We start from the raw sequence: 67,102 nt of genomic DNA on the forward strand, positions 1-67,102 counted from the left end.
ACAATCAAAAAGACATTCAACTTTATTCTACACACCGTCTTTTTTTGTTTATTATTAGGGAGTATCGGTGCATACGGTACACAATGGCCGAAAAGAAAGTCTGGAGTAAGTATATTTCCGTGCATATTCTTTACTAGACCGTTCAGACTTGTTTTAATGGCTGTTACTTGCTGGTAGCGCATTTGACTTGTAATCATAAGGTTTGAAGTTCTATTCCCCACTCTGGCTCACTCAAAATATAGTGTTGTCATCCCATTCAGTGCCATTTGCTGATCGCTAACCGGTTTGTTAGGCAGGCAAGCAAGTTAGCGCAATGCTATACGTATCTCTAGCAGTAATGTAACATAGTTACAGTCGGATTGGAGGAAGAACCAGTCATTAGGAAGGATAACGCCCAAGGCATTAAAATTTCCTGGTACTTACTTACTTTCTCACTTACTTACATCCCAAAAGACTTTTAAGGAAATCAGAAAAAAGTTGCAAGAAAATAGTAGCACAACGACAGTTTCATCGCAATATTCTTAAAGTTGGCGAGAAGTATTAACTTGCCAAATTGTTATCTTAGTTTGTTTGGTAAGCATCTCTACAATCAAGTTGTATTATTAAGATACTGGAAAAGAGTGTCCAAAATATTCGTAAAAGAATCATGCTGACGTCAGCAACGATTAGTTGATTTTAAGAGTTTGGATCTAACCTAATAACCTATGATTCCAACTCTATGTCCGGTGCTTTAAACTGCCACCTGTAGGCATGGACCTCTAAATTCATAGTCTTAAGTGTTTGTTGGTTTGTTTAAATTTGTTTTACTGCAGCTGCTTAGCGGATTATTTTCAGCTATCTTTATAGACTCAATCATAATTTTTTCCAAAATAAAAATTCGTTCTGCAAGATACATCACATAAGTTAGGAGAAAAGGAATTAGACCCAATCACCCCATTCAATTCTTTTCATTACGGTCTAAGAACATGCTGCGAGAAAAATGAATTTAAATGTAGTTAACTGTTAACAGTAGCAGGATTGAAATTATAGAATTGTGTGTGATGTATGCTTATGAATATTATGTCTTATTTTGGTATGAAACTTTTAGATTTCCCTCCACAATTTGCAAATATTCTTGGATATGATTCGACAAAAAAAAGGTATTATGGCAAAACAAAGACTGGAGCGTTCATCATGGTGCAAGAAGATAAAAAACATTCTATATATCATATCAGGCAAGCTACTTGGGAAAGTATAAAAAATGCCAGTACCACAACAAAAGTAAATGTTTATTCCAGAAGTGATTTAGCAACTGCCAAAGTGAGCTCGGCTTTTTCAGCTCCTTCCAGTTTTTCAGGTAAACTATTGTCGGTATTAATTCATATTATTAGACTATAGTTTATTTTAGATTTTTTTATTTATTGTGATTTAAAGTTACTTTAGTGTATTAGTATTTATTTTCCTACTTAGTTACGTATCTTGGACTTTATGATGATTCATCATACACACATGTTATTCTCTGGGTAAAGCCTTATTTTCTTTTTTGTATAGTTATGTAGATTATTTACCCTACAATCTTGGTTAACGATATTTGAATAAGAGTTGATTTTTAAATAATAGCCGACAAATGCTCATCATGTTGCAACTGGATACAAAATCGTTGATTTTTCCAACGCCCACGTGGACTGTGCCTAAAATGTGCTAATCGCACTTTTTCACATTCTAACACACGCTTGTTATAGAATAATCCACGCCAGGACCAACGAATACCTAAATTGGAGTCACCTTTCTGGTGACACGCAATAACTAACACATTCTCAGATTTTACTTTTATTCAAAAAATTTTAAAATGGTTGCAGGATAAATATTGGCAAGTTCAAAATGCATGAATTTAATATAGAAATAAAATATAATATTACATATTGTGTAAGTCTTTACAATTTGCAGACCTGTTCAACGTATTTTCACCGAATTGTAAGTTTGTGTTATAGTGCTGAGAACAATAGACATGCGCACTCCTTTCTATATGTAGAAAATATAAACAAGAGGTTTAAGCAATCAAGTAAACCCATGTATAAAACGAAATAGTTGTTTTACATTAGCAAAACGTTTTTTAAAGGATTGAAAAATATAATTAAAAAATATTTTTGATTCCGTTTTTCATCTTGCGTCTCTAAAACAACTTTATGAACTACAATAAGAGTCAGCTTACCCCACATGGTCATGTTTTTCTGCCAACAAGAATGCATGTACATGTACGCAAAAGCACACACATTGGAAGGTCATCTATACTCGATTTACCCCATATGGTCATGTTTTATGGTTATAAGCACGCGCAAACATTTGCAAATATTTGTGTAAACATTGGAAGGTTGTCTATACTCGTTTTATGATTATTAACATTTAGTTTGCTGCTGAAGATTGTGCTTCTACAGGTAAGATTTCCGTTAAGTTTTTACCTAATCGTATTATCGCCATTGACCCTTTGTTTATTTTGTCACCAAATATCAACGCATTTTTGGTTCTTAGGAGAGAGAACCAATCAAAAAAACTACATTTCACAAAAACAACATATACATATGCTAAAATTTCGTCCCCAAAGAGCTATAATTACATTAACGGTTATCGCCATTATCGAACAAAAGCCAACTTGGTTTCTACATATTTCACTAACCAGATTATACTAAGAAAGATATTTAATAAATTACCAAAGCAAAGTATATCGGAATTTGCACTGGTTTAAATGTAAAAATTGTTTTGTTCTTCCGACCTTTAGCAAGTGTAGTAAATTAAAGGGATTCAAATACCTGCTTGGTACATTGTTTGTGCAACCCAACCGTAACATTTTCTTTACATTATGTTTAAACAAGATGATGTTAGAAACTACGTATGTGCTTCAACGACGTAGCAAAAATAATTGTAAAGAACTTAATAAAATAGAAAAAAACGTAATACATAGCAAAAATAATTTTAGGGTTTGACACGTTTCTTGGGGTACAGTCATTTAACCTGTTTTTAAAAATGAAAAAAAATTTAAAATTCTCATACATGTAATACTTGTATTTTTTTTCAGGTGATTAACTCATTTATGGCAGTAAAACAAAACTACCTACATAGTATATTTATTCTAAAATAAATAAAATTAATCCCAGACAATCGCAGCAGAAATCTATGGCTATCGGTTTAGCATTCCCTTCCTTCGTTCACTCATCCCCAAAGAATAACGTCACACAAGTTATTCAGTAGCCGAACAGAAAGTCCTTCTCTGCCCTGCGATGGCGGCGACCGTTGTACCACTTTGATTTTAAATATCTCGAGAACTGGGCTTATAGATATAAAAAGATACACAGTGTTTTTTTTTTACACCATAATGATCAATTTAAGCCAAACTAAGTTATCAATCAAGGAATATGTGGTCCCACAAATTAATTTTATTGAAGTAAACCGAATGTTCATTATAAAATATTTAAAATAGCAGCTTCGACCACTTTAATAGCTGCATGAGTCAACAAAACAGTTTCGAAATGGCAAAACTTAAAGTTTAGTAATATCCACACTGCATGAAGAGAAAGACATGAGATTAATGATTACGGAGTTTTAAGATTCTTTCGCATAACAAATATTTTCCGAGCCAGCCTTAAAATTTAAAGCTTTGGGTGAAAGTTTAAAAAATATAATGTACGGATAAACAATTAAACCGTCACAGGGTTATCTTAAGTTTGTTTTATTTTAGGAGTATAAAATATTGTTTTTTGGCTTGTTCTACGACCAATATTTGTTTCTGGATACACTTTCCCGTCAATTTCATTATAGACTAACATCAAAATGTTGGTTTTTGTAAGCCATATTTGGAAGAACTTTTACGAAGTGACACTTTCATATACCGGGCTATTTTTAGGTCCCAATTGTGCCTCTTATAGAAGGTTTTCACTGTATTTCTGTTACCAACTTCTTTTGAGCTTGACCACACATTTGAGAATAACGCTCCTTTGTCTTCTTTATTATCGTTTCAGTTGGCACGAATGCTGACAATGCATTAAATAACTGCGAAGAAACAAAGAAGTATTGTAAAGCAACACGATCACGTGTTTATTACATGAGTACTCTTGCAAACCCTCCGACACATGGACAGGTTTATTGTGATATGGAGACTGATGAGAGTAAGGCCAGTTTTGAATATCTTCAAAAAATTTATAAGATAATGTCGAATTGCCAATCTAGTAATGGTTTTAATCTTATTAGTGCTGAAACTTATATCTTTTAAAAATTGTTTTAAAAATTTTTTGGATTTCGTGGATTCAATGGAATACTTTCAGATCCTGATAAAGGTTTATACCTAGAGCATAGTTTCAAAGATATCTGTTATTATAAAAAATATTTTTTTAGATGGGTGGATGTTGGTATCGAACTATACGGTTTTAAATAGGGTATTTCCGACGTTAACATTCACAACTGATATATTTGCCGTAGTTTCATCAGGCTTTGCCATGCACATTGAGCCTGAAAGTCTGCAAACTGTATGGTCAGAAATGGGATTCAGCAAGGTTCGATTTTACTGTAACATCGACAAACCAGCCAGGACAGTACATCTTCGAACGCTGAACACCAACACGGATTCTTTAAAGCTTATTGACTGGTTAAAGGTTTCAGTACTCGCGACATATCAAGCACCTGCATGTACTACCTATGAAACATACCCTGATAATACCGCATTTGTTACAGGAATGTGTGATCAATGGGATGGAGGAAAAGGATATTGGGGATCACCATCTAAACAGCCTACAAGTTTGTATCACAACACATTCCATACACCCCAGCATTCTTGGTGGGTGGGAAGCATTAGTTGTCATTGTGATACAGGAGCTGGATCTGAACTTTTATTTCAAGATGGCACATGGCAAATTTACGTGGCCTAAAATGTTACGTAGTGACAGTCTTGATCCATAATTTTTTTAGTGCCGAAAAGCACGGTTCACTTTTGTTTCTATTATGTAATTATTACAACATTGTTCCGTTTTGTGTATTATCTGTTTGGAATATAACCTTTTCAGCTTCAGATAAACGCTGTGGTATGACATTCTAAAAGGATATAATCATTATTTAATTAATGAATCGATGGTTAGTCTTAACGAGTTATTTTTTATGTCGAAGTATTATACTGTATTTATGGGACAATTTTTATTTGTTGTTATATATTTGTGAACGTAGAGGTACTATAAAACCTTTTTTTTTACTTAAGATTTTTTTTTAATTTATGAAAAGATGGATTATTAGCGAAATTTAATAAAGATGAGGTTTTTATGCATATATTTAAACTTGGTTGTATTCACGGATAATTGTTTTTAAAAAAGGCTTTTATGATTTTGGGTGAAAATGACCTGTATCGAAAGCTAAAAATACGCAAATAAATCCAGCAAAAATGTATACATGCTATTTATTGATTCACTGACGGTCGCTGACAAAAACAATTAATTCCTAATTCGCTTTGCGTAAACAAAATTAACCTTATTTATTTCTCTGCAGACAGACTTAAAAAAATAATAGAATTGTTTTAAAAAGAGGAGTTGTATTCAAAAGTAAGTGTCATTTTGTGAAGTCGGATTATGTTTCATATGTAAAACCTGATGATTTTAAAACAAACGTTTATGTCATATTTTAAAAGTATTCCAAACCAAAGTCGTAATAGCCGTCTGGTCATACTATATGGTACATTGCTCGAATTATTCCTACTCCCGCATTTTAGCTGAAATCCAAATAACCAAATAACTTCGGTAAAACCAATTTTTTCAGCTTCAGATAAACGCTGTGGTATGACATTCTAAAAGGATATAATCATTATTTTTTGCGCCACAGATTTTTTCCCAAGAATTACTTTTACGCAGTTAAAAAAGGATAAATATGTTTCGAATCTGTTCAATACCCTAGTGCAGTAAGTATTGTATAATTATTGTATAAAAAGTTCGAAAGTGCAGTGCGTTTAAAATTCACTACAAAGAATGTTGGTAGCTATCCTTTTTAAAGGAATATGGATAATAAGCTTTTCCACATCTTCCTTCTGGAGTTCGAAGAACTGGCATAGAAGACCTGAAAAATGTTGTGAATTAATGAATTGATGGTTAATTATAACGAGTAATTTTTATGTCGAAGTATTATACTGTATTTATGGAACAATTTTTATTTGTTGTTATATATTTGTGAACGTAGAGGTACTAAAAACCTTTTTTTTTTGTTTAAGATTTTTTTTGATTTATGAAAAGATGGATTATCAGCGAAATTTAATAAAGATGAGGTTTTTATGTATGTATTTCAACTTGGTTGTATTTACGGTTATTACATGACTGATACAAAAAACCAGTTAGTATGAAAATATCCGATGAATTGATTGGTTTACGGCTTATTAAAACAGGGCTTTGTATGGAGCCATACCAACCGGTTTGGGAAGCCATTATTAAAATGGTAACATAAAAACGTAAACAAATAAAATTATTCCATAGCACACAAAACATACAAAAGTAGTTCACCTAAAACCGTCTTTTCGTGTCAATTCATATAAACAATGATTCGAATTTGTTTTGTAAACTTACAAAAGTTTAAAATCAAACGATCTCAAATCCCAAAAGTATCAAAATCGAACATGCCTTTTTTTTTCTCCCTTGGTGACTTGGGCATAGCAACTTAAAAATAGCTTTGTTGTTTATTGTTCACAAAGAAATGTTTTTTTTTTCAGATAAGATACAGTCAGGTAATAGAACGGATACTGACCGGTTTTGATGTTGCACTGTAAAATACAAAGCGCTCAGTCAGGGCACAGACCTCGGTCAGTATCCGTTTAATAAATGTCTTTGAAAATGATTTTCGCTTTGCGTAAACAAAATTAACCTTCTTTATTTCCCTGTAGACAGACCTAAAAGAATAAAAACAACTTGTTTTATGAAGAAGAGTTGTCTTTGTTCGGTTTCACGGGAATCTATGACCTTACGTGCAATTTAAAACACACACTTTACTGCGGATGTTGTAACATTTACGATGATAATGATGTTCAAAGTAAACAAATAAATATTTTCAATTTAAAATGAAAATTATAGATTGAGTAGTACAAATGTAATAAATCGTATAAACATACCAGCTGGCCACAGCAAAATAAAAGCGTAAAAAACTTGAACGCGTTTGTTGAAAAACTTTTAAAGTTAAAATTTAAATGAATCTTCTAGTACAAAAGTACGTAAATGTCTTGATTTTGATTTAGAGTTGAATGAATTTTCAAGAGCTCTGACTCGGGCTTCTCACTTGTGTATCAAAAACGTTGAATCTGAATTCGTAAAAAAGGATCGTAAAATATTATATATCGTTATATAATTAAATTTTTATTTCCTCACAGGATAAAAAGTGGTGTGATTTTTTGATTTTTTTTTTTTTTTTGAATAATGTACCGAACGGTCTGTAAATTTGATATACAACAAATCAAGAGATACTTTACAGTCTTAGCTTGTATTCAAAAGTAGGAATCATTTTGTGTAGTCGTATTACGTTTCATATGTAAAACCTGATGATTTTAAAACAAAAGTTTATATCATATTAATAACTTTAAGATTTTCAGACTGAAAGTAATGGCTATGACGTATTCATGTTTGATGATATTGATTTCCAGCGTCCGTGTCTTCTAAATAACCTGTCTGCGCTTCCACCATTTGCAGCTGCTATCGCACCACCAGATTATAAGCTATGAATGCGAAGCATTGACTTGTGCAAACCGATACTACCAACATCTTTTAAGAGTATTTTTCTCATTCTTGTGTTTGATATACTCTTTATTTAACTTATATTATAACTGACTAATATAACTGACTATCCCAAATAACACGATTTTGAACAGATAACGTCATATCAAGTATATTATAATATAAACTACTCTAGAATTCCCAACCCGAAAGAAATTGCTCACAGGCACAACCAAAGGACGATTCAGTTCGACAAAAATTTAAAGTGCTTTTGGTCATAGTCCGAAACGACTATTATTTGGTCAAGGAACGTAGAATACTAGAAAGTCGTTAAGATGAGATTATTTACAATCTGTAATCTTATTAGTCTCATATAATAATACTGAGTGATTGTGACGGTCATAGTGGATATCGTTATCCTTTGATGTCGCCGAAATTTTCTTCGAAGTCGCCGAAAAATGTATGTCTCAAATGTTAAATTTATGACGTTACGGCGCGACGTCAAAAACACTACTTTAACGTCAATCTCTTATAATAATAAGCCAGTTCCGTGTGTCTGTAACAGGCAAAGTGGATGTCTTCATTTTCCTTTGATGTTGCCGAAAAATGCATGTCTAATATGTTAAATTTTCTGACGTTACGACGCGACGAAAATAACACTACTTTAACGTCAATATCCTATATTAAATTAATGAAGCCATTACAGTGCACCTAAAACTTTGAGGCCAAATAACTTGGAAACGAGGTGGTGACGTCAATGATTTTTCACCGCGTGGGTAACTAGGGACCAACTAGGACCAATTTGGGTAATTTTCCCAAACCTGGTTCCCCGAATCCGTTTCGGAATGGACGGGTTGATGACGTCATCGAAAAACCTTCAAATCCTAATATCTCTGCAACCGTTTGTCAAAAATACGCGATCCTATACATTTTCTTGCTCAGCGTTTCAAGATCTATACGATGAAGGCAACAGGCATACACATTTCTGAAAAAAAACATTTTGTGTTCTGACATGTCTCTGCTGACGTCATCAAAATTTAAATGACGGTTGTTTTTCTCTGTTATCCTGCCTAAGTGGATTTTTCCACGGGCCTTATCGACTAGTCTCTATAATAATACGCCAGTTCCGTGTGTCTGTAACAGGCAAAGTGGATGTGTTCATTTTCCTTTGATGTTGCCGAAAAATGCATGTCTAATATGTTAAATTTTCTGACGTTACGGCGCGACGTCAATAACACTACTTTAACGTCAATATCTTATATTAAATTAATGAAGCCGTTACAGTGCACTTAAAACTTTGTGGCCAAATAACTTGGAAACGAGGTGGTGACGTCAATGATTTTTCACCGCGTGGGTAACTAGGGACCACCTGGGACCAATTTGGGTAAGTTTCCCAAACCTTGGTCCCTGAATCCGTTTCGGAATGAACGGGTTGATGACGTCATCACAAAACCTTCAAACCCCAATATCTCTGCAACCGTTTGTCAAAAGTTCATGTATCTATACATTTTCTTGATCAGCATTTCAAGATCTATACGATGAATGCAACGGGTGTACGAATTTGTAAAGAAAGTTTTGTTGGAACTTTTGGTAGGGACTTCGCTGACGTCAGCAAAGTTTTTAAGCCCTTATATCTTCTTAAGCGTTTGTCAAAAACATACGGTACTATGCATTATTTTGACCAGCGTTTCAACTCTACACATTACAGACAACGAGTGACTAAATTTCACCAATTTTCCTTCTGTGTATGCACTGCTGATGTCAGCAAAAAATCTAAAGCAACCTATTTTTCCATTGTTCTTCTGCCTTAGTGGATTTTTCCACGGGCTTTATCGACTAGTATCCCATATTAAATTAATGAAGCCATTACAGTGCACTTAAAACTTTGGGGCCAAATAACTTGGAAACGAGGTGGTGACGTCAATGATTCTTCACTGCGGGGGTAACTAGGGACCACCTAGGACCAACTTGGGTAATTTTCCCAAACCTGCGTCCCGAATCTGTTTCGGAATGGACGGGTTGATGACGCCATCAAAAAACCTTCAAACTCTAATCTCTGCAACCATTTGTCAAAGATGCATGATCCTATACATTTTCTTGATCACCGTTTCCAGATCTATACAATGAAGGCAACTGGTATACAAATTTTTTAAAAAAATTTTTAAGGTTTTGAAGGGTCTTTGCTGACGTCAGCAAAATTTTTAATCCCTGATACCTCCTTAACCATTCGTCGAGAACAGATGATCCTGTACATTATTTCAACCAGCATTTCAACCTCTATACATTACAGACAAGAATAAACAAACTTCGCGAATTTTTTATCTGCGCTGCGCTGTTGACGTCATCAAAACAAATAAAACAACTTTCTTTTTATTGACCTTTCGCCTAATTGGATTTTTCCACGGGCTTTATCGACTAGTTGAAGACTAAACGAAGCTATTGGCTTTTTAGTTAATAACATAAAAATGAAAAAATAAAATTCAACGGCCATGGTCCGCGCGAATATTTTAGCCTAAGTATCACAGCCCGCTACGTCCAGCCTAGCTGCACTGTCTCTATCTCTCTACCTCCTTCAAGGCGATTTTAAAGATTCCTCTTCGCGTAGCGGTTAGCGGAAATCAACAACCAATTTTAGCAAAAAAAGAGTGCTCGATGTTTCCAGAGCAAATATATTATCGGATAAAACTAAGAAAGCATATTTTAGCAGCAACTAAAAGTTTCATGTCTTCCTGACAATTCTCAAACTACAAATGACAACAAATTTTCAAAATAAAATTATTCTACAACTTATAATTCCCTTAAGGGAAATTATTCTATATTGTAAAACAAAATTACTAATTACTTCTCATTATTGATGACGAATTTATCCCTGTGCCGACATTTACTGATTACTTCATTCCTTTTGTTCAATAATTTCTTTGAGTCAGAGTGTAGGATGCAAACTTTTTCAGATATACACAGGTCACAACGTTTATTTTCAGATTTGTATTAACTTGCGCACATTGCAACAGACCAATTATTCGAAAGCGCGCGGTTTTCGTCATTGAGCTTCCATATAAACTTCTAAAATAAATATAAAATAATGCTTCTTCTTTGCGATTGCTAGTATGCACAGCTTTTTCTTGTTAGTTTTAGTTTAAAATAGACTATACGATCTCGCCTGCGAGGATAGTATTGGCTTCCAACTACTATGTCCTAAATTGCAACGTTATCAACGAACTTTTTTTACACACTTTTTTTTCAGTAAAACTGCCTCCCGGTGGATTCGAACGCACGTCCTCTAGGTTCACGTTACGACGCCTTAGCTAATTGAGCCATTACGTCTTGGGTAAATATATCTAACCTTACGGCTTTTATATAAGTCATCTCTGAAACCGGTTCGACGACTGGCGAATTAAAGCAAAATGATTTATTGATGCTAAATACAAAAGTTTTTTAGAATTTTTTCTTTGCGAAATGATTCCTCTCAACCAAATAAAGTTGTTTCGTGACTGTTCAAGTTCTAAGAATAATCCCAATGAATTTACCCATTATGGGGATTTCATAAGAATTTTTTAGCGGAATTTTTCGAGAAATGACCAAAGGCTCTCAGAGGTATGGGACCTAAAAAATTCACATGCATGTGTCTAATAGATAAATATAAAAAGTCAGTCAGTAAGTCTCAATGCCAAGCATCATACCCCTCACACCAGGAACAGCTGTAAATCTTTAAATTTTTAGGTTTAATGAAATGATCCAGTTAATAAATGTGTTGTTGCAATGATGTGTAATTGGCATTGATATACAAGACAGTTCATGCAGCTCCTGCATCATCAGTTTTAGAATTTTAAAAATATCATCTCGCGTAAGGGGGGGGGGGGGGCATGCAGAGTTAGAGAGTTGCATTCTTCTTATCATCCCAAGTCAATCCGTCACTACTTTTGCACACTTCTTTTGTAGCAAATTCGTGAAACACTCACAGTATTTCTGTTATATATTTTTCAAGGACAATTAAATAACACACAAAAATAATACAGTACAGGGCAGGCAGACAGATAGACAGATAGCTAGCTAGCTAGCTAGCTATTATCCAGCTCAACAAAAGGCTAATAGTGACATTGCTAAAAAAATTTGAAAAGAGAATAAATATCACTTTCACTTGTGTTAACAGCAACCTGCACCGCGTTCCTGAGTTTATGCACTGTAATTGTCACGTGGTCAATATAAATGCAAATTTAAACATCTACAGAACAAGGATACGCACGGTACTGATATTGTAGAGATTCGTGATCGTGATAAAAAGCATCACGTCATTATTTTGCTTAGATTCGTCCATATTTATTTTTAACTTTCTCGCTCAGAACTCTGCAAATCTAGGACTTTAGTTACCAGTTATTTTAAAACCTGTAATAAAAGTTTCAAAATTTCTTTTTCTGGCAACTGCTATACAAAGCTTACACACAGGTATGCTTCTTCTCCTTCCGTTTTATTGACACACCAAAAATAGTATGGTCTTGATACAGATCACCTAATATTAATATTGTAAACGTTTTGAAGAAGCAAGAGAAACTGTTTGTTAAAATAAAACATATTTCCTGGTTAGTCTTATCTATTGCGCTCAGTTGAGCTAATTGGCGTTAGATTCATTTTTAAGTTGGTAGGCATTCGCATCCTCGTCCCCAGGGCTTGTTGCCTATGTCAAAGCCGCTAGCCGTACTTGACGCCGGTCTCGATGTCAAAAAAGCCATAGCTCTTGGGGACGAGGTTGGCATTCGCTCTAACTTCCATCGTGGTTCGATAAATCAAATCAATAATTTGTATTGCGCTGGAATAAAGCATACACAAATGGAACAACTGATTAAATGCGGAGTACACCTTTAGGCACGTAAGAACTCCGTGGATGAGGCAACCCAACGAGTGTTGTGTCGTGGTGTCCACCTCGACTGTTTGCGCGGGACAGAAACCGCGTTGACGTCCAGCTACCCGGAGATGCGATGTTTTGGCACGGCAGATTCGAACAGAGACGGGGATGTTCCACCCAAAGTATGTCGGCTGCCCAAGGTCGGGCATTTTTACATCATAACCTAAGTAGGGCAAACCTATGCAAAAACACATTATTTATCAGAGTTGAAACTGCTTCATTCCATGCGTCTTAAAATAACTTTATTAAACTACTTTACTATTTTATGCCTTAATTTAACGAAAATTCACTCTTATGAACACGTATGTAACCAAAATTTAAACGTTTAATCTACAACTATTTCAGCAAAAGCATGCCCAGAATAGAGTGGCATTGTAATATTGACGATTTGTGACTAACTTTGGGCAGGAATAGCAACCACCCAAAGTAGGGCATTTTAATATTGACGATTTTTGACCGACTTTGTGACTGGGCCTAATTAGGTTTAATAGCACAAAGAAGCTGACCAAAAGGCATTTTTTTGCAATACAGTGGATTTCTTATACTCATGGTAAAAAGTTTCATTTTATTTTGTCGTAAACAATTTCTTTATTTCTTGCCAATAAAACAATTAAAAATGCTCTCCTTTTTGCGGAGAGAAGCGGAGCCTATTTCCTCATTATATAAGCCAAATATAAAGGAAATGTAAGTACGGTGGAGAGTATATAGGATTTCGTCCCTATACATCCAAATTATCATGGTTACTATGGAAATATTAAAATTTCGTCCAAAGGATCACAGTAATCCAGCAATTTAATATGGTCATTCTCTAGTACATTTTTTAGTAAGCGAGACAACTTGTTTATAGCACGGCGAAGGAGTGTTTGTTGCTTTTTAAATATGGTACCAAGCGTAAATGGTGTCGTTTCCAGTTTAGGTTAAATCTGCCTACACTTTTTAGCCACGTGATACATAAATCACTTTTACTAACATCACATGACATTTTCTCGGACACATAGCGCCTCAAACTCAATCTAAGCCATGTCGCAACTGACGGAAGGGCTTGTTATGTTCAAGAACGCGAAGAAAGAAAGGGTATGTAATGAACCCTTTCTTATTCTCACTCACACCTAAGGCTAGCTAGCATAAAACTACTGACTGAGCTGGAATAATAATAGAACTTAAATAGCTAGCTAGAGCTACTTGAATTGAAGAGCTAGCTAGCTAATAGCATAAAAAAGATCAAGCAATGTCATAATGGCTAGTATAAAACTAGCTAGCTACAAAGAAATAGATTTTCTGGCTATAGCTAGCTATAGCTCTACATATACTACACAGTGAGTGAGATAATGCACTCAATCATAGTGCCGTGTTTAATTTTTAATCTTTAACAGAAACTTTTTCAATTAAATATTGCGGGGGTTTTTTGCTTAGAGAAGGTAAAAACAGGTTATAAACTGTATTTTTAATTTTAAATGTTACAAAATTTTCCACAAAGTATATAAAATTGTTTTAGCTGCGTAGGATAAGAACAGGTTGTTAACTGTCTGTTTGTTTGAACTGAAGTTAGGATAGTTTTTTAGAAATGGGTATTGTGCCGAAACGTATGTGCGAAACAGTATAGCTACCTGTACAAATCACTCAGCCCTGTGTTAACAACAAGCTGTTACCTGTGTTTCTATTTAACAGAAGTTTAAGCTAATCTGGTTTAGTCACAAGTAACTATAACACCTGGCGCGAAATATACGTTTTGTAAACTGTGCCACATTGAATGTTGATTATGTCTGGTTTGAAATGGTATTAAACCTATATGGATGTGCAACATACCTGTTTTATTATTTAATTTTTCAACATCTGCATTTGTTATTACCCAGGCGTTTTAAATTCTAACTTTAACATCAACGTCTACGTTTTCTGTTAAGAGGCTTTTTAAATTCTGACAAGCTGTTCTCGTGCAATCATCATGTATTGAAACATGTATTTCTTATTTAATTTCTCAATAGTCTAATTAATTGCTATTATTTTAAAGTTTCTGCTCAGTTGGAAATAAGAATTTTTTATTGTCATGCAGGGTAACCGAAGTTGCAGTAAAGTTTTTTGGAAAAATGTATTACGGCTATCCGATTTTACGATTAATGTTTGATCTTGCACAAGAACTTTTCCCATAAACTATTGCAGGATTCTTTTTGCTTTAGGAGTGTAATAACAGGTTTTAAACTATGTTTTTATTTGTAAATGTTACAAAAACTTTTCCGCAAAATAAAATTGCTGAATGACTGTTTTAGCTGTGTAGGATAACAACAGGGTGTTTACTGTCTGTTTATTTGAACCAAAGTTAGGATATTTTTCGGAAAGGGATATTATGTCAAAATGTATATGTGCGCCACAGTATATCTGTACTAATCACTCAGCCTAGTGTTAACGACAAGCTATTACCTGTGTTTCTATTTAACAGAAGTTGTGCTAAAGTTTTTTTGAAAGGGTTTTTTTACCTATACTAATGGCGCACCACAGATTAAAGTACATATATTTTAAGTTTTACTGGAAACATTTTGTGAAAAATAAAAAAGGTTTGCTGACTGTTTTAGCTATGACATGGCACAATATGTAAATTGTGTTTTTATTCAAGCTAAAGGATAAATATAATTACACCCGAAACACCTTAAATGTTGTGTGTTTCACTCGATTTACGATATACTGCACATCTGTACTAAGGTGCTCCACCTGAATGTGTGGTACAGTTTTCAATTTGTATTAACTGTTCCACCAAGCGTTTTACGCCAGGTAACACAGTTACTTGTGGCTTAACCAGCACAAGGTTAATTAACTAGGCTGTGTGCTGTAAATTCCTAAGTGTATATAATGTTCACCTGTAAAGTTTTGTATATATATATATTTATGCCCTGCTGGTCTAATGGCTATGACACTCATGCAAATGAGAAATCCAGGTTCGAATCCTGGACAGGGCTAGGAAAAACATAATTATCTTGCACCTACAACAACCAGGCTTTCATATAATAGGTAATCTTTAAGTAAGACTTCTTTGATTATTTCTATATCTTGACTTTTTAATGTTGTTGTCATTGGAACCAAGTTAAAAAATGATATGTCGTTATGACCGATTGTTTAACCCTATTCGGTCCGGGGTTTTTCGAACATACTATGACCGGGGGGGGGGGGGGGGGGCAGATTCCGCCCCCCCCTTAATAACTTTTCATAGGGTTGTTCAAATTGAATCAAACTTGGCACACTTATAGTACGTCATAAAAGGAACACAATGGCGCCAAAAAAAATTTGCTTGCGTCAGCACATTTTCTGTGACGTCATCAGTAGCTTGAAAATTGTTAAAAATGCCACTATCTGCTTAAAATATAATTACTTTTGTTCTAGAGCGAATTTTTACATTCTGTTTGAAGTTTCTGGAAGCTAAATAAAAGTTATTTAACATATCTTCCGGTTTTTACATGGATAGGATAAAAAATTGCCAAAAATTGCCCAAAAATCCGTTTTTTTTCGATTTTCGGGTAAAATCCGACAAAATCGGGAAATCGGATTAGTCACGTGTTCAAATTATTCAAAATGATTCTTCTTGATAAAAAAAAAGTTGTGTTGCAAGTTTCAAGTTCTAAGGATAATCCTAACAGGAGTTATTATATTTTTCCCATTATAAGGATTTCATAGAGATTTTTAGGGGTAGTTTCGAGTAATGGCCAATATCAAAGCCTCTGAAAGGTATAGGACCTAAAAAATTAGCATGCAGGTGTCTAATAGATAAATGTTGAAACTCAGTAAGTATCATAGCCATATAACAAAGCAATCAGGAGTTATTAAAAAAAAACCGTCAGGGGGGGGCGGAATCCGCCCCCCCCCCCCCCCCCCCCGGACCGAATAGGGTTAAATACTTGTAATGGCTATGATTCACTGTATATTGACCTGAGATAAATTTGATAATATTGAGTATACGCAATCTTTGAGTTGTAAGGTGGAGATTTTCTATTAAAGTCATGCACCCCTGCCTTGCCGTTCCATTGCCTTGCCAGCACTGACCGTGCCTTTCTTTGCCTACCCTTCCTATGCCTTTTCTGGTGCCTGCCTACTATGTCCTTGCCTGTGGCTCCCATGCCTTGCCTACCCCTGCCTTCCTGATTCCTCTTCCTATTTCCTTGCCTGCCTCTGCCCTTTCCTTGCCCTGCTTAATGCCTTTGCCTTGGCAACCTCTCCGCAACACTTTCTATATTGATTTCAACCAGTAATTTTTCATACATGCACCACATTGGGCAAAAGCTTTCAAAGTCGGCGCCTAAAGCCAGACAAATATTTTCGCCCGACTTTGTATAAGGCCCAACCTTGTGTGGGACAGGGACAATATGGCGGATGAGCTACTGGATCTGGACATCATACACGGGTAGTATGCACAGGGGTAAAATCAGCTGACCGTTTTAATACATGTTGTTACGTGTGCCTGTTGTACAAAGTATACATGGAGGCTTTGACTGTGGACAACGTAAATATACTTTCATTTTTTGAAAAAATATGTCGGAAGTTCATGTGACTTAGCTAGCTACACACATTTCATCCTTTTGGGTCAGGTGTCCAATGTCACAATGTTAATTCATATATCCAGCCAGCTAGCTATAGCTAGCTAATGGGATCTAATGGGTTAATTGTAAACATGGGGTACCCCGAATTTGGGTGGTGTTTGGAGTGATAGTTTCATTATACAAGCCAGATAATTATGTCCCGTAGATTAGTGGTTATAGCTTTCGTACTCTGTGCGGGAGACCGGGGTTCGATTCCTCTGGACGGCGATTCAACATGGGCGAGTGAATGGTACCATAGCCCCGGGTTAACCCAAGCCATGTGAGGGAAATTGGGGAGATGGCACGCTGTGTGGGCCGTTGGATGTTGCCGGGAGTTGTCTAGTAGAGTGTGGGGCCCTACTAATTTGGTCTGTGTAGCTCAAAATGAGCATTAAATACTCTGAGACTCTTGAACTAAGCCATGGTCTCTCTTGGAAATAATACACAGGGTTTATCCCTCAATATATATATATATATATATATATATATATATATATATATATATATATATATATATATATATATATATATATATATATATATATATATATATATATATATATATATATATATATATATATATATATATATATATATATATATATATATATATATATATATATATATATATATATATATATATATATATATATATATATATATATATATATATATATATATATATAAACACGAAGTAATTTTAACACAAATTACAACAGAGTGCTCAATGTGTAACAGAGCAGTTATATTATTTTTATGTTTTGTTTTCAAGAAAAAACTACATTAATTTTGCTACTTAAAGTTTCATGCTTCTTAGCAATCTTCAGGCAAATGATACAAATTATACAAGTTGGTACTAACTAAAGTATAAACCTTTTAATTACGTGATACAACGTAATAAAACAAATAAATACAAATAAATACATTGTTCGTTACAGTTCATTTCAACCATTTCAAAGTATGCCTTCCATCGAATTCGTAAGGCTTTCTACTTTGTCCATTAAACATTTTAAGTATGTATTTTTCGGTGGTATCGGGATATTCTTTAGCGAGTAACCAAGATTTCTCCTTTCCATGACCATAAAACAATAATGTAAAATCTTGTAAACAGTGGTGTGTAGAGTGTTCAGAGTGCTCAACAAAAACAGGAGCTTTTATAAACACGAAGTAATTTTAACACAAATTACAACAGAGTGCTCAATGTGTAACAGAGCAGTTATATTATTTTTATGTTTTGTTTTCAAGAAAAAACTACATTAATTTTGCTACTTAAAGTTTCATGCTTCTTAGCAATCTTCAGGCAAATGATACAAATTATACAATCTTAGCAATCTTCAGGCAAATGATACAAATTATACAAGTTGGTACTAACTAAAGTATAAACCTTTTAATTACGTGATACAACGTAATAAAACAAATAAATACAAATAAATACATTGTTCGTTACAGTTCATTTCAACCATTTCAAAGTATGCCTTCCATCGAATTCGTAAGGCTTTCTACTTTGTCCATTAAACATTTTAAGTATGTATTTTTATTACGTTGTATCACGTAATTAAAAGGTTTATACTTTAGTTAGTACCAACTTGTATAATTTGTATCATTTGCCTGAAGATTGCTAAGAAGCATGAAACTTTAAGTAGCAAAATTAATGTAGTTTTTTCTTGAAAACAAAACATAAAAATAATATATATATATATATATATATATATATATATATATATATATATATATATATATATATATATATATATATATATATATATATATATATATATATATATATATATATATATATATATATATATATATATATATATATATATATATATATATATATATATATATATATATATATATATATATATATATATATATATATATATATATATATATATATATATATATATATATATATATATATATATATATATATATATATATATATATATATATATATATATATATATATATATATATATATATATATATATATATATATATATATATATATATATATATATATATATATATATATATATATATATATATATATATATATATATGTTATTGATACATTAGTAAATTCTAGGTCAAATTACTCAACGTTATCCTGTGGTAAATTGAAAAATAATAAAATTACACATTAAAATGCAGCTAATTATAATTAATTTTATTTCCTCATTTCTAATATTTTTAAAGTTCTTTCCCGCCATCATGAACCAGGTATAGCTAATGTAAAGTTTTGACATCATAAGTTTAAGAAACAATAACAGGTATATAATTTATATATGTTATATATGTTTCATCTCAGTCCTGGTCATATTAATTGTAGCAGCTGAGTGATACTTCAATCGCCTAGATTGTCGTAGGTGCGTGATGAATTTCACGCGTCTTGCCTTAATGAGGAGAGTGATTAGTCAGTTTTCCTAATTTGAGGTGTGTGATAACACATTTGAAAAATGTGGTCGTCTGGTAGGCCTACTGAGTAATTAAATGTATTTGCATCTTTATTAAAGGATCGTCTCAAAATTTTCGTACATAATTCGTATAATTCGTATCCAAACTTCGTATCAATGATCACCTTAAAATTAGCGTCAACATTCAGCACTGCCGACGTAAAATACGAAGATAGTGTAGTTGCGTCTTGTTAAATTTGAGTGCCATGATCAAAAACGGTCGGTGTTAATATGAAGAACGTAAAGGTATAGATATAGAGAACATTAAAGTCAGCCCCTTTCCTTCATGCTGACACTCTTATGCTCGGCTGGTGCATTACACTGAGACTCGAACGAAAGACGGAAGACCAGTTGGAACCATGCCACAAGTCAGTCTGACCTTCATCATCACAGAGAATACTGCAAGAAGAGTGCGCACCCATAAATAAATTAAAATAATATAACCAGAACATGAGAGAGGTTAGGTGTTCTGTAACTTTATACAGCTTTTGGATGAATGTTCTCGTGATGTAATACCAAAGAAAAAACATGTTGAATAAAATTTTTAAAAGGGGGAAGCGAAATCAAATATGTTTAGTAATAATAATCGAAAAAAATGTATATCGTATTAAAAGAAGTCCAGAAATTCTGTCTCCAACACGACACAGCATGCAATAAGTCAGCCCTGCCCTAGGTTTTGTGGGAAGAAATGTTCTGCGAAGATTCAAACAATTGAGTCTCCTGTACAGTTTTGTTTCATGTTAAGCTGTGCCAGTGACAAGCATTTTCGAAGCATGCTACTGGCGACTTCTGAGATATATATACCACCTAATGGTGCCCTAAAGTAGTGAATAAAGAATTCATTTTTAAATGCGCATGTTTTTCATTCAAATTCCGAACTGTAAGTCATTTTTTTTCTTTGATTATTAGTATAGTAAATAATTACTTTATACAAAAGACATTTCAGGTGGGCATTATTGAAGTGACTAAGGTGTTTTTGGTGTGTGATTTAAAACACTACTCCATTTTTGCAGAAGTGTGCAAAAGACCAGGACTGCATCTGTCTGTCTATCTGTCTGTCACCTGTGCAAAGAGAATGTTTTTTAGGTCTCATTTGTACTCATTTGTGCTTTGGAGGGGGGAGGGGGGGTCAAATAAGCAGGGGGTGAGTACCCTGTGAAAAATTTCTTAAAGTGCAGGGGGTCATAATATAATGACCTAAGGGGATATTACAAAATTTTTCGGTAAAATGGAGTGAGGGGGGATAAACTGACTAACTTTAAAAAAACTAATTTGTTATTTTTAACCTGTGGGGGTCATTATAAAATGATTTTAGGGGTGCAAAATTCGAAAAAGTGCAATTTGCCCCCCCCCCCTTCCTACAATTAAGCACGAAAGTGTATGGTGACAAATGAGCTATATTATAGTTTGGTGACATTGTTTTGTTAATTTGGTGTCAATGACGTATTTCTTTTTAGTGAAGCCGTTGCAGTAATATGTTTCAGGCCAAATAACTTGAAAACAGGTTGGGTTAACTGATGTCATCTTTTGCGTGGATCTATTTTGGAATGAACTTGTAAACATGATATTTCTTTAAAAATTCATTAAAAGTCATGAGCCTATACATTATTTTAATCAATGATTCAAGTTCCACACAATAGCTGCAATGTCTGAAGAGATTTCAAAAACCTTTCTCCTGTATATGTTAACGGATCATCAATGGCACCAAGCAACACTTCAAACCCTGATCTCAGTACATTGATCCAATCAGCATGTAGGGCTGTACACAATAGTTGCAATAGGCTAACAATTTTCTCCCAAACCATAATAACATTTGTTTTTTTTCTAGAATTTTATTAATTATTAATACTTCTTATTTAATGATTTATTAACTAGGGTACTAGGTTGCAATTTTAAAGTTAAGGTTCATTTTGTTAATTTCAGATGCAAAACAATCGCAAAAGAAAAGGCTAATTCACTCATAAAAGTGCGAAATTTAATTTTGTCTATTTAATAGAATTAGTTTCATGAATAATTCATTAGTTACCAGGTGTTAATTTAGAATTGAAATAATTTACAGTATAGGTGAAAATTTTGCACACATGGCTTAAATAAGCTTTTTCTTTCTTATTACAAGAAAAATTGATTCAAAACATTTACTTTTACCTCAGGTTTAAGTGTACAGTACATATATATATATATAATATTTTTATTTTAGTGTAGTAAAAATTGTAGACTTGTACACTGGAAATAAATATATAAAATGACAATATCAAAAGAATACAGAATTTGTATGCCATTAACAGTGGATGAGGTATTTTCTTGTTTTTTGTTTGGTTGTTTTGTTTTGTTTAAAATGTGTTTATTTATTTATTTTTTTTGGTGTTGTGTTCTGAGAAAGATTTGTCATGCAGTTATTAGAATAAATATGATGTTTTATTAAAAAGTAACAAGAGCTTTAGAAATGAAATTAAAATTTTTATTAAATGTGTTTTTAATTGCAAAACACGATTTCATTTAATCGAAAAGTGAAACACCTTATTACTTACTTCTAATAAAAGGCATAATATAGGATATTATTAACTGATAGCTATTTTCTATCCGTTTATATGGGAAATCCACTGTGATGATTGACTAAAAAGCCTTCACTTTGGGCTTTATACAGTACAGTAAAACTTTTAATCTCATAGCACCTGGAATGGTTCCTAAAAACGTAAACAAACAACTTCGCTGGAGAATTGGTAACATGGCTAGCTACATACAGACTCAAAAATTTAACTTGCAGTAAATTTAAAACCTTGCATCAGTCTGCCATAAAAACAGCAAGGAATGTAGATAATTTTAAATTCACTGCCTTTTTAATATCGACATTCACCCAAACAAAATAGCTATAAGTTGATATACAATATAAACTGTTTTATCTATCTCTTCCTAGAAATATTACTCTCAGCAAGCGTATTGACCTCGAAAGCTTGGCCTATACTTTTAATCTTGGGTAATATTTCTTGGTATAGATAGACGAAACAATTTATATTGTATTATGAAAGTACTTCTATGTTGCTAATCATATCTATATTCTATGTGGAGGAGGATAATTGGGTAAGAAAGTGTAGAGACTTGATAGTTCCTTGGGCAAAACCCAGAGGCAGATCGAGAAAGACTTGGCAGGAGGTTATAAGGACAGACTTGATACAGAGGAAGTTGAGTTTAGATATAAGACAGTCTAGATCAGATTGGAAGAGGGTCATTATTATATCCCGTCCAACCCATGCTAGCATTGAAAACGGACGTTAAGCCGAGAATGATGATGATAATTCTATATATTATATAATCTATGTCTTCTTTAGTATCGCATTGGTCAATTGTACATGATAAATAAACACAGTCATGAGCAGAGTGAGAAGGGTGAAGGTGTAGAAGTTGTACGCAATGAGCCATGTCATGATCCAGTTCATGGTGATGGAAGGTATACAGAGAAAAGAGTGTACTTAAATAGGTATGCTTTGTGTGCAAAATATGCTGAAATAACATTCTTTGGTAAAATATTGAACCTAAACATCCAGAGTCAAGTCTGTTACAACGTTATTGTTTTCCGAGGTCGCACCATAAGTCCTCTGAGTAGACAGTGCATATTACCCACAACAACCTCATGTGGATTTTTTAAAAAAAACACAATGAGTTAACCAGATGACAGGTTAAAAAATCAAAAATAAAAAAACAACTTACTTATAACTATTCTCTTATAATTACACTTCAATTTATGTGCAGTATAACCTGTTGCATCAGCAGGTAATCTCTTAAAGTAACACTTATAACATACATCAGAAATGCTAACTATCTGGCCAACAAGATTTTTAAAAACTTCAAAGCTGACTATTAAGTTTATTTGTCAGGGCTTCCACCGAGTCAGGGAAAGTCAGGGAATTTTATTTGTAGTCAGGGAAAGTCAGGAAAAAAGACCCATTTTGGGGGAAAAAGTCAGGGAATTTTTTGTCTTTTATACCTTGATTGAGACTGATAAAAATTCAAATATTGCAAATGCAGAGTTGCATGCCTTATTAATGTTATGCCATGTTTCTGATCTTTAAAAAGCAAACCAAACTTTGGTTTGCCCTACTTTTGTTGCGACAAATACGGTTTAAACGGTTTTAGTTAATTTGTTTTTCTGTTTGGCTGTAGAATTTCTTAAAAAAGTCAGGGAATTTGGCCTCAAAAAGTCAGGGAAAGTCAGGAAATTTGATACCATATTTTCGGTGGAAACCCTGTTTATGGTTTCACAAATAAATATATTTCATATGCAATTTTATATAAGGTTTTGAATATGATGCATCAGTAAATAAACAAATAAATAAAAAGTTCTGTATCGATAATATTCTCACTGTTTTATTTCTTTTTTTATTTGCAGCTTACTTTATATTTGTATTTCTATCGCTCATCTCAGATCACGTGACTTTGCATATTGTTTAATTGAGAAATCCTAGCTGCAGCATTAGCAAGCTGAGAACGTCATTGCTATATAGCATCGAATATTAACTTTAAGAAGAAAACCTTGTTACGTGTTAAATATTAAGTAGATATACAGCAGCGGAGTTGAATATAATATCACCAAGGGTTAATAAATCCAATAACCTATGTTTACCTATTGTATATATGTTTTATTATATACCCAAAAGAGATTGTTATAATTAACTTATTAATTTTTCAATTCTTGCATCATCTATATCCCCGAAGCGATTCATTTTTGTTTCGATTTCTTTGTTTTGATGTTTTTGTAAAAAGAATTTTCTCGACAAAAAGTTCCCGCCATTTCACGTGTTTGGAAATCGACCAATCAGAAAACGGACCACTAAGAAACAACCAATCACAGTTAATTACGATAAAAATTAATGAGGCGGAAAGGATAAAATCAAAACATGCGTTTACGAATGTTTTGTCAAAACTATTGTTACGTCACAAGCATTGAATAATACGGGTGGAATACGATTATTTATTCAATGGCTGTTTTTGCTTACGGGTATATAATAAAAATAAATAAACAGTGTGATCTTTTGCGTTTTTTTAGCAAACTTCCAACGTGGATACAAGGTTATATACCAAAAATATTTTATGTCACAGAAAAAGCATCCAACTACTATCCTTACACTATCACAGAATACGAGGTAAGGTGTTCCATTATTATTTCCATATTTATCTTGCTTACCCACTCCTTTTAGATAAGTTTTAATGCATAGAATCTTATTTTTTTTAGTGTTTTATTGAATTTTCAGAGGAATGTTTATTAAAGGGGATTTTATTAGTTAAAAAAAGTCTATTCGTATTTAACTTCCAATGTTTATTGTTCGATTGAAGGAGGAGGGAGGGGTGTGATCTGCAGGTGTTGACTTTTTTACTATAAGTAACAGCCCTTGATAGTAACTTTAAAGATCCTCTTTCCTCCATTTGATTAACGATCATTTGCGTATTGCACCACATCTTCATTTTTCTCAGATCTCCTTCATTTCGCAAAAATGCCACAAATCAAGTAAGTAGATAAGTAAGTAACAGTAAGCTTTACGTCCTCAAGGTTTTCTTTCTAAAGTTTGGCTTTTCTTCTCATCCGAGGTAGCTAAGTTCCACTATTAACTAGGGATACGTATAGCATTGCCATTGCTTTAACTTGCTTGTCTGTCTGCCACACAAGCTAATTGGCGGTCAGATTCTGGTTCCAAATGTGCTGAAAACACTAAAATATGTGCGCTGCAGGGGGGACTTGAACCTGCAACCTTATGATTACAAGATCACAGCGCTACCACTACACCATCAACCATTAAACACTAAATCAACAACTGTTTATTTATAATTCCCCCCAAGTTATTTTATTAAAGCAAGGACAAGTACAACTTGATTGTGTTAGATTATATTTTCTAAGCTAACTTTATTTTTTTTCTGTTTTCTTTATAATTATGCATATTTTAATTTTTATTTCAGTGTTCATTCCTACCAAGATTTTCTATACTTGTCAAAACGTGTTACAAAAATGACAACGGCTGCACACAAAATGTATGTATTTTTTTCATATAAAATCTTTATGATATATCATCTCCTTGTATACTTTTATTTTTAACATAATATTCATAACTAGCTGTTTCCCGTGGAAGAATCCACTGTATTCCATTTATTTTATGTAGCAGATATATGTCCATCAAAAAACAAACAATACAGCAGTGCGCATCTTACATCTGCATTATTATATAAATGACCAAAAAAATTAAAGGTTTTCAACAACTGCAGTATTTATGTGACATTTAAAATCTAAATCTACTAAAATTACTTGCTCTGACCATCTGACAAATGCGAAAATTATTCAGAAAGAAGTTTCCAAAAGCATTTCAACATACATCTCACCCATAAAATTTAAATCACTCAAAACGCCACATATATACAAAAAAGCTGATCAATGTCAAACACAAATCTCTCTCATTGTATATGTTAAAATCAGTTAGTTTATTGCAAACCCTGCCAAAGGTTGACACAAAATGCGAAAAATAAACAATAAATTTTGCCTAAGTAGAAATTTTTATCTAAGGTGTTACAAAGGGATTGCAAGGTTAAATTATATTGCAATAAAACGTTTTTTGATATAATGCATATGGTCCTTCCTCACCAAACTTTAGACAAAATGCCAACAAAAAACGGTGTTTAAATCTAAAATTAATAAAGTCCTTTTAGCAATTTGCATGCTGTTTTACCATCAATAAAGCAAACAAAATTTCAAATCTCACATAGTATTCTGTCACAAATTTTCATAAAATATATATATAAGTCATAATGAGTCATGTTAAACAACAGCAATCAATCTGTATATAAGTTCATTTTATGTCAATTTTTGCACCAATTTTGCAACACAAAATACAAATTCTAAATAATACTAAAATCTCTTATTTTGGTCCTTCGCATACCGACGGTCTCCCACAAAAGTTTAATCAAAATGTAAAAAATGAGAGGTAACGACAAAATCAAAGTTTGCAAAATTCAATTATTTCGGTACATATATCTACTGCATATGCCCTCTAAAACAATATTTTAAGCTAAAATGCCTAAGAAAGACAGTTTGCAACAAAAATCAGTTATTTCGATAATATTGTATACACTCTTTCCTCACAAAAGCTTCACAAACTGTAAAAAAAAGAATGGTTGTAGGGAGTGCTTCTGATTCAACAAAAAAAGTTTTTTTGACATATTGCATCTAGCCCTTACCCATTAAATCTTACACAAAATTTCCAAAACTATATACGATTTAGAACACATCAAATTTAAATCGAGAAGGATCAGTCATTTCGATATATTGCACCGAGTCCTCCCCAGTAAGAATTTATACAAAATATAGAAAAACAAAGCTTGCAAGGTGTAATATTGAATTCTTCTTCTGTGTATATATATATATAGTCCTTTCTCGCAAAATTAACATAAAATGTCAAAAAGGTTCAAATATAACATCTAACACAACAAAAATCAGTTCTATCAGTATATGTCATGCCATTGTTTTCCACCAAATGTTCCCCTTAAAGTTTCACAGACACAGCCTGTAAATTAAAAACAACTAAGATCAGGTATTTTGGTCTATTTCATACCATTCTGTTCCAAAAAACTTTTAAAACGTAAAAATTGAGTGGTAAAACAGAAATGTCAAAAAGAAGAAAAAAATAGCTTACAAAGAGTATAAAATTGAAATCAACAAAGTAGCTCTTTTGGTGTATTAAATATAAGCCATACGCACAAAAGTTTACACTAAATGTAAGAAAATGGTTGTGTTTAGTAATTCTAAATTAAGAAAAGTCAGTTCTTTTAGTATGCTGATTAAGGTTTTTGCCCACAATTTGAAACAAATTAAATTTACATTTTAAAAATAAGTAATTTCTGAACTTTATTTTCAGAATATTTGGAGGAAAAGAACTTCGCAAACCAAAAAAACCCAGGAAAATGTTTAAAATTTTCAGGGTTAATAACGTTTGATGTGTTTTGTGGGAATATATATACTAGGAATCTTTAGTTTAAAGCTAGCATTAGCTAGCTACAGCAGCTAATAGCTAGTCACTTAAATATAAACTGGAGACTTAGCTAGGTATAAAGAACATGGCTACATATATATATATATATATATTCCTAGCTAGCTAGCTAGTTGTTGGTGGTGGTTGGCTTTTTATGATGCTAGCTATAAAACATGTCTGGCAACAATAATATAATCAAAACTGAAAATAAAACATGAAAAAACCTTACAGAACCTTGCTATGATTAATTTATAAAACCATGCTCTTCTTCAAATGTTTTTTTAAAGATTTATTTTGAATGAAAGAGTAGAGAATACTCAAAAAGAACAGCCATCTTTTTCGTAAACACAATTTCCGTTTTATGCTAGGAACTTCATTTAACAGTCCGTATGCTTTGTGAATATCTAATACCGTTTCATATGTAGCGATACCTATATATATATGCTAACATAGAGTTTTTTGGCATAAGGGTATATATATTTATATCGTTATTAGCAGCGGGTTATATATTTACACCTTATGTGCGATTTCTATGAAGTACATCCCTAATCTTTTAGTTAAATTTTAGCGTACAGCCACGTCATAAGAAAGTGACCCGTGATTTCCGTGTCGTGGACTCACAGTTTTACTCACGCAAGGGAATTAATATATAAGACTAGCTGTTTCCCATGGAAGAATCCACTGTATTCCATTTAATTTATGTAGAAGATATATGTCCATCAAAAAACAAACAATACAGCAGTGCGCATCTTACATCTGCATTATTATATAAATGACCAAAAAAATTAAAGGTTTTCAACAACTGCAGTATTTATGTGACATTTAAAATCTAAATCTACTAAAATTACTTGCTCTGACCATCTGACAAATGCGAAAATTATTCGGAAAGAAGTTTCCAAAAGCATTTCAGCATACATCTCACCCATAAAATTTAAATCACTCAAAACGCCACATATATACAAAAAAGCTGATCAATGTCAAACAGAAATCTCTCTCATTGTATATGTTAAAATCAGTTAGTTTATTGCAAACCCTGCCAAAGGTTGACACACAATGTGAAAAATAAACAATAAATTGTGCCTCTGACAGAATTTTTTATCTAAGGTGTAAAAAAAGGGATTTGCAAGGACAAATTATAATGCAATAAAACATTTGATATATTGCATACAGTCCTTCCTCACCAAACTTTAGACAAAATGCCAACAAAATAACGGTGTTTAAATCTAAAATTAATAAAGTCCTTTTAGCAATTTGCATGCTGTTTTACCATCAATAAAGTAAACAAAATTTCAAATCTCACATAGTATTCTGTCACAAATTTTCATAAAATATATATATAAGTAATAATGAGTCATGTTAAACAACAGCAATCAATCTGTATAAGTTCATTTTATGTCAATTTTTGCACCAATTTTGCAACACAAAATACAAAATTCTAAATAATACTAAAATCTCTTATTTTGGTCCTTCGCATACCGAAAAGTTTAATCAAAATGTAAAAAATGAGAGGTAACCACAAAATCAAAGTTTGCAAAATTTAACTATTTCAGTACATATATCTACTGCATATGCCCTCTAAAACAATATTTTAATCCAAAATGCCAAAGAAAAACAGTTTGCAACAAAAATCAGTTATTTCGATAATATTGCATACACTCTTTCCTCACAAAAGCTTCACAAACTGTAAAAAAAAATGGTTGTAGGGAGTGCTTCTGATTCAACAAAAAAAGTTTTTTTGACATATTGCATCTAGCCCTTACCCATTAAATCTTACACAAAATTTCCAAAACTATATACAATTTAGAACACATCAAATTTAAATCGAGAAGGATCAGTCATTTCGATATATTGCACGGAGTCCTCCCCAGTAAGAATTTATACAAAATATAGAAAAACAAAGCTTGCAAGGTGTAAAATTGAATTCTTCTTCTGTGTATATATATATGGTCCTTCCTCGCAAAATTAACATAAAATGTCAAAAAAGTTCAGATATAACATCTAACACAACAAAAATCAGTTCTATCAGTATATGTCATGCCATTGTCTTCCACCAAATGTTCCCCTTAAAGTTTCACAGACACAGCCTGTAAATTAAAAACAACTAAGATCGGGTATTTTGGTCTATTTCATACCATTCTGTTCCAAATAACTTATAAAATGTAAAAATTGAGTGGTAAAACAGAAATGTCAAAAAGAAGAAAAAAATAGCTTACAAAGAGTATAAAATTGAAATCAACAAAGTAGCTCTTTCGGTGTATTAAATATAAGCCATACGCACAAAAGTTTACACTAAATGTAAGAAAATGGTTGTGTTTAGTAATTCTAAATTAAGAAAAGTCAGTTCTTTTAGCATGCTGATTAAGGTTTTTGCCCACAATTTGAAACAAATTAAATTTACATTTTAAAAATAAGTAATTTCTGAACTTTATTTTCAGAATATTTGGAGGAAAAGAACTTCGCAAACCAAAAAAAACCCAGGAAAATGTTTAAAATTTTCAGGGTTAATAACGTTTGATGTGTTTTGTGGGAATATATATACTGGGAATCTTTAGTTTAAAGCTAGCATTAGCTAGCTACAGCAGCTAATAGCTAGTCACTTAAATATAAACTGGAGACTTAGCTAGGTATAAAGAACATGGCTACATATATATATATATTCCTAGCTAGCTAGCTAGTTGTTGGTGGTGGTTGGCTTTTTATGATGCTAGCTATAAAACATGTCTGGCAACAATAATATAATCAAAAGTGAAAATAAAACATGAAAAAACCTTACAGAACCTTGCTATGATTAATTTATAAAACCATGCTCTTCTTCAAATGTTTTTTTAAAGATTTATTTTGAATGAAAGATTAGAGAATACTCAGAAAAAACAGCCATCTTTTTCGTAAACACAATTTCCGTTTTATGCTGGGAACTTTATTTAACAGTCCGTATGCTTTGTGAATATCTAATACCGTTTCATATGTAGCGATACCTATATATATATGCTAACATAGAGTTTTTTGGCATAAGGGTATATATATTTATATCGTTATTAGCAGCGGGTTATATATTTACACCTTATGTGCGATTTCTATGAAGTACATCCCTAATCTTTTTAGTTAAATTTTAGCGTACAGCCACGTCATAAGAAAGTGACCCGTGATTTCCGTGTCGTGGACTCACAGTTTTACTCACGCAAGGGAATTAATATATAAGATAATGGGTTATGGTGTACAACGTAATTTTTAATAGCGATTTTGTATAAAGAAGAATTTCACGCTTAAATGAATTGTCAATCCGTTTTAATAATATTAGCTCTAGACATATAATAAATAGTATCAGCAGATTCAAAATTCAATGATTATCTGGAATTAGATACTGAAGTTGCTAAATATGTACTGAAGAAGTTCTCTTTACATAGAAGTTACAGGCTTATAAAAATTTTCAAGTACACGTGTTATTTTGGTCGCAGCTACTACCACCCCCTAGTTATCATATTCAACTATTTCTGTTTTTCACAAGGCTTTAGGACTAACTGACGAGGAATTATCAAGTAGAGAAATTCTTTCCATGGATATAGCATACGATGAATTAGCAGAAAAATATTACAAGAAGGAAGAGGTAAGCTACTTTAGCTGTTGATTCCTACCATTGTTGCTGCTTGATAAAATAGTCATATTTGAAAGTAAAACAGAGCAAGAACGATGTCATTGGGGTTAAAAATCATATATTTCGTGTACCGTCTATAATAATGTGTTCAAACTAGTTGCGTGTACCTTTAAGGTAGAACCCGTGCTATTATGTTCAGGATGCAGTGAATTTTTCTGGTATAATTAAATAAAGCGTGTATACCTTGTGTCACTTGGTAATTGCGGAAAATTTCAGTAGCTACCTTACTGTGGGCTTTACTGATTGTTTATCTAATGTAATGAAAGACGAAGTGCTTTCAATAAGATTAGATTATTAAACTTGGGTTTGCAATAAGTATAATTTATAATAAAATTCCTCTCATAATACCTATTTTTCTTCTCTTTGCAGGACTGTAGGTATTTCAAATCTGAAAAAACAGATCGTGGTCCTCTGCAAGAAGGCTGGCGGGTGAGCCTTTTTTTTTAATAAAAGCAAGCATCCGGTTGTCACAAGTCCACTTTTTTTGTTGAACTTAAAATCATTTTCAATGTTTTTTTTAATTTTTTCACCCGCTTTAGTGATTTAAAGTTATCGTGTTAAAAAAGCCTTAAATTTGTTAAACTAAACCCTTCTTTAATGCTATCTTCTTAAATTTGGGTTGAAAAATACTTCCAAAACACCTCCAATCATCTGTTCACATTGGTTCCAAAACTCCTTCGATTACCTCTTCATATTTTTTTCTACTCATCCTGTTATAAAGTCAAGTAGACAGGTTCGCGAGACAAATAGTTTCGATACGAACTAAAAGGCATGAGTAAGTAATTGTATTTCTTCATCTGGTTTAGATGAGCACCCAGCCGATCATGTGTTCGTATAAACTGGTTAAAATTGAATTTAATGTTTGGGGACTAGCATATAGAGTAGAAAGTTACGTACATTCGGTAAGACATTTTTTTTAAAAAAATAAATATGTATAGACGTGTAACAACAGCATCAAATACATCACTGGTGTATTTCCAACCTAGTTTTGTTCATTGGTGTTGTTATTTTTTAAAAGTGATGGTTGGAAAAAATACTTTGAAACTAAGGTGGTTATCTGGACTGTGACTTATATATTTTCTTTGTACTTGTTAGACTCTGCAATTTTAGGTTTGGCTAGATTTTGCCCATCTTTCCTTTTTTTTCTCACTGTTGTTCTTTGCATAGTATTTTACCTTGTTTTCTCTTATCTATCAACTTTTGTAATCATCCGACACTCGACTCTCTGATTTTTTTAAGGCGGTTAAGGATATATTACTAGCTGGACACAGACAAGCATTTGCGTGGATCGATCAGTGGTATGGTAAGTGTCACACATTTGTCTTTGTATGGTTACTTATTTATTGATTAATCAGTTTTGTCGGTCGCTCGCTCGCTCGGTCGATCGAACTGATTATTTTGTGTTTTAAAGTGAGTGTACCGTAAATGACCTTAGTTGTTGGAATGCGCCCAGTAACCGAATTGAGCGCCCAACGGGTGGAAGTGGGCGTCATGTGTGTTGTTTCTATCTTTCAACTACCATTTTGGTGATATTTCTAGATATGACGTTGGACGATGTTCGAAATTACGAGAAAGATATTCAAGAAAAAACTAATGAAAAAGTGTTAGGTGTAATTGAAAGTAAAAGCTGAAAGGTATCAATGGAGGAGATCTGTTCACGTTGAGTGTCATGCACGATCAACCAAGCTATAGTGTACAACTGCATATAACAACATAACGAATTAATAGATACGCTAAAACAATCTCAGGAGGAGAGTGTAAATACGAAGCGGTATGTGAGTTGTATTCGCCTAGTTAATAATCATACTAAAAACTGTTTTGATAATTCTATTGGTTTATAATTTAGAATATATTTTAATTTTATTTTTTGCACTATTATATTTAAACATGTTGAAAATATTCGCATAAAATTTTGAAGTTTTAACTGATAATAATCTTTGACTACCCGTTCACAATGTTAGTATTGTGTATAAGTAGAACAAAAGGGAGAAAGGTCTAGTCATAACAACGCAACCCCAAAAGTGACTTGTTTATAAAATATCGTCCTTGGTCAAATACTCATCAAATATTTCAAAAAACATTTAAAGTGAGTCTATTGAATTCTCTTTTTTTGACCGAATTGTGAAACAAATAGTGAAAGCAAACTGAAATTCTTTATAGAAAACTTTTTAGTTGATAAAACATGACCAGGTTGTGTTCACTGCGGATAGCGTTCGTATCTCAGGATTTTTTGAACGGTAATTAAAGTATTTTTTGGTGAAGTTTATAAAATTTTAGGATAACATTTTGTGCCATATATTATAACATAAACATGTTTTATAAGCACTATTTATCTGCGATTGCAAATAGAAATATTATTTTCACGTACACGTATGTTGCTCTTGCTGTTTATAAGCTGAGATTTATTAAAGACTGGGTACTACAATCCTGGTAAAATGGCAAGACACGCAATCTCGCAGTTTGCCACCACAAGTAATTGTGTAGGCTATTTTTATATTAGACTCACGCATCTTGAACGTGTCTAAGTTCAATAGTCAATGTGCAGAGTGGTCTTAGCACTTCGGATATTTGGTTAAGTCTAAACTCCTAAAATGTAATTGTTGCTGACGTCAGCATGGCAGATTTTCACGAATTTCGTGGGCCCTGACGTAAATTATTTCGGTGTGCTGGCGTGCTAGAGAACGTGACTAGCAACTTTCGAAGGCTGTCTGCCTGGCCTACGTGTGTGCAAAAGTAGCAACTTTGCGGCCTGCCGGCTGCAGAGCATTGACTGTTTGACAGTTTTATTCATATTTTAAAAATGAGGGGGCAAATGCCTTTGTCTTAATATTTTTGCCAACATTATAAATTACTAGATCATTTCACTACTGGTCGATAATTCAATTTTTCATACAGCATTGCAAACATCTCGCTAATTGCATGAGAGACAGACTGACGTAGACGGGCATTTTAATGTAGGTCCTTGTGTAGTCTTCTTACGCTGATACTCTTTGACGTAACTTTTTCGTTTGTTTATTATTATTATTATTATTATTATTATTATTATTACTATTATTTGAATATCTCCACTGTCATCTGTCTCTGTATTCGAAAGTGGAAGAAAAGCAGAATTAATATATTTAAATGATGACAACGAAGATGTAAATAAGTTTTAAGTAGATGAATAAAAAAATGTCTGCTTTTGGAGATTATACTTAACTGGAATTTTCGCACCGGACCGAATAAAATGGCTGTTTCTTTCTTTGGGATTGTCCTTTTTTTACGCTGGCTGTATATTCTTCTTATGCCCTATATTTTACTGCGCGGTAGTTAATGACCTACTGCCCAGTAGAATTCTACTACGCAGTAGATCACGACCACTTGAAACCAAAACTAAATATAAGCTGATCTAATAACAGCTATAATCTATCGTTTTAAAAATATAGTTAACCTTTTTAGGTCATAAGAGAGTTTTATTTATTGGAACTCTAAAGACTTTAGCTGCTATTTTTTTCACAGTAGAAGAAACTAATCAAATTCTTGTCTCGCTTTTTGTTTTTCTTGCTCCCCCTAACGTCACTCCCTTTTTGACTTCGTCAGCAGTGTCTGTTACCACGCTGGAACAACATGTCGACATATAAAAAGAAATTGCTTAAACCATTAAGACCAGGAAATATGCAATTAGCGAATAGGTGGTATGGTTTGGTGCGTGTGACTATCGAAAAGAGACCAAACCTTAAGATGATATGACAAAATTTAACGACATTGGCACGATCAGTGATGACGTCGTGTGATAACAAGCAATAAAGCAATCTTGTTCCCAGATCATTTTGCCTTGTTGATGAAGTTGATAGCGGCGAAAAGTTGGTCACTCTGTAATAATGGCTCAGGGGCCAAAAGATCTTGGGGATGAGCTTAGTAAAAAGCCTCGACCACTGCACAGAGTCGATGCAAAACCTATGTTTAATTTTTGATATGATTATTGAGCGAGAGGACATTATATTTATATATCTTCTTAGAACAAACGCTTGTAGGATTAGTTTCAGATAAAAAAAGATCGAGACCAACACGTTTGAGAGCAAAGGATATGGTGTCGTTAACATCAAATAGGCCTGCGGACGAATAAAATCATGAAAATGCAAAGCAAATTTAACTTCACAGTTGGTAAACATTCGGTCGCCACTGACAAAAAATAAAAGCTTAGTGAAGATTTAGAATTTACTTTTCGTTATTGTGATGTATGTTTGCTTGTCTTCTTTCAAGCTGTTTTTCTGTGCATCCGTAATCTTGTCTCAAAAAACGCGATGGTAAACAAACGTTGATATAAAAAGTAGATATTAGAAGAATAAAATTAGTTTGAAAAGTTTTCGGTGGCTTAGAATTTTTATAAAACAGATATCGTGATTGAAAAAGTGGTAAATGTAGTACTTGAATGTTGAGGTAATAGATAATTTTATTTAAATCTTCATTTTGTTTCATTTAAAATATTGGAAGATCCTGATTTGTGCGATATTAAAATACCCGTATTCGTCTTTTTTTCTGTCTGTCACGCAAAATGGTAACTTAGCTACGCGAGTAGCGAGGCGCACGCAATGCGGTATAAAAAGGATGGGCAAAACCATGGATTTTTCCACGGGCTAACGACTAGTGTTCTTAATAACAAGAAAACAACCTTAGAATTTAGACCTCCTTTATTCTTATTGATGGAACTTTTTGTCGAAATTGTTTTTGAGAAAATCCAACGTTGTTCCGATTGCAATTGACCTGAAAATGAGAAACTTAGGTATTTTTGTTCCAGACGCAGCTCCATATTTGTGTTCTTGACCAACCTCGCCAGTATGAATACAATCTTGCTGTAGTTTTTTTTTGGTGGGAGAAAAACAGTCAAAAGCAAAAACAATCATCATTAGCTTCACAGAGAATTTATATGTTGGTTTGTTTTTACTTTAGACTAGAAATATTTTGCAACCATAGATTGGAACCTTCATTGTTCTTATTTCTATCTTATTTTTCTCAACAAAATTTGATGCTCACGTTCTTACAAAATTGTTCTTATAAAATAATCGTCCTGGTAAGCTTGATTCTAACATAACTCTGGGATTGTGGGGGCATAAAAAATGTCAGCAAAAATGCATGTTTTGAAATGCTTGTGTGTGTTGTATTGGACCTAATGAATATTGTTAGGCTTCTTTCTTTTCGCAACATAAAAATTTACAGTGTTTTAGCTGTAAACTCGCAAACTATCTCGACTCGCAAGTGAAACAAAAAGTTTTTCGGATATGAAAAAGGGTAAGCCTAGATAATTAAATTTTTTCGAGAATATCAAACTTAGTTTCCCTCAAACGAAAGCTCAAAGCATATCACTGTCAGAGCAAAACCCCAAAAATTCAAATCCACCTCATAGCAAACCACGAATACAATCAACCAATAAGCACAAAGTCGGCGTGGTCACATCTTACCCTCTTAAATAATATAAGAGTTAATTATGTTCACGCTCAAAACAAAGGATTGAAAAATAGAATTAACCAAACAATAAACGCAATAAATATTCTGACTGCGGAAGAATTTTTTTTAAACCCAGCGTAATTTCTCCCCACCTTAACTCCTCCGATTTTCTGGAGGTGAGAATAAGTATGTTGGATCTTCTGGCTAGGGTAAGGTTAGAAAAACAAACAGCGAACTACTTTATCGGTTAAAATTTCGTCAGTCGGAATTTTTCGTCGGTTATAAAATTTCGCCGGTGAAAAGTGACGAAATTTTTCTGAAAAAGTGATCGACGACGACGAAAAGTTTTAACCCTCTTTCAGAAGAAAACAGTTCTTTAGTTTTTTTACTTATATTTGACAAAATAAATGCTAATCAATAATAATACAAGTGTTTTTCTTCATTTTCAAGACATTCTTCGCTTTCTACTTTCTAGTGCCTCAGTACTAGTACTTTCTATTTCAAAATCACTCTCGTCAAGAGCTTTCGTCGTTATGAATAATGTCACGAATATGTTCCAACCCTTAGACATCAGCATCAATCAGTCTGCCAAAACATTCATTTCACATAAGCGTAACACCTGGTACGCTGATAGAGTAAGTAAGCAGTTGTCAAACGGAGCTGCACCTGGTGATGTCAAAGTCTCTCTCAAGTTAAGTGATTTCGACACTTTTCACCGACGATTTTTACCGATAAGCAAACGAAGAGAGATGGTCTTCTTCTTCTATCAAAAAGAAGAGGCAATATCTTTGGGAACAATGGCGTGGGGTAGACCTAATAGTTGTTATGGTAGGTTTATTAGTGGAAAAAAATTTGGATTAAACATAACCTTAATCTCAAGACCTGTGATACTTTATGCATATCGGAAGGCGAGACAATAAGCGCAGCGCTGATGGTAGACAAAAAGTCCAGAACGAGTTTGGATTACACATGCCATATCTCACAGTTAGTGAACGGAATGAATGGGAGATTAAGCATTTTTCTGTTATCCTTAAGTTTAACAGCCTACTGTTGAACTGTGACGCAAAGAGATTGTTTTGAACTTGTTGGTGGTCTGCATTTTCTAAGCACAAATCAGACGTTTAACAAATTAAATTTGAAATGAGGCTAGCTTTTCTTATTACACTAACGAAAATTTGTTTTCTGGATTGTTCTTATTTATGACAAAATTTAGAATCAGGAGGTTGTTAGATTTAAGTGTGCAATCGGTCTTAATTTTCTGCAAAATCTGAAGCTGGTATACTTATATGTTCTTATAAAGTAATAATTTAGTTCAGTACGCTAATTTTACTGAATGAGAATACCACGTGAAATTTATATCACTGTATTTACAGGGCACGAGAAAAATCAAAGTTGCCAATTATGGCAGTAGCAACTCGCAACATGTGACATATAAATTCATACTAGATAAGCTTCGAGTTTAGCTACATAGTTCATATCCTCATTTGTTTTCTGTTGTGAATATTCTTTCAATAAATCTTCGAGCTTCTTTGTTTCGTCTCCGTATCGGATGACAGGAGGGATGCGGTACAGGCCAAGACAACTGTTTGACGTCAGGAAATTTGAGCAGAAGTGTTTGTAACTTTAACAGTGGTTTCCAGGCCTTAACACGCTCTGCAATCAAAAAATGCAGTTTTTGATATTTAGCTTAAACTCATAAAGAAACTTCCTTCCACTCTTTTCTAAGACTATAATATAAAGTAAAAGACAAAATCCCCATGGCAACTCCCAACACCAATTGCTTTACCTGGTTAAAAAAAGGAGATAACAACTTCGATTGCTCAGTCACCGTCAATTTTCCTTAAGAAACTCTGATAGAAAGCTTTCTACGATTCTCTCTAATTCAAACGGTTTTCCAGTCCCTTCAACACGATTCTCTCCTTAATTCGGATTTAAGTGTGTAAACAGGGCTTTCACAAATTCACATTACGCCACTTTTGGTGTCGCCCTGAGAAAAGCACTTGGTGATGCAACTCCTATTGTCGAAAGAGATCGTCTCTCCAATGTAAAACAATCAAATATTTAACAGTTTTTCAAATAGAATTTCTTTTTTGTGTGAACTTGATTTCTTGATTTTGAATTTACCGTAATTTCTTTCTGAAATTTACATTTTCACTCTCCGAAGCTAAAAGTTCGAATTAAAGAGATTTTCTATAATTCAAATATGTTTATAATTCGAACAAAAATTTATCCCCGTGGGAATTCAAATTAGGGAGAGTCAACTGTACCATGATACATGATACTTCAGAAAATTCACGCTTCTTCAAATTTACAAGTAAAAGGAATTATTGACATTGGACATTTTATTCATCAAACAGAAAAGAAACAGTGAAACCAGAGTAGTGTACCTGGCAACAAAATACAACAATATATATCATCCCAATAGAAGACTTGTTGCTTCAGGCCAACAGACTATTCACAAGACTACTTATCTCAATCGATATATCAGACAAAAATAACAACGAAATAAAACTTCGAGTAGAGTATATTGAAAGAAAGGACTTAACATGATGCAACTTGCAAATAACGCATATAAAATTTTAACCAATGACTAATATCTCTATTTTTAAAATTGTGTTTACCCCTAAAGAACGGAGGTGTAGAATTTTAAATTTTTGTGGGCTTTTTATCTTTAAATTTTGCACTAAAATGTTCAGAAATCTCCTATTTCGTCATCAGTGCAGTAAAAAAGAAAAGTTTCAAGACAAAAACAAAAAACAAAATTTAATTGAGAGTCCCTCTTAATTTGCTTTTTTTCTTAAAGTAGACTGAGAACATTTTGCTCTTACCGGGTCTGTCTTACCCTTGCCCATAATTAAGCAGCTTCAAATTTCTTAAGTTGATTAAGCGAGGAGAAATAGGAATAGAATGCGTTTATGCATAATAAAAGTTTTATAGTACTTCTTAACATCCACTTTGCTTTGCTTTATTAATTAATAGTCGGCGGAAGAGTCCAAAATTACTTGTGGCAAATCCCTTTATGTTGTAATGCACCAACTGGATATTTTCTGATGTTCCCTGTGGTTTTAATAAGAGCTGACGGTGGGGTTAATACTATTATGTGACACAACATTATGACGTTTTTAGAAACACATTAGCTCCCTGAAATTATTTTATCCTCTGTATGTCTTCTTATAACGCCTTTTATTGCGCGCTAAATCAAAGAGGTTTTTCTTATAATCTCCTTGCATTGTGTCTTACCATCCTTGCTAATATTTACGTTTTAAACGCGTCCTTCAGGCGGTTTTATTTTTCTGAAACTTTATTTCTTTTATGTTTTTTATTTAAACAGTATTACAATCTCTGTCATCTTGCACCGACTTCGTGATTTGTCAGCTCAAACAAAGTAAACTAATTCATTTTCGACCTCAATTTTGAACTTTCTGAATTTTTATTAAAATTTCTCGTGTTTTACAATTTTTAAATTCTTACTTCATTGATGCAAAAAAAAAAAAATTTATTTCATCGCCTGTAACTTCTCTCGTCGACTTAAATTTTCGTCACCTCCGAAAACTTTCGTGTCTTAAAACCGACTTTGAAATATATATTTTGAAAATAAGGTCCAATGGTTTCTTTCCGTTAACATACATATTTTTTAGAAAAAAAATAAATTTGTAGGTCCCATGTAACAAAAGCACGTTATTAGCAGCAGAATACGTAATACCTCTATAAAGAATTTTGATTCAACCCCATCTCGATTACAACTTGATGTTTTCATGAATACACTTGAATCAGTCGCATTGCTGTGAACAGTACAGTCTTGAAAAGTTTAATGACTTTCTGACGTTTATGTGGTTAGTATACTCAACTAACGTTGTTTTCTTTGTGTTGGCAACCGCTATCTGTGCTTTACTAGAGAAAGAGGGAATTGAGAAGAAGTCTAGGGAAAGATGTTGCTCAAAGATACTTAATATAGAATGATGTTGTAGGTATGTGTTAGTCAAGTCTCAAATTTTTATTTTAAACATATCTCTTTGTATTATTTTAAGGCTCGTATCCAATACTTTTTGAGTGTTATTTAGACGAGGTATTATATTCTGCTAATCTATCGTCTTCAACATCTTTCGTCATCGTCGATATCAATTGTAACTCGAACTGGGATGACACTGGGAATGAAGAAATTTTTTTACATGCACTTAAGATCAATCCTTTTTAAAAGCAATAATAATTGTGAAATTAGCGGATAATAATCTATTCTTTTATAAGAGAACATGCAATTTCACAATATGATCGTCTTCTCTATTTGTTTTCATTGTTTCCTTCTATGTGTTTTTCTCAGCTTCTTCGAACCGCAAACGAATTCTTGTGTTTATCTAACGGAAACACGAACTATTTCCGGTCCTTGATTTGTATTTAATTCCTATTTTGTGTTATGAATTATTTGCAAACCACAATGAGCGTTCCAATGGGATTAAAATATTTTGATAACATTGTTTACATATTTCGAAATGTTTACCAATCACTTTAAGCATTTCGAAGAATGCAACATGGTACTTGATTATGATAGATTTCAATTAGCTAAACATCCTGTGTTTTATATCATTAGTACTGAAAAGCAAAAGAAAATTCACCCGATGGAAACAGGTGCAAAAAGTTTGTGCTGGTAAGGTATTTGGAAAGGCTTGCCACAATAATTTCTAGATTAATATAATTGGTTTATTTTCTTATGCTCACAAGTACATGTTTCTTCTGCCAAACATCGGGAAGCACTGAAATTGATGTTCGGAAAATTCAGTTGCTTTAAAATCAAGAAAATTAATTTAATATGAAGAACTTTAAAAATTAACTTAAGCCCGGCACACTTGCAAATTTGACATTGCCGCAGTATGTAATATAAATACATCAGCATCTTTCCCAGGTTTTATTGTCATACAGTGTTCTCACTGAGTTTAAAATAAAGTCAAAAGCAATTACGTACATTTTTGATTTTCACACGAAATGTGCCGTGATAAAATGAAGTGTTGGTTATTTAAGCATGATGCCTTTGACACGAGTTTAAATAAATTTAAAGGTGGCGAAATTATGTCTTTGAATGTAAATTACATGCATGCTTGAATGAACGGTCATGTCAACATAAATTACAATGAGCGCCTCTTCTTCCCCCACCCTTTCTGTGAACAAGTGTCTAGTCTGTCTCCCTCTTTTTCTTCGAGTGAATGACGTCATCCAAATTTTTTCATCCAAGTTTTTGTCTTATATGCTAAGAAACATCTCTGCAAAATTTTGTGAAAATGCGAAATTCATATCTCCCTCCTCATTTTGGAGAGTAGAGTAGCCTTTTTCAGCTCCCTCAGGTTTTCCTTAATAAAACTCGACCTAAATAGGATTTAATTAGTAACAGGTGTGTTTTAAACGAAAATCAAATATACTATTTGGTTAAAGACTTAATATTTCTTACTATGGAGCATGACACTTTTTCTTTCAGTAAATGCGCTGTCAATTTAGTAAAATATCACGATTTTTTGAGCATTTTAGGAGTTACCAGTTGAAAGTACCTATCAATCCAACGTCATAATTTATAAGATCGCGTTTTCTATAAAAACATTTAATTGGCAGAAGTGACAAGCAGTCGAGAGAGAAGCTACCGCCGTAGTGAACGTGTCACAGAAAATGATTTGAATTACTGACAGCAAGCTTCTAATTCGTCATTTAGACAGACAAATTGACACATCAATAAAGTTTTCATTAGAAAAAATTATATAGTGGTTGCTTGTAGTTAAATATATAACTACTGACCAAACTCGTACCCAGTTTTATTTCCCATAATCCAAGACAGGTTTTGTTTTGCTCGTTTAAAGTTTTACTAAAACTCAGGGCAAAATTATTGTCGGTTTACGAGGTTAAGTAAAAGTTACACAGAAAGCATAGAAGTGGTATTTCTGTAATATCACCTAGCAACTAATCTCGTAAAAGAGACATACTAAGGCTATCAATTATGTCTTGTTAACAATTTATATGACTAACTTGTCATTCTTTGAAATGTATTATCACAAGGCTTCTTTTATTTCAACATCTCCGTTATGCGTCGTATGTAGCTTTTTTGACTTTATAAAGAGTTAATTTTCCCATTGTGTTTTTTCTTCGATGACGTCATGATAACTCCATCCCAGAACATAAATGTGATCAAAGAAGGCTGAATCTCATCACTATTTACGTCCAATATTTGTTTTTCTAATACATTAAAGCGCCTCACCAAAAGAGATTGGTAACTAGTTATCACTCCAATATATAATTTCAGACAACCAAAATGGCGACATATTTTAAACTTTAACCTCCAGTCTTGCCCTGTACTTAAAATAAACCGCATTTAGAAATTTTTACAAATAATGTCTATTTTATGTGGGTGCGAAAAAAGACGGCTTAATTATTTCCCGCGCCTTCTGTCGATAAAACAGTACCCAACTTCAATTTTTTGGGTTACTTTTACATCAATATGTTCGTCTTTTAACCAAATGTTTAAAATACCTAGTTGAGACTCCCTCCTCTTGTAAGCTTTTAAATGAAAGTTATGCATGCTTGCAAAAGGTAAACATAGAACTAAAAATGCACACACCTGACAAGCTCAACAACAAGAAGAATGAAACAGTTTAACCATGGTGTAACAGAACCGAAAATATCAAGATTGGAATCGGTTTTCGTTTACGACGTAAACCGAAGTTGAAAAATTAAATAAACATAACGATCTTTTGTCTGAAAGCTCAACATAATGGCGACACTTCTTGGAAACGACGTTACAAAAACGTGTCTTTTGTGTTATGTACATTTTGATTTTTTACACGAAATGTGACGTGATAAAAAGAAGTGTTGGTTATCTAAGCAGGATGTATTGGACACGAGTGTAAATAAATTTATAGGTGGCAAAATTAAGTCTTGGAGTAAACGTTCTCAACACTGAATTTCTATTTCGGATTTGAGAACGACAAAGAGTTATTTGGGACCATTGAAATGAATTGGCATCTAATTTGGGCGGTTGAGAGCTAAATATTTGTACAAAAACTCCCTTTATGTGTTTTTTCACATCAAGTTAATATCAACCCTGCGGTGGAGAGGTAAAACATTAATTGGTTTTGAGTGTATAACATTTAGCTTTAACTGCTAAAAAACTGTGTTAGTTTTACTTGCATGCACTTTGGCATAAAAACGAGACACTTCAGCTAGATAAATAAATCAATCAAAGCAACTTTTTATGTTTACAAGTGTATAGAATTAGTCATTTGGTATTTATTTGTGAAGCGTTAGTGAAATATGCGTATGTTAATGGAACGAATCCTCATATAAACGAGAAGGTATATAAAACTACAAAATTGTTCATATAATGTTACAGAAAGATTTTTTTGTTTGTTTTGTTTTGGAATTATTGTTTTGGCGACGACTCTATTTTTATCTCCTTCTTTTATCTCCTTCTTAGCGGAGTTTTCTTTTTTTACTGAAGCGATTACAAAATAGTCTTGATAGCTACATCTTAATGCTCGAAGGAGAACATATTAGCGAGTCCATGAAATTATTTTTCGTTTTGTACAATAGCTACAAACTTTATTTCTAGCCAGCTAAAAGAAGATGTATAAACATAAGGTGTCATACGAGAAAGGTAGCTAGCTGTATTTGATCACAGTGTTTTAACATTGAGATCAAGAAAACGTAAGCTGTGACAAATACGCTCTTTTTCGTGGGCAAATAGATGCTAGCAAATGTCGAGTTATGATGTGAGTTTTAAATTAAACTTTGTGTCATTTCTAGCTGGTTGGTTCATCTGTCTGTTGTAATATAACTACAATACAAATATCATATTACATTTTTGTGAAACTATTACACACAGTTGCGCAGCATTCCGGTCTGCAGATTTGATGTTTGTTTTCAGGTAACAGTTACAACTAAAATAATACAAATTAAACTTATTACACGTTTTTTTTTGTAAGCTACACATGGATAAAATCTTCAAGAAACAAAACGATATGTGAAGAACAATCAGCTTCGGCCAAAATTTTGTGTTGCTTATAAAGAAGCATACATCGGTTAGATTATAATTTCATTTGTGTTTATAACTTTCCCAATACTTTTAAAACAGTTTTAGCTACTCTAATTTTCGTGGATATTTACACCAATTCATTTCAATTACGTGCAATCATAGAGCATATGTACATCATTACATTCGTTAATGAGAGATTTTTAGAATGGCTTTGTATTCCTTAAATACTTTAAATTGTTCTTAATTTTTTAATTTGATATCCATCGTTGTGTTAATTAAAATAATAAATGATTTGTCAAGAACAGATTTCAGTTGACGCAGATTGTATCAGTGTGTGTCACATCTTGTCTACGAATATACCACAGATAAATGTAAGTTTTTGACTTATAACTTTTTGTAAATAAAAAAAAATAAAAAAATATAAAAGGATTGATTGCAGCGTAAAAGCATAGGATAAAACTGTTAAAAAACCTTCAAGTCTTTTTTTTTTACTTTGATTGGCTTTAGATCTTTTGTTGAAGTAAAGCCTTTATTGATTGTATATTATCTGGGATTTTTTTTTATCTTTATTATTAATACTTCCTTATTTTGTTCTATTCTTTTGTAACATCTACACATGGTGATTCCCATCTTCACTTACTTACACATTTTTCGCAACCCCGGAAGAATTAAAGTTGAATGGAATTAAATGAATTCCTTCCAACATCATCATCAAGCGTCTCAGTGCATTGATTTGAAAGCAATGTTGGCATAACTTGCAAAAATATCAGGTTAACCTTGTTTTAAGGAAAAGCTTCTTAAGCAATTTCCATCTGCAATTTGGTTATCATAATGTCATTTAGAGACGTAGAATGCTACAATCAATCAACTTTCTATTTGTTCAACTTTAGATGCACATATATAAACACACAAATTTAGAATTATACAATCGAATAAGTCTTAGAGGGTAGAGCATAGATATTGTGTTAGATTGGTTAAAACAGTTAGTTCTTGATTAACGGTTTGTGCACTGATCTAAATAGTCTCGAGGATTTTTATCTAACAAATTTTAACTGTCAATCATCATCAGTATTACTGCACAGTCGCTGTAAGCTAATTAATATGGATTTTTGTGAACAAACGTCTAAGAACTTATATTCCCTTTTAATTGATAAGAGAAGGGAAAGATAATGTAAGTACAATGTAAGTAGAACTTTTGCGGATTTTCAGTGAAATGTGCGCAGCAATCTATGCGATGTTGGTAGCTAAAAGTAGCTACAAACGAATTCCTAGTAGACTTCCCATGGTTGAAGTCGCGTTTTAACAGATTTACGGCTAGTACTACTTGTTGTTCTAAAATAAGGAATGATGTTTGTGCTTGTAATTACACTTTTGGTTATCAATAGTAAGGCTTCCTGCAATGAGACGTACACAATAAACCTAATTGGAGAATCATCAATGCAATTAAAAACTAATTTTGGTATAGTAATCGAGCATAATAAAAAAAGGGAAATAGATCGTGCTGTTTGAACATGATTTAAACAAATTTATTTTTAAAAGGAATAATATTTTTTAAAACTGAAAAAAACTGGATGAAGTGGGAAAGTTTTTTTTCAAGTCAAACTTTTTATGGCAGTAACATTTCGTTGTTTTTAATTTGAAAGTAACTATTGCATGTAGTAACATAAAATTTTTTGATATACCACGTGTTTAATATTTTTTTTTGTATTTTTTCTCAAATTCATGTTTGTGTTTTATGTGTAAGCTGACGTAAGCTATTGATCACTTGACAGGGATTATGGAAATGGTTATTAGGAGATGACAGATCAAGTTTTAACGCTTCTTGATTCGCTTCTCTGTGATGTTGAAAGGTTTTTCGCATTACTTATGAGTGGTACTGACTTATTTAACTTAATGGATAAATACACAGATAAACAAGACGTGAAAGCGAATTGCTGCTGTTTTAAATGATTATTTATTGGTGGAAAAAAAGGTTACTCTTTATACTGACACTCTTAAATTTTCCCTATTAATCGTTTATCTGTTATTCATCTTTTTCTTACTTTCGATCTCTCAGTTCCTTATTTTTCTTATCTCAAGAAGTCATGTGAGCTAAACATTGCTGAAAGTTGTTTTAAAACAATTTTGTTTGGATGCAGCAATTTAAAAGCAGTTTCATGATTTCAGATAGCTTGAGAAAGTCTAATAGCAGTACAGTAATATAATAATATTTTCTGAATATATAGCTAAATCTGTATATTTGAGTTTAATGACCAGCTAATCCATCATCTGGGAAGTTGACGTTCAGGTTTGGTATACTTATTATTATTTCTCCCATTGATCTTACGTTATACTTTTAAATCCATGACTTTCACAAAGAATAAACAGTTATTTAACTTCATTTTCATTGCAAGATTAACGCAACACACAAACTTCTGGTGTCTGCTTAGGGTGCTAACCAATACAGGTATATAAACCCGCTGAAGTTGCTTGGATACGTAGATAAGAATACACTTATGTTTTAATCCAAGTTCAAATGAAGTTTAAAGAAGTTACATCTCGTTTTTAGACCGACTCGTGGCCTTGTAGTAGAGCAGTGCGAAAGGTCTTGGGTTCAAATCCCGGTCGAGTCATGCCAGAGACTATAAAAGTGTGAATCGATCCTTTCTGCTTAACGTTCAGCATGAAAATAGGCGGTTATCTAGTTGAGCGGCTGTTGTGCTGGCGCGCCTTCCGTAGCACTAGGACCCATTTTGCAGGACCCTCATTGATAACAGCTCTATTAGGAATTAAAGAGGCTATCCTGGCCCAATTTAAGTCTCGTGATGCTTAATGGTGGTAAGGTCTAATTGAGTGTCACTTTTTTTATGATTCTTTTTAGCCTAGTGGAAATATGTTAGGCAGCTATTGCTTTTCTAAATTATACATTTATTTAAAAAGGGCTGAAAAAATAACCCGAACTCAGTATTAAATTCTTTTTTCAATTAAAAAAAATATACACCGTGCAGACAAAGTGTTCTCCAGTGTTTTTAGCCTCACTCCAGTGTATACAGGATTTGAAACAAGTATATGACGATATAGTGGGCAGCACTTAGAAAAAGATATCCAAGAAAAATATTTTGCTAATTTATGTTCACATTTTCCCACTTTGCAATTGTCATGTGCGTCACGGATTAAACTGAAGCACACGCATACCGTGGGCGCAAGTTGAGAAAACTCGACCTTGTGGTTTTAATAGTAAACATTTTAAGATATGGCTTAAGTACAAAACTAACTTGAATAATCTGTTAAAAGAATTAAGCTGCGTGCAAATCTATTATGTTTTTAACAGCTGATGTGACATATCGAGACATATCGAGACAGGTGACAATCTATGAAGGAACAATCTTTACAAAATACTTGAGGGAGTAGTTTAAATGATATCTGTGAAATAAAAAGACATAAAAAGATGTGAAAATTACACTTACGTATAGTTGAGCAATACAGAAATAATGGAAGAGAGAACAGATGGAAGATATTACAAGCCAATGCTACTGAGACTACAAATTCTTAACTGATTGACATTTTACCAAAGGAACATGAAACTACAATTTCTATGTCCTAATTAGTGGGTAATGTTTTCCTTTTCGGTTGTTCCGTCCATATATTGAACTAACAAAAATAACATCTGAACTTCCTCTTCGAAAGCGGAATTGTTTTGGTACAACAAAAGAAGGATAGGTAAAAAGCATGATGCAGGTGTTGCGTGGAAAATTTCAACTATATCAACGTACGTAATGCCATGCATATATGACTATGGGGTGGTATTCATGATCTGATTGGACCGCAAATTCATGATCTGATTGGACAACAAATTCATGATCTGATTGGACAAAGAATACCGGGTGATTGAGGAAAATAAACGCGACATTATATTTAATTGTTTATTTTATCTTCTTATCATGGATGAAATGTTTTCATTGTGCAGAAGTGTGAAAGTAAAAGATATATATTCTTTCTTATTATTTTTCATTTGATTCAAAAAGAAATGCGTGGGAGCTGAAGTTTGATGAAAAGTTATAATTTTCTGTTTTATTCCATTTTTCTGACAAAAGTATAAATATAAACACGACGAAAAAATAGAAAAGAAAATGAAGGAAAAATAAAGAAAAAAAATAAAAACGCTATATATTTTGTTAAGAAGTATTTCGTTTCCATGCAGAGAAAAATGAAGTAACTTCAGCTCCATTTTACACTGTGTTTTTAAGTAAAGTCTTCTATTTTATCTTTTTCTTGCCTTGGTGAATAAAATGGTGAAGAGGATAATATAACATTTCATTAAGTTATATTTCAAAATGTTTGAAAAGAATATTTACGTCTTTTACAGCGACACCACGTATTACGTATTGCTAGGGAACTGGATCTAGTGTAACAAAGTATATTGCAGGATTTCGGCTAAATTTGCATGGCGTTTACCTTGAAGAAGATTTATCCAAGAAAATCCATTTATTTGTGAAAAACACTTGTCTTCGTAAATATATAACGTTTTTTGATCAAAACAGAAACCACCGCAGATGTTTTTCACAAATTGTTGTTTTTTTTACTTCTTTAAAACCTTTATTTATTATATTTATTCTTATTTTTTATTGTCGCGTTCATACATTAGTTCTACAAAAGAGTATAAACTTTGTTTTAAATTTAGAAGTGTGTTTTTCTCAAATAAAACAGCGACTGTTTGTTTTGGATGTTGTAAAATAAAAATATGCCAGTGTAAACAAGATCTTATTTGCTCCTGCACTGAAAAAACTCGATCTTGCTCTCCTCAAAGGTATTGCAAGCATTTGAATTGTTTTTTTAGCCTTGTTTGTTAGCTATTGTGATGTCTTATTATTGTTGACATACGTTTTTATAAATAAATGGTAGAAATCTATTTAAGACGAGATTGAATCTAGGTACAATATGTGTGATGAGATCTGATGTTATTATATGATATAAAAAGTACAGTATCTATCTAGTTGTCTATTTGGTGTATTGATTCCGAGTGCTTGTTTCGTTGAATATTTTGCAGAACGATTATAATGATATTTCAGTTCGAAGGTTTTTTGATAGCGTCATAGGTGGTTTGAGCATTGCAAAATAGAAACGAGGTTAAGTATTTCTGTTAGCCTGCAAACCATGCCATGCAATAAATTGAGAGTACACAGTATCTGTACCAGTACTAACTATGCAGCGTTCAGGCTATGTGCTCTCTCTATCTATATAGATATCTATCTTCCATCAGGCGATTTTAAAGATTCCGCCCCGCGTGGCGCTGGCGGAAATCAACAGGAATGTAGGCAACATAAATTGGTAATAATTTTATGCTTATTTGTTAGATGCTTTATTCAATACCTTTTTTTTGTTATTTAGATAAGAAAATAGTGATTAAAAGCTATTTGGTTACGAGCTTTGAATCATTACGATCATCTTAATAATGACTCGATCGACCATACAAGATAAAAGGTATTGTTTACCTCCAGCAAAGGGACTAAAAAAATACGAAGATAAATTTCCAGAGGACACGGCATATCGGCCAAGAATTCCGTCGTGTCCAGCAGTGTTGCCGTCATATATAAATCGCGACTTTTTGCAAGAATTCGAAGATACGCTAGCAAAAGTACGTGAAGAAACATTTGCAGAATTAAACGCCGAAAACAAAGTCGGTAATAAAGTGCAACGTCGGCATTCTTGGAGTGTCGGCACGGAAAATGCAAGAAACAGAAACATTGAAAACAATAAGACCAACTTAATATTGCAACGAAAAATAAGTGGAGAGTCAAGACGTAGTAGCGTAGCGAGTGTGCCTGAAGTGATTGAAGAATGCTCAAGTGATGAAGAAATGAGTCATGAATCCACTGAAGATTACGATTACATGCATTGTTTGAACTGCAGTCGCTCAAGTTCTACCAGCTCACTCGAGAACACTGAAACACATAACATACAATATTGTTATAAATGCAAACATTTGTATCAAGCAAAAAATAACTTTGCTTCCACATACAAAGAAGGGAGACGCTCCTCCTGGGGTGGTGAGAGTACGCAAACTAGTTCTCCGAGACGGTCAAGAAGAAGCAGTTTGACGGACAGTACGGACTTACCAATTATTGCTGAACCATTTACTGACGAGGAGACAAATGACACGGCTGATTTAAAAAAGCTTGTGGAACTAGATATTAATAAGCTCTTGAAATTTAACAGGGGTGTGGATATGAGATGAGAATCTTGTTTTATTGTTATATTTTTATCCATTCTTTTTCGATAATTTGTTTTTTAAAGTTTTATGTTTAAAGCAAAATTATTTCTCTAAAGTCGATTTTTGTTGCATTTAAATTTAATTTGCGAAAGGTGTTGGAGAAATTGGAAACAGTAAAGTCAGTTCTAAATTACATTTTGTTCACCTTCTTTTAATATTCTATTTGTGGACATTGCTTGTACCTTGTATTTTCATTTTTTTCTTTTTTTATTGCTATATATTTACCGCCTAAATTTACTTCAAAATAATTATTTTTTTATGTAAATAAAGATTTATGGAATTGTATATATGAGTTTACAAATTTAAAGTTCAGTTCTTCAATCCAAATTAATGAATGAATGTAAATATTGTCTTATTTTATTTCCAAATCTTTTTTCTGATTTGTTGTTGCACAATGCTCATTTGGATTTGAGTAAAACCAAGATTAAGTTGAACTGCTCAGTATGACAATGAATCTTTTTTATTACGCTTTTTGTGTATATTTTACTTAAACGACAGACATTCATAGGGAAAGTCGATGTATTTTCTTTCAAAATCAGTTTTGTTGTTAAATATTAACAACTCTGGAAAGCTATTTATCAGTCTACTGTACTTCACATTCCTATTCTGCGGACCAAATTTTAAAAGTAAAAAAGCTTGAACACTGTGTGAAGAGACACAAATCACAAATTTAGCAAAATAATAGCAGATTTTTGTCCTCTGTTTTCTATTCCCTTATTTATGCGTATATCACTGTGTTATTAAACGTTAGATGGTGCAAATCTGACAAAAAACACGACACGCAACTGGCATTTAACAAAATGACAGAACAACTTTACCAACATTACTTTTGTACCCCTTCTCCCTGCCAATCTCACGCTTCAATATAGCAGAGTTTATTAGTGTATCGCAGAAATAAAAAAGAAAGTTATGGAGGTAAAAATTGCTTGGAAACAAAGTAGTACTGGGACTTAAAAAACTCCCTTGGTTGAAAGCGTCATGAATGTGTCTGAACTTAATAGAAATCTTTTTAAATGGACTCTTCTTTGATACATCGATTGTATTTGGTTTGGGGTTTTCATTGGAAGGCAAGTTAATGAAGCTAACACTCAAGTCAGCGGACATGTTTAGATGAGATAATTATTATTAGACTAGTTATTTGCTGTTGGATATCCGTAGCAAGACTTCTCTCATGTAAAAAGAAGATGTCTTTCACACTTAACTACAAGATACCCCTTGTCTATATTAAAACATTGGATTTCCAAAGTAAGCATCAGTTGTAGTGGAGATGTCGCCACAGCTCTTAACGTAACTTAAACATTAAGAAAAGAGGATAGGATTAAAAGCCGAATGCTCCTTGAAGAAGCTAAATTTAACCGCATAACGAGAAGAAGACCTTACCAATTACTATGGCATGAGTGAGATTTTCGTACTTCTTATGAGTAACCCTAATGATCAAAAACATAAATTGAAATAAATTGACATTCTCCTCTATTAATATTTTGATAATATAATATGCAGTTACAACGCAATTTGTAGCACCTTCCCAATTTTAAAAATCCTATAAATTGAGCAGAGGATTAAGATATATTTGTAGAAAAAAATTCAACTGTGATCTTTCATAATTTTGGCAGTTATTTGCGTCATCAAAACATAGGTAAGCATATATGTACCCAATTGGCTTCCAGTTCTTCTATGCAAGTACAAAGCGATTGCGTAAAAAAGCAGTAGGATAGAGTTTGCTGCGTCATCAAATATTGTAGTGAATTGGCACTTGTTCTAATTTTAGAAATCTCTAATTCAACATTTGATAATGATTGCGAATTATCTCACAGTTCTTCGACGCATCTTTCCGCAATATTATTTTCTTTGATATACCGCAAAATCTCCTAAATCCTTTTGCAAAACATGCAAAGAATGTTTAAAATTCTCATTAACGGCCTTTTTACAGCGCCATCTGGGAAGTAAGAAAGTGCTTGCAGAGACAAATGTTCGATTTGGTTGTTGTTTTATTGAAGGGCCACCTGATGGTTCATTTCTTGGTGAGCTTTCTTGCCACAATAATTAACTTTGTTAAAAAGTTAATAAAACAATAGGATTATTTGCGATAGAAGGCGATTTTTTATGAATGTTAGATCAAATGCTTTTTTAAAACAACAGCAAAAGTAACAAAATGGCGCCCAAAACATTTCTTTCCCTTTGGCGATTAGATTTGTCTGTTAGCTTTGCCATGATGAAGAGCAGCATCCCATGAAATCACTCAAGAACATTCTATTTGTAAATAAATAAAATCCGATTGCAAAAGACGAACTTGATGAAGAAGTACATTCATGAAATGTAAAGGTCATGGATAAATTATAAATTATATCTAAAAATGCGAAATTAGGTGTCAGGGATGGAAAGTAAGTAAAAAATACAGCAGACTTGCAGGGAGCTAGAAAACATTGTGATCAAGAAAGTTCTAGATAAAGAGGGAAAAATAGCTAAAATGGTGAAATAAGTGGACAAAAGTTTGTGTTCTAGAGAGAAAGAAGTTTTAAAATATGCGAGACATGGATAGTCTATTGTTAATAGAAATCATTTACATTTTTACCGACCTTAAAGTCAACGATGAACAGATTTTTCTAACATGAAATCCTGTTTATTGTTGATTTCAGACCGGTACGATTTGTCGTATATTTAACGTGCAGAGGGTACCTTTTGACGAAAATTTTCGTCCATAATAAGACAACTCGTATAAAAAATCTTTGACATGTTTAATATCAGCTATATATTAATTAGTTTATAATTCTATTGCGAAATAATTTCATTTTTAATTTTCTTAAAATTAATTGTAAACGATAAACAACAAATCCTCTATAAGTAGAGGATTAATTTGTACATTCACATTCATAAGTATATTCAGAAAATACAAACAGAAGTGCTGTCTGCAAAATTACAAGATGATTAGTCAAAAAAAGAATAAATCATTGATATAATAATAATAAAAAGGAGAACTCAGAATAGAGCTCTAGGGCACCACTGAAAGATGAATTTTTGCTTCAATCAAGAAAAGAATATAATGAAATTAGATAGCTAATTTCGAAGTTCGCTATTCCTATCTTAGCGTCGCGTACTTTTAGCTTGTAAATGTTCACATCGTAGTAGGGATATTACGATATTTGGTTAAATCCATACTCTTGAAACATGCTAATTTGGGCTGACATGAGTCCAACCATTTTTCTTGAATTTCGGAACTTTTTTGTACCCGAATGTGACTTATTCGTTGTTCTTGAGCGCTAGAGAATGCCATTGGAAACATTTAAACGCTGTCCACCTGGCGATTTTGGAACCTGCCGGATGCAGGATTGATCCTTCTTTACATGTTTTAAAAAAGGACAAGAACTCCATTACTTCATTACTTCTGTTTACGATTGTGGTTCGCAAGAAGTGGTTTGTCAATAGAAATGAAAAAAAAGTAAAGCCAAAACGAAAGTATAGGCATGCATCGTCGCAATAAAAAGTTTGTGATTAATAAAAAAAACTTTAAAAGATTCATGCGAATTGCACCAATATCAGCTTTTTTTATTAGGTTCACTCTTCCACTTTTCAAGCCTTCGAGTGTGTGCATACTGGGTAGTATACTTATTTACCAGCCAAGCGGAGGCTAAATCTACCAAACATAAAGAAGGTGTCTATTGAGCTTTTGACCAACTTTGAAGGAAGCTAACAGGTTTATAATTTTGCTTTTCACTGCCGTCATCTTTTTGAGGAAACCTATCGTTGCTAAAGGTATATTTGTAGTTGCATAATGAGAGATAGGAGATGGACATTTCACTTTAGTGTGCTTGCCATCGATTAAAAGAAGAAGAGGACGATGCGTCTGAGACTTCTGAATGAAATATAATACGCATGTCCCTAGATCTACAAGCGCACATATTAACGATAAGTAAACTTATGAAAGTGGATAAATCAAATGAACTTTCAAACAAACTTACATTTCTTGGCTATTAAATGTCGAAAGTTGTTGATGATAAAAATAATACTGACTGTAAATATCTAGCTTTCCAATGGAAGGAATTGTCAAGTAAAGACCGACACTTTGTACACTTCAAAATACAAGAAATAAGAATTAAGATTCTTTAAATTTCTTGCATGAATTTTCCAACTACAACACTGAAAGCAATTTTTTGATTATTTTCATATGTAATCAATACTTTGTTATAATAAGCAGATATTCCATGCCAGTTCGTTGCATATCAGAATTTATTCTCTAGAGGTAAAGCAATATTTCTATACAAAGCTTTTGGTGATGTTTATAAAGTTCCAGAATCATTAATTTTAGAACACTCTTAAACAATCAGCTGAGTAAAAACTAAAAAGTTAATGCTTGAACGATTCAAAATTGTGATATATCCTTATCTTCCACCCCTGTTATTCAATGAAAGTGATCAATTATATTTCAATCCGTTAGATTGTTCATGCATTAATTTCTTTTGTTTTAAACTTAATTACTATAGCTAATTGGTTGGAAGTATTTTAAAAAAATTAAGGCGGGAATTTTGTAAACGAAAAATAAATAGTTTTAAAAGGGTTATGTTTAGTGCACATAATTTCTTGTTGTCTTTTTTTTTACTTACAAAACGGTGTAGTAGGCATGTTTGTTAAATAACAGATTCTCGGTAAGACAATATTTTACCTCGAGTGGGTAAATCTATATATAAGTATCGAACGGGTGGACATGCAATATGTTCTTATTATTTGCAATAGATAAATCTGAAAAAAGGTTGGTCATTTAGAAGTTACAGGGTTAGGATTTTTTTCCTCAACCGCAAAATCCAAGTTTTAGTCCTATTCAGATAATAACCTATGATAACACAGCAAAGATTTCAGACACTTGGAAAATTCGTTACAGGCGTTGTGTTTTTTATAATGTATTGAATGTACGAAATGTGGAAATAAAAAACTTATCACTAAATTTCTTCCTCTGTATAACATTTTCCCGCAAAAAACGAAGATGTTTAAGGGGCACCGCGGGGTTCACAAAGTTTTATTGTAGCTCGAAACAGAGACGAGGAGGAATACGTACTACAAATATTATTTTGTTTTATGTCAGTGTTATTATTATTGTTATAACAATTTTACTTCCGGTACTATAGTTTATAGAAATCAGATGAAGAGATGTTTCTTCAGATTTTTACTAACAAACTCCAAACTATCGTCACATTAGGTTCCAGTGGGTGCATCATGGGAGTTTCGAATATTCTAGAACCACCTTGTAGTCCATCCTAGAAAAAAATGACAGATTATATCTCTCAAAAATCTAACTAAATAAAATAGGTTTCCTGCGGCATATCTTCCCCCGTGCTTATTTGGAAGTCAGTTTCTACACATCACTTTAATTATTTATTTATGAATACACAAATTTGATTGGCTAATTTGTGTGCAAAAATTTTTCTATTTTTTTTATTTCAAAAATCAATTCTTCCTTTCTCCTCCTTCATTTTTATTTGCACATTTATTCAATATTTTTCTTGTTTGCTATGATTTCATTTTAAAATTGAGATATGATTCTTCAAATATACACAAACATTAAAAAGAAAAAACAGAAAAAACAGAAAAAAGTTTTGTATGGTATTGTGTCGCCGTCAATAGATTATGATTCAAAGCGAATAGTTTCTTTTCGTCCCGCTTTTAAAGTGTTTTTTCTTTAATAATAAATACATATTCTTCTGGTTTTCCAAAACGCAATTGGTTTTTCAGCTCTTTTGGGAAATATATTTTTCCACATAAGTTGAATAACAAATTCAAGAATTTTTTTGGTGACCCAGCCTTTAGCATCAATTTATTGTTATCCGGAACCAGGTAGGGATTTTGATTTTAGAAAGTTTTATATGTGAAAAATAACTTTCTTTGCTGCAAGAATGGAAAGCCTGTATGAACATATAGCAACTTGATTAATTATGTTTTCTGCGTCATATTCTTTTTGACATTTTCTTTCTTAATATGTCAATTTCTTTCTAATATTAATGTTTTCTAGCCTATTTGTCAGGTTTCTCGGTTGAGTGAGATGAAATTCATCACCATATTTTTATATGCAACAAGAACTTTACAGAGCTAAATGTGCGGAAGAAATCAATAAACTTTTAGAACTCTTCTCCTCCTGTGTTTTTTATGTATGTACATTTATGTATGTATCTTCCAACATATCCTGCTTGAAAACTAAAGATGGCGAACATACCGAGTTAGATTAGTTCACAAAAACGTAGAACGAGAATGAAATGGCGTGTGAAAATTTTGTTAACATACCTGAGAACGATGATTAAGTTATTCAATAAAACGAAGTGTCAATTTATTTCCATAAAACACGTATTTTTACAAGCAACACAAACCTTTCTCCGAAGCGTAATATCTCTCTTTAATTACTTGTTGTTTGTCTTCTGCTTACTTGTGAAGAGCACGTTGTATGCTTACTTACTTAGGTTAGCGTGTGATCAAAATCACATTTTAAATACGTTTGTTGCTTACAACTTGCAAAACTTTTAGAACAAAATTTGTCTTGGAATTGTTATTCTTCTTTTTATTTATGTGTTCACTTCAAGCTGGCTATTGTTACCAGGTGCTTCAATTTTTAAAGAATTTGAACCTCATGTAGCTTATAAAAAGTTACTGATATAAAAAAGCTTGTATAAAAAATCTTGTATATCATTTGTGCTTTTTTAGTATTTTCCTGATGCATATCTTAAAGGAAAAAAACGAATGTATGGTTTATTTGTTATTCTTTTTTGAAATAGCTTTTTTTAGCTATTGTTCAACCAAAACATTGCCATTTGTAACTGGATTGGGATAAATCTTTGTATCCAATACACATGTTCTTTTCACACTGTATTCCGTAGATATTAAAACATTACAAAATTTAAGAAGAGAAATATAGTTTGGAATTTATTACCTTTAAAATTTTAATAAGGAAATGGACAAATATCGTGCATTGTAAATTTTTTTTATAACATAAATGAAGCGTATTACCTGCCAGCTGTTTTACGATGTTAGTAAAAAACATATGTCTAATGTCGTTAAAAAATGAAACTTCAGGATTTATATATTGCAAAAGAATGTGTTTTAGCTATAAAAATATAGTTAATATTTTTAATGATAAACAAGGTAGCACTTCTTCTTCTTCTTCTTCTTCTTCTTCTTCTTCTTCTTCTTCTTCTTCTTCTTCTTCTTCTTCTTCTTCTTCTTCTTCTTCTTCTTCTTCTTCTTCTTCTTCTTCTTCTTCTTCTTCTTCTTCTTCTTCTTCTTCTTCTTCTTCTTCTTCTTCTTCTTCTTCTTCTTCTTCTTCTTCTTCTTCTTCTTCTTCTTCTTCTTCTTCTTCTTCTTCTTCTTCTTCTTCTTCTTCTTCTTCTTCTTCTTCTTCTTCTTCTTCTTCTAAAATTAAATGTTATTTAACGTCTTCTATTTAGAGAATATCGACATATAAAATTTCTTCAAAATGACTCAGGCAAGCATACAAGATAAAAGATATTGTATACCACCAGCTAAAACGTTGAAAGTATACGATGAAAAGTACCCAGAGAGTTTAGGGATTCCGTATTTTCGACCGAGAATTCCTTCATGTCCAGATGTTGGACCATTTTTACTTAAATCAAACATTCTAACTATGCTTGATCGTTCTACTGAAAATTTAAATAACAACAAGATCAATCAACTGTTGCCAAATTGTAAAACTGAGGATTATCAACGGCGACATTCGTGGAGTCCTGGAACAGAAACTGACAATGATGAGCATCAATTCGAATTGAAGGGAAGTTTAATTTTGTTTCAACGACGGTACAGTGGAGACTCGAGGCGCAGTAGTATCGCAAGTGTGCCTGAAGTGATTGAGGAATGCTCAAGTTCAGAGGAAATTAACCAGGAACCAACACAGAAGACTGATTATATGCATTGTGTAAACTGCAATCAAACAAGTTCCACAGATTCTTCAGAAAATTCTGAGACACACAATATCCAATATTGTAATAATTGCAAACATTTATATCAAACAAAACACACTTTTGCTGCAACATCTAAAGATGTCAGACGCTCCTCCTGGGGCAGTGAGATTTCTCGGGTTCCCTCTCCACGACGCTCAAGAAGAAGCAGTTTGACGGATAGTACGGACTTACCAATTATTGCTGAACCATTTACTGATGAAGATATTGAAGGGATAAACTCAACGCAGATATCAATAAAACAAAGATCGAGTGGTCTTTTAGCGCCAACATCTAAACAAATTTAGCCTTCTATTGACGCTGGGTAAGTTATAAGGAAGAGAACACAGAATGCGTGCAAATGCGCACAAAGAGAAGAAAATATAGCACCTTAAATTTGACCCCAATTTAAGTGACCTAAAATAACGGACGTTATTTTTTTACAGATAAAGTTTTTGGTGGAGAATTATGGTTTCCAGATTATTTTCTCGGATTTTTCTTTTTTTGTAATGATTGGATGTATTTATGTTGAAATAACTTAGGGAAAATATTTTTCTGCGGAACAAACTTTTGCGATTAGGTTTTCCTTGCAAACTGTAGAATTTATTTGTGACATTCACTTACCTTTTCGAAATGAAGGTGCGTGACTTTTTTTTGAGAGGGGGGGGGGGATAAATCACCTTCTTTTGTTTCTTTTTTTTGCGAATGTGCTCAAAAATCGCAAAAATAAGATGCAGAAATTTCTTTACTAAGATAGATAAAGAAGTATATGTACTAATTCTATGTATCAATTTTAACTAATATTCATTCTTATCACATGCAGAAGCCGCCTCAGGACTTTTTTAATCCAATGATGTATTGACGGAAGAATTTTCAACCCTAAGCCTGGTAGATGATATTTTAGCAAGTTAAAAACTGACACGATGTCAGCCAGTGGAGCGTGTGTTGTTGTAATGAATTATAAAATTTGTATATAATGATAGAAGAGTTTAGACAGTATCAGAATTGGATAATGTGTCACAAAGTTATCTTATTGGCTAACCTTATTTTACAATTCGGCCTAAATAATGTTAATTAGTGGCGCGCCATCAAATTAGGAGTGTTAATTTAAAGGGGCTGCGGAACGGCTGTTGAGTTTCGACTTTAGTGCCTTACACGAAAGTCGAGCTGATGGCGGCAAAAAACAAACTGGCTATTTTTCCGGCATGTATGTAAATTACAGACTCGAACATATGGATACATCTAGAATTTTTATCTTCTCTAGCCTTGGTCATGTTTTTATCCAGAATGAGTCCAATTCGGCACGTGTAACCTAAAAAAAATTTGGACTTGGAATTTTACTTTGGTATAACTTTTACTTCGGGTACGTGTAACCAGCCCCTAACTGGACTGGTATTTATATCTGGAATTGGAAATCTATGGGAAGAGTGCTCAATACGAAAAGTGTAGAGCTAATATTCATTTGTTTATTTACAAGATAAAAATTTAAATATGTACATAACTCCGAGTTTCACTCTGAGCGATCATCAGACCTAATAATCTATATCAATGTCTTATACGAAAAAATGAAATAAAATGTAATCAGGTCAAGTCCAGTGAGATCTTTGTTTTTTAAGAAACAATTATTTGGTTTGATTGGTTAAATTTTTAGTATATGATCTTAGAGTATGTTCTATAGCTAAATTGTTATCGAGAATTTGTTTATTCCTAAACTTCGAAAACCAATAGCAAACTCTTTGCTGTTGGACCATTCGACTGGTTTATCAAATGTTTGGGGGTGCTGCACCCTCGTCCCCAGGGTTTTTTGTCTTTTTGATATGAGCTTTCATGTAAAAGAGTCAAAAAATACTGTAGATGAGGGGGGGTGTTGTTAAGAAGAACAGCACACGAAACGTTTGCCCGAGATTATTTTCTCGGATTTTTCTTTTTTTGTAATGATTGGATGTATTTATGTTGAAATAACTTAGGGAAAATATTTTTCTGCGGAACAAACTTTTGCGATTAGGTTTTCCTTGCAAACTGTAGAATTTATTTGTGACATTCACTTACCTTTTCGAAATGAAGGTGCGTGACTTTTTTTTGAGAGGGGGGGGGGGATAAATCACCTTCTTTTGTTTCTTTTTTTTGCGAATGTGCTCAAAAATCGCAAAAATAAGATGCAGAAATTTCTTTACTAAGATAGATAAAGAAGTATATGTACTAATTCTATGTATCAATTTTAACTAATATTCATTCTTATCACATGCAGAAGCCGCCTCAGGACTTTTTTAATCCAATGATGTATTGACGGAAGAATTTTCAACCCTAAGCCTGGTAGATGATATTTTAGCAAGTTAAAAACTGACACGATGTCAGCCAGTGGAGCGTGTGTTGCTGTAATGAATTATAAAATTTGTATATAATGATAGAAGAGTTTAGACAGTATCAGAATTGGATAATGTGTCACAAAGTTATCTTATTGGCTAACCTTATTTTACAATTCGGCCTAAATAATGTTAATTAGTGGCGCGCCATCAAATTAGGAGTGTTAATTTAAAGGGGCTGCGGAACGGCTGTTGAGTTTCGACTTTAGTGCCTTACACGAAAGTCGAGCTGATGGCGGCAAAAAACAAACTGGCTATTTTTCCGGCATGTATGTAAATTACAGACTCGAACATATGGATACATCTAGAATTTTTATCTTCTCTAGCCTTGGTCATGTTTTTATCCAGAATGAGTCCAATTCGGCACGTGTAACCTAAAAAAAATTTGGACTTGGAATTTTACTTTGGTATAACTTTTACTTCGGGTACGTGTAACCAGCCCCTAACTGGACTGGTATTTATATCTGGAATTGGAAATCTATGGGAAGAGTGCTCAATACGAAAAGTGTAGAGCTAATATTCATTTGTTTATTTACAAGATAAAAATTTAAATATGTACATAACTCCGAGTTTCACTCTGAGCGATCATCAGACCTAATAATCTATATCAATGTCTTATACGAAAAAATGAAATAAAATGTAATCAGGTCAAGTCCAGTGAGATCTTTGTTTTTTAAGAAACAATTATTTGGTTTGATTGGTTAAATTTTTAGTATATGATCTTAGAGTATGTTCTATAGCTAAATTGTTATCGAGAATTTGTTTATTCCTAAACTTCGAAAACCAATAGCAAACTCTTTGCTGTTGGACCATTCGACTGGTTTATCAAATGTTTGGGGGTGCTGCACCCTCGTCCCCAGGGTTTTTTGTCTTTTTGATATGAGCTTTCATGTAAAAGAGTCAAAAAATACTGTAGATGAGGGGGGGTGTTGTTAAGAAGAACAGCACACGAAACGTTTGCCTAACGAATTTTTTGCTGTTCTTATTATTTAAAGAATCTCCATTAAACGATTTTTATGCTTCTTTTGACGATCACTAAATAATTTATGGGAGCATAAAATTTAGTGGGAAGCTGTGAATTAAGTTGTTGTTATTGTTCGCATTCTTCTACAGTTATTATCATAGACTAGTTGTTAACCCGTGGAAAATTCTGCAGCCACTTTAAACAGATAAAAAAATACGGCATTATTATAGCCAAGTCGCCCGGCTTTAAACGCCAGGCTATGACACAATCCGATCCGATCTGTTCGAATAATAACCGATTAATAATACGTTTCAAATCAAAAAAAAAATTGGTTGTGAAAGAGATATTTGCACATAGCCGTTCGAATTACCTGAACCGTTTTTTGAAAAACAACATCAGAAGGATTTGAATGTTTGTAAGATAAAGTTCTACTTCAAAACATTTCATGCGTCAAGAAGTTCTTTCTATCTCGTCCCCAGATGGCTCGATAGTATGTTTATCTTGAAGTGGTCTGGGGACGAAAATGATCATTCATATCTTTGTATTGTCACGTGTGCCAATATTACACCCCAAAACGCTTGCTTTAACTATGTAAATTCAAACAACAAACACACAAACAGCAACAACTAAAAATACAACGACAACAAACATGTCTTAAGACACAAAAAGGTCTAAGAACGAGGTTGCTTGTTTTTGTAACAAAACATGCTTATGTAAAATATCTCTGGCGGTCTTTGTACAAACTTCAAAGAAAAAATAAAATTTAATCATGCCTTTGATGACGTCACACGAAGACTGCCAGTGCCTTTTAACTGCTCTCCATCTCAACCTGCGCACTGTTTTTCGTGTAGGTCATTAAATTAAAAAAATAAGCGTCTGTTTCATCATATTGACATTGAGATATTGATTACAAAAACATGTGCTTTGTTATTTGCATAAACTGACAAACAGTGATAGAAGAGATTGATGTGTTGACCAAAAAAAAACGTCGATACGAAATGTGACGTTATAACAAAACCTGTTTAACTTGATTTTCGATTCCAAACTTTATTAAAACGAACATAACTCGATTATTTTGCTCGATTGACATGTAAAGTAAAGTAACAACATATTTGCTCATTCTTCGGTTGCTATTAAATATTTTCTTTACTGTGTTAGGGAAAACCGTAGGGGCAATGTAAAACCATTTTCAAATTGGATCATTCCATGCAATATTTTAAAATGTCGCATAACTGCACAAATTCCAAAAATTATATAGAAGGATGCCAGAATGACTAAAAGTGAAAATTCACTCAGATCGCAAAGCAATGCGTACTTAGTGTGCGGTTGTCCGTCCAGGCGGCACAACATCCACATACGTACACGAGTTAAATATGGTGGAGATTCAAGCAAATTCATTGCTTGAAGTTATGAAGTTACGTCCTTATACACTGCAGCGCTTACAGCGCTCTTAAAAAAGTCAAAATGATTTTGACATTAAAAACGATCAGTGGATGCAAAAGCTTTTAAATATTTGTGCAATATTAAAGTTCTTATGTGTGCACCTTGAACCGACGTGTAAAAGATCGCGGTGGACTTTCGCCTTAATGGTAAAACATTACTTCGTTTCATAAAACCAAACTGGTAAAAAAACTGATTTAAGCTTAGAAGAGTATATTTTGGTGAAGTGACATAATGACTACAATTCATTAGGGATGTTGCTTCAAATCCAGCATAGCAATCAACCATAGCAATTGCATTAAAAGATAGTTTAATTAAAAACAACTTTAATAGAACAACTCTTTTTTGCTTTTTGGGTTTGGGTAAACAATTTTCTTTCCTTGTGTTTTTTGAGGTGTTCACTCTGGCGTAGCGAATCAACCGCAGAGGCGGGGGACAATTATTTGATACTCTGGATGAAATTCTTGTTTGGTGCCTAAGCAAGGCCGACATGCTGTCTATTAGTCATAACTCGTGATCACTCATTATTGAGATTATCAAGATGGAGGTCCATATGAAAGAGAATTAAATTTCCCATCTGGCAGTGTCCAGACTGACCAAAGTCGAAGTAGAAGGTCGCAAAAAATCGGGTTCAAAGTCAGAAGATTGTCTGAGAAAAACAATGAAAATTTGGGGTTCTTCAAAAAATTGTGTGGAGTCTAACGCTTAAAATACTAAGGGGATATGAAACTATGAAATATGAAATAGCGGTACATATTTATCTTTTAAGATGGCTTCTAAAGAATTGCTTATATCTTTAAATCGTTAATTACTCCCACCAAAGCGCATTTTGAGAACAAGAAAGGCCATTCATTTTCAAAATGAATGTTTTTCCATAAAACCTAGAACTTGAACTTAGTAAACAGAATGTTATTTCTCTGTTCCCTCGTGCCACTCGGCTGATCTACCATGAATTTTTTTACGTTCTAAATATAATTTTTTTTCTACTGTTTAGAAACTCCGATGTAATAACCACAAGTTTTGTTTTGTTTATTGGTTGTCATTACACAGGTCGTGTGAATGTACATATTAGTTACATATAGTTTCTGATAAAGCAAGCGAGAGTTATTACAACTTTTAATTAAAGTTATGTACCACAGAAAGTTAATTCATATCCAAAACCGTAGATTACAACCTCATTCCCAGGGCATTTTGCATTTTTGATGAATTTGATAGCGGCCGATACGTAATAACGACTCCGGGCCGAGAAACACTGGGGACGAGATTGCGTAGGTTAATAACCGTGCACGTTATCATTTATTGATGCAAACTTTCAAATTATAAATGACAATTTCAATTTTCAATTCCCATTTGAATTTTACAAATTCAAATCATCAGTCGGTAAGAATAACCTTTGGTATTTTTTCATGGAAAAGTAGAAAAAAGGCAGAGGTGTAATAGTTTTCATATGGAGGGGACAAAATGTTAATGACACAATCAGATATGTGTTGACCTTTAAACTATCACGTGATCATAGATTTTAAAACGTGATACACTGTACACTACATTACATTTATTTAAACTATCACGTGATCATAGATTTTAAAACGTGATACACTGTACACTAAATTACATTTATTGTGATAACGACCTGTTTTATTTTCAGCATTTTAAAAATTATATTATATATTTTTATTATTAACTACAGTTATCCTGAACCTCTTTATCTCGAAGAAATATTTTGGTCCCTAGTCGGTTTCTTTCCCCTTTTCTCTCCCTTTCTCTATCTCGAGCAAATATTCCGATTTTCTGCAAGTTGCAGATAAAGACACTACTTCAGAAAGGTGTAGGAAGTAACAACAAGCTTCTCATAAACTTCAAAATAGTTCTCAAACTTCTTCAAAAACATTTTCACAAGGGCCGTTATTATTCTTGTGTCATTTCGTAACCGTATCGTTTGTTCACACTACTCTTCGTGAATAGATGTTTATCCACGAGCCTGTTTTCACACGAAAAATAATCGCAGAGAAAAGAAATTATTATCATGTTTCGCAATTTGATCCAAAGTATGGGGGGGGGGGATAAATTAATTTCTCTCTGACGTTGAGAGTGATCTAACAGCTTTTCTTTCGTTTTTTATATAAACAATAAAAGATTATGAAAGATTAATGTTTTTATTATGTCTCTTTCTTTCATTCTTTATATTACACAAAAGAAATTCTTACTTTTGATTTCGTTCCGCATACATTGTAATTTCGCAACGAAACTTTTTTTGTTTCGTGTAACATGAACACGAAAGTTTGATTATCAGGAGATTCGAGTTCTTTGTGAGACGTAAAACTAAAGGAGCTTTCTTTTACGCAATCATTTTTCACTGTGAAGCTGTTGTTATGAATTTCACATAACTATGACAACATTAGCAAATTTTCACACTTGGAAACGTTATGTCAACATGAAACCAATATGAAATTCTGTCCAGGGGATACTGGTCCTGACTTTAAACTAGTTCTACTACATAGTTATAACACAAAATAACTCTTTTTAAGAATACACTTTTTGAATTCTGTGGATATTCAATATCGCGATTTTTTTTATTTTTTTTTGAAAATTGCAAATCCGCCATATCTTCTACCAACGAAACTTTCTTTAAAATAGTGTTGAATTTATTAATATTTGATAAAGAAAGAGTGTGACATATGGCAAGAGCAGACGCATGTGATTCGACCTGGATTTCACAATGTTAAATATTCTTATGGGAAGATCAAACTAGAGTGGCAATTTTTAGAATTCAAAATGTTTTCAAAGCCTCAGGCAAATCTCATGTTTCCATAGCTACAAATTTAATAATAATCAAAATATTAACTTTCATATTATTACAAAGGTTATGTGTGTTTTTATTCAATAACAAATTAAAAAACGTAAAGGAGGCTTGAAATATACAACAAAAAATATATTAAATATCTCTTTTATGGTGGATTGTAAAGTTGAAGGGTTTTGAGACGTTCGCAAGTGTTGTCTTTTATTGTCGACTTCATGAGGATATTAAGATATTCTTTATTTTCTATTCATTCTTAATTTATATATTTGTTATCTATATATATTTTATTTATTTTTTTACATAAAACAGCTATCTCAGAACATTGAAGTCTTCAAAACAGTTGCGTTGTGAGATAGATGAGATTTTAAAAAGTTTTTTATACGAATTAAGTATTTAAATTTTGCGATGATAAAATCCAATATGGTAGATAAAGTAGTGTATTGTATAAACAAAGTCATACGGCTGGAATTTACCACTAAGAAGCATGAGAAATATGGTATATTGTCTGTCTGACCACAGGATGTAAGGTAGCAAAACACCATGTGGTTTCTTTGTTTGGTAAAATAACTGTACATTCAATAAAGTGATTTGCTATGTTGGTACTTTTGAGTCATAAATGCATGGGTTGTAATTTTATTATTAATGGCAGTTGTCTAAA

At 32.8% G+C, this 67,102-nt stretch overlaps 4 protein-coding genes across 5 annotated transcripts in view; all 4 read left to right on the forward strand.

The window, feature by feature from the left end:
- The window catches only part of LOC130648907 (uncharacterized), a 19,107-nt gene extending 12,761 nt beyond the window's left edge, over positions 1–6,346 (forward strand). Inside the window, exons 9-14 of the mRNA XM_057455036.1 lie at positions 59–105; positions 1,088–1,336; positions 1,450–1,502; positions 2,387–2,414; positions 3,993–4,139; positions 4,366–6,346. Of these exons, the coding sequence (XP_057311019.1) occupies positions 59–105; positions 1,088–1,336; positions 1,450–1,502; positions 2,387–2,414; positions 3,993–4,139; positions 4,366–4,895 (1,054 nt within the window). The 3' untranslated portion in view covers positions 4,896–6,346. The remainder of the gene's footprint in view (positions 1–58; positions 106–1,087; positions 1,337–1,449; positions 1,503–2,386; positions 2,415–3,992; positions 4,140–4,365) is intronic.
- A 5,517-nt stretch (positions 6,347–11,863) lies between these two features.
- On the forward strand, positions 11,864–33,640 carry LOC130648393 (cytoplasmic phosphatidylinositol transfer protein 1-like). The gene is made up of 10 exons (XM_057454439.1): positions 11,864–11,873; positions 21,811–21,908; positions 22,942–23,090; positions 24,657–24,753; positions 25,562–25,633; positions 31,127–31,225; positions 31,643–31,702; positions 32,080–32,175; positions 32,513–32,576; positions 32,813–33,640. The coding sequence occupies exons 2-10, from the start codon at positions 21,858–21,860 to the stop codon at positions 32,902–32,904; spliced, it is 780 nt and encodes a 259-aa protein (XP_057310422.1). The 5' UTR covers positions 11,864–11,873; positions 21,811–21,857; the 3' UTR covers positions 32,905–33,640.
- A 136-nt stretch (positions 33,641–33,776) lies between these two features.
- On the forward strand, positions 33,777–51,454 carry LOC130648391 (uncharacterized). Of its 2 annotated transcripts, none has more exons than XM_057454437.1 (2): positions 33,777–35,692; positions 50,070–51,454. In XM_057454437.1, exon 2 carries the CDS (start codon positions 50,134–50,136, stop codon positions 50,914–50,916), a length of 783 nt encoding a protein of 260 aa, XP_057310420.1. In that variant the 5' UTR covers positions 33,777–35,692; positions 50,070–50,133; the 3' UTR covers positions 50,917–51,454. The 2 variants fall into 2 exon arrangements, with proteins under 2 accessions (XP_057310420.1, XP_057310421.1); XM_057454438.1 differs by lacking the exon at positions 33,777–35,692 and adding an exon at positions 43,319–49,488.
- A 5,067-nt stretch (positions 51,455–56,521) lies between these two features.
- LOC130649230 (uncharacterized) lies at positions 56,522–59,705 on the forward strand. The gene is made up of 2 exons (XM_057455482.1): positions 56,522–56,775; positions 58,374–59,705. Exon 2 carries the CDS (start codon positions 58,403–58,405, stop codon positions 59,186–59,188), a length of 786 nt encoding a protein of 261 aa, XP_057311465.1. The 5' UTR covers positions 56,522–56,775; positions 58,374–58,402; the 3' UTR covers positions 59,189–59,705.
- Positions 59,706–67,102: the final 7,397 nt, after the last annotated feature.

Source organism: Hydractinia symbiolongicarpus, chromosome 7 (assembly GCF_029227915.1).
Source record: "Hydractinia symbiolongicarpus strain clone_291-10 chromosome 7, HSymV2.1, whole genome shotgun sequence".
Taxonomy (NCBI): domain Eukaryota; kingdom Metazoa; phylum Cnidaria; class Hydrozoa; order Anthoathecata; family Hydractiniidae; genus Hydractinia; species Hydractinia symbiolongicarpus.

Bases quoted from the DNA above. Each gene is read 5' to 3' on its own strand.
- LOC130649230 (XM_057455482.1), top strand. From the start codon at position 58,403: ATGACTCAGGCAAGCATACAAGATAAAAGATATTGTATACCACCAGCT.
- LOC130648393 (XM_057454439.1), top strand. From the start codon at position 21,858: ATGACAATATCAAAAGAATACAGAATTTGTATGCCATTAACAGTGGAT. The intron at 31,226-31,642 runs GTAAGCTACTTT...TTCTCTTTGCAG, and splicing joins AATATTACAAGAAGGAAGAG to GACTGTAGGTATTTCAAATC. The intron at 32,176-32,512 runs GTAAGACATTTT...GATTTTTTTAAG, and splicing joins TAGAAAGTTACGTACATTCG to GCGGTTAAGGATATATTACT.
- LOC130648391 (XM_057454437.1), top strand. From the start codon at position 50,134: ATGACTCGATCGACCATACAAGATAAAAGGTATTGTTTACCTCCAGCA.